The sequence below is a fragment of the Lolium rigidum genome, chromosome 6 (genome assembly GCF_022539505.1).
Source record: "Lolium rigidum isolate FL_2022 chromosome 6, APGP_CSIRO_Lrig_0.1, whole genome shotgun sequence".
NCBI lineage: Eukaryota > Viridiplantae > Streptophyta > Magnoliopsida > Poales > Poaceae > Lolium > Lolium rigidum.
Genome location: NC_061513.1, coordinates 105,460,776 through 105,531,337, shown reverse-complemented (window position 1 = coordinate 105,531,337; position 70,562 = coordinate 105,460,776). Strand labels below are relative to the sequence as shown.

Below are 70,562 nucleotides of genomic sequence, written 5' to 3'. Positions count from 1 at the left end.
CGGCTTTTGTAGTTTTATCCGGGCTACTATACTTAGGCTTTTCTACGATGCTTACAGATACAGATGCACTTTTGCCGGTAAGAACTTCTTTGCGCAAATCCTGATCTAGGTTGCGAGCCTTAAGCCGGTTTTCCGGTATCCTAGCAGCATGAGCACTAACTGAAGCAAAGCCATGGGCAGCGTTGTACTCATGTAGGTTTAGGTTCAGCTCGCGCTGCGCCCGGATGATGTCGGCGCCACCGGTAAGCAGGGCCTTGCGCGTGGCCTCCAGCTCCTCCTGAGCCTTTGCCGGGTCGATGTTCTGTGCGATGGGCGTGGCCAGCGTGTGCATCGCCGCTTGAAGAGGTGTTGCCGGTGGTGCTGACGATGCTCCCGCGGCGCCGGCGTCACGCTCCAGCGGCGGTTTTGCCGGGCGGGTCGATGCCGCTCGTTCATCTCCTTCCTCCACAGCTCCCTTGCCGGTGTTGACCGCACCAGCCATCATGACCTCCACGCTGCCGGCAGCGCGGCCAGCACACAGCCATCTTGGCGGATCCGGCGCCACCAGCACCGGCGAGAGGCGCTGGCGCACGGGAACGGTGCCGAAATAGACGCGGATGCTTGCCGAACTCGATGGTGCGGCCGTTCGCGGGAACTTGCCGCCGTTGGCGAAGCGGCTGCGTTGTCATTGATGAAGTCCATGTTGTAGATGCGTTGCACGAGCGCGGACACCGTGCGCTCGCCGTTGATGTCGAGGATGCCCGCCCGAATATGAACTCCGGCAAGCGCCACTTCATGCCCCACGGTGGGCGCCAAGCTGCCGTCGTGGGGAACAAACGGATGCCATAGGATGGCTTATCTTGGGGCCGAATGGACGCTAGAGGATTCGGGGGAGGGTTTGTGACTAGATGGGACGAACTTCCGGATGGTTTCCTCAAGAACTTGGCAAAAGCCAGAGGTTGAAGAAGAAAGACACAAGGAAGAACTCGCTCTAGATCACCATTTTCATTGATCTCCACAGGTTACAGGTTCAAGCTTACAAGGTTCTCTCTCTATCTTCTCTATTGCTCCGCGCGTATGAAAGAGGCTGCCCCCTCTCCTTATATAGGGGAGAGGGTGGCTTACAGGACAAGAAACCCTAATGGGATCTTTGACTAGACAAACTACTTTACAAAGATACTTTATAAAGCTACTTTAATCATAGATGACACCGGGGTCTTCTTTAAACAGGGAGGCTGACGTCCTCCGGCTTCTTTGGCCGTCATCCTCTTCTTTGTCTTCAGGCCTTCGTTTAAAGCTACTTTGCTTAGCTCATCCTTGTCTTTTAGCTCCTGACGGAATCTTTGACCAGCCAGCCGACATGCTCTTCCTTCCGGCGCTCCGGTATCTTTCCTTCCTGGTTCCGGTATACCCCTCTTGGGGATACCGACTTAGCTTACTTAGCCAAATTTCTATCTTTGAGTTCCGGTATAAATATTAAACCGGTATCTTGATGAATAGACCATCCGGTTTGGCATGCCTTTGGCATACCGGGGGTCATCCCCCCAACAATTTTTCCGCCGAGTTGGCGTGCTGACTCAGCTTAACATGTAAGTAGGTAAGTATGAGAGGGTGTTAGCTTCTTTTCAGCCAAAACGGTTGGTTTGTGGAAGATAAAATTTACGGAGATTCCATTGTTTATTTTTCTACTTGACAACCCTAGTTTTGAGGACTATATGTGTGTGTTAAACCATGCCATTCTTTTAACGGTTTGACCGGTGGTCATGTATGTCCATGATCAATGGCACTCCATGACGAATGAAAAACCATACGACTTACTCCCTCCGTCCTCAAATAAGTGGATATCTAACCTTAAACTTTGTCCACAAAAGATTATACTCTTATCTTCCCAATACACTTTAATTGCTTCTCTCTCATCACACGGAAATCAAATCCAATAATATTAAGCATATATGCTTCTTGTTTTATACATACACTTAGCTTATTGGAGGTCAAAGAATTAAAGAGGAAAGATGCATGTTCGCAATATTTTTTTTACTCCACTTCATAATTTGTCTTGAAAAACCCGCATATACACTTATTTGTGGACGGAGGGAGTATTTGCAGAAATTTTGAAAGAACAAGACTCAACCATTAATTAATTTTGAGGAAAATTCAATATAGTAATAATGCGAGTAGCTTGAGCATCGAAGTCGCAAGTTTTAGCACGGTCGTAAGTTTTTCTACCGAGGTGCCATGCTGACTTAGCTTAATGGGTAAGAGCGGGAGGATGTTGACGCCTTTTCGCGCCAAAACAGTTTCCAGAGAACAAAATTTACAGAGAAACCCTTGTTTATTTTCTACTCCAGTTGGCAATCCTAGTATTGTGAGAGAAGTTAGACCTCGACAATTTTTCGAGGTCATCTCGACCTAGTTGTACAAATTTTTATTATTTCTTTTTTTTGAGAATCAAAACTCTATTATTGCTGCAAGTTGTTAAAAATGTTATTAAAAAATAACATTTGAATAACATTTTTTTAACATACTCAAGGTGGAGCAATCAGCGGTACGTGTGCGAAGACAACAGGGGGCGGCGGAAAAGGCCACAAAACCCATCTAGGGTTCCGTCCACCTCGCCGGCGATACCGCCGGTCCGCTCCACCTTCGGTGGCCTGGGGCCTTGGAGGTGTGGCGGACCACGGTCCCTCGCCGGCGGGGAGTTTCCGTTCTTAATTTAGTTTGCTTTTCAGTCTTTTTTTATGGTGAGGCGGCGGCTACATTCTAAAGTCAGAATAAGGTTCTTCCCGCCCTATCCTCGCTCCGGTGGTGCATCTAGCGCCGATGGAGGGCGCGTGGAGTTGTGTGCCCATCGGATCTCCTGGGATCCGATCGGTTTTCGTGTTTGTTGGTGTGGTTTCATGTCAGTCTCTTTCGATCTACGGTTGTCATCATTGACGATGGTTGCTGCACTGGTGCGCTGGTCCTTTGGGACCTTAGCACGACGACTTCCCGTCTGTCTACTATAACAAGCTCTACTACGACAAACCTTGGCTGACTCCGACGATGGAGGGGCGAGGACAGCGGCGCGCCTTCGGCTCGTGCTAGTGTCTGTAGTCGTGCTAGGTGGTCCGAGTACCAATTTATAATTTTCTTTACTTTTTGGACTATTTGTACTACCGTTGATGATTATTAATAGATTGGTGGATTTCTTTTTTAACAACACAGCACAAAATATTATTATTGCTGCAAGGCACGTTCCATGGACCATGGACAGGGGCAGATCTTGTGCATGAATTGCAGGCGCCAGGCAGGCAGCTGGACACATTATTACTGCATTGGATTGGATTGCAATTGAAGCGGCGGTGTATATATCAATCAGAAATTCTTTTTAACTTTGCGAAATCTCATTTTTCCCCTTTCCTCTGCCCCCACTGGCTCGTTTGGTCATAAAGCCCTCCTCCGCCCTTTCGACCGGCAGAAGCCCTCACCCGGCCGCCGCCGCGGCGGCCGGCACTAACCATGGCGCACGGCCCGATAACCATCGACCGGGCACTAATGTCCCTCGACTCCCCGCCGGTGGAGTTGGAGATCGTCGCCTCCTCCTCTTCGCGCGTGACGCCGCGCCCGCCTGCGCAGATACAGGCGGGCGACGATGGCGCCTCCGACGGCGGTGAGGGGGGAGCGGAGGAGTTCAAGGGATCCACCGATCAGGAACTCCGGGCGAAGATCGCGCGCTTGCGCAGTCTCCATGGTAATACAAACGACCGCGGCGAGAAGTCGCGGAAGCTCGTCCGCCGGGTGGAGAAGGAGCTTGAGCGCCGCCGCACTGCCGGGCAGAGGAAGGTGAGCAGAATGTGTTCTCTTTGCGCAATCGTTTTTCGGGGGAGTTTTCGGAACTGCGTGCTTTCCCCCAGTCTGGATTCGTGCATACGAGGATTATCGACAGTTGGATGGGGAAGTTGGGGGTTAAGGGTTTGTTGTTTTTTATCATTGTTTTTAGAAAGGTTTCTGGCTTTGCCTTCTGGGTTTAGGGTTTGCACCTGGGTTAAAAAGTGATAAATATTCTATTTAGTCGCTTTCAGCTTTCGAAATTACAATACAATGAATAGTAGTTCCATAAAAAATAAGAAATTGAACTGAATGGTGAATATATATGCTTTTTGTTTGTTTTGAAGTGTATGACTTCCATGTTACAACCTAATCTAGATCTCCTAATCATAATCTGGAATGATTGCTAAGCATTATGCCACTCTGTGTATCTTACATTTTTTTTTTCTGAGAAGGATAACATTTTGCAGGCGACCAAAAGGAGAATCTTAGCAGGCAACCATGTTTTTCTTTTTGTCGACATGAAGCTTAATTTGTTTTCGCTAGTGAATTTGTAACCACTGGCTAGTAGTTTAGCCTTAGGTGATGTGGATTTGGAATGTTGGGTAGCCGTTCAGGTCACTTAACTTCAGTCAAGTAATTTCATGTCATGTATTTATGTCTGTCAGTGCTCATGAATAAACATCAGGATTGATGATTTGGTACAAGTTGTCAAGTTCAGGCTCGTAAATGACTACTTGGCGCTCCACTGTCAATAGCCTTCTTTGTTTTATAAGGATGCACACTCACACACACCGCATTCACGCCACCACACCCACTCATGCACGAGTAGGCGTCCTGACCTAAAAACATGCTAGATCTGGAGCGGAGGTCCCTCCGATGAATCTACAATATCTCCTATTTCATGGATCACAGGGCACACGGTTCGCCACTGAAAGCGCACATGTGCAGCTCAATGCATGGGTTGGACCCGGGGCAGGCTGCACCGCCTCAAGCCTTAACAGTGAGCTGGCTCACGTTGTCACTGTCAGTGGCCTTGTTCTCCTGATTAAGTACCGATTTATGATCTCCCTTTTTTACATTTAGTTAAGGAAAGCATATAATTTTTTTATGTTTATGAACTTGCAATGAAGTTGCCACATAAGCAGCAAACATCTTTCTTTCCATGATGTTTGATTTGGAATGTCGGGTAGGGATTCAGGTGCAAGTAATTTTGATGCCAAACATATCCATTTATATTCGTTAGTGCTCATCAATGACATTAGGATTGGTAATTTGGTACAAGATGTCATATCTAGGTTCATGGTTAACTACTTGGCGCTCCACTGACAGTAGCCTTGTTCATGGTTAACTACTTGGCGCTCCACTTACAAGATGTCATATCTAGGTTCATGGTTAACTACTTGGTGCTCCACTGACAGTAGCCTTGTTCTCTTGATGAACTGCAGATGTATGCTCTTGCCTTTTGTATTCAGTTCTGGAAAGCATATATTTTATTTTGTTCATGACAATGAGGTACTGGAAGTTCCAAGCCATGATCATAAACCTGCAATTGAATAATGAAGTTGGCACATAAGCAGCTTATGCCAAATATTTTTCTTTCCATGATGTTTGATTTGTATCTTTAATGTGTCAAATGCATTGCTTCTTTTTGGTGTAATAGACAGGTGAATGAAATGTTTTGTCTTCACAATCTTGACAACTAAATAATGTTTCAGAACAATTTACTTTTGCTATGTTCTAGTTGTATCATTGGGCCATTCTAATATATTCCTATATGACAGCGTATTTTCTCTTGAACAAATTTTCAGTATATTTCAAGCATGCAGTGAGTTAATGATTTTCATTAATAATTGTAGGTTGAGATGGTTCGGAGACAGCCGGTGCAGACACCCAGTGGGAATGATCCCAATGCCTCAAGTAAGCTTTATGCATGACCTTGTTATTTATGCAATGCATGTGGTTAGTAATGCCAGATGCATATGCTGTTTTCTTCTTGTACCCATCTGATGGCTACGTAAACCCATAGCAATAATTTCCCTTTCGAAAAAGGCCAGATGCATGGCTTGAGGGTGATTAAGTAAACACGACTAATAAGGAAACTAATTATCCTCTCTACTTTCCAACTAATATTATAACAGCCTCTGCATGAATAATGCATGAATGCAGTCCCACTACAAAATACTGTCAATTATTTTGAAAGTTGATTATTGCTCAATGGCTTATGGTCTTAAAATCTCAAATGCAAAATTTTGTGGAAGCTTCAATGTGAATTTGATTTGGAACTTTTGCACAAAGTTGAATTTAGATTCACACTGAGATAAATGGTCGTATCAATTTTAAACTATCTGTAATTTGATACATTTTGACATCTGAAAAGTAGGATTTTTATGTGTTGATATTTGCTGTAACATAATTAGCTAAATGATAATTATCTGTAACTTTATAAATGTTAACATCTGAAAAAAGGAATAATTATGTCTTGCATATACCGATAATTATGCAATTATATAATTATACAAAAGGGTAATCAAATACCCGTTGTTCTCGTGGCATAAGCTGCCAACTGGGGTAATGAAGTAACCAGTGGGTGAATCAGGGTTTTCACATTCGGTTTGATTTGAAACATGAAACCCATAGGTCATTTTTTTTTTGCATTAGTTTTGCTAGGGTATCGGAGCTAATGAAGAAAATTGAACTACCACATGCTCTCACGGTTTGTATCCAAGCTGGGTTTGAACACCCCTAGGGTGAATGACTGAAGGTGCATGAGAGAAAAAGCAAGCACCTACCAGATATGTCCAAGCCTCGAGCAGAAAAATAGCTCAACCCTACTTTTGTAGGAAAAAGGAAGTTCTTATACTGGATAGTGGCGGTCATTTGATCTCATTATCTTGCATACTGCCTGGGAGTCATTGTTTAGATCATGTATCGTTTTGGATGGACAACATATGTATGTTTCCCTTTTCATTGGAGAATATAGATGTTTCAGACTCTAGACAGTCAAGGTCAACAAGCTTCCTATGGGACCACAATTTTTCAGCAGATTTTTTTTTTCTTATCGTATAAAGTATAAACTGCACACCCCCCTCCCTTTTTAAATATTTTCTCCATTGTAATGCATCTGATCTGTAGGCATAAGGGTTCATTAACTAGGTCTTTTGGTGGTTTCCAGGCGTTTTCATGCTGGCTGCTCTAACACCATTCCTATTTCTTGCCTTCAACTGTCTGAAGGATGTAGCTTATATTCTACCAGTCACCAATGTACCATGCATTTCTTTTGCAGAAAGTGGTGATGAGCGCAATTGCAGCAACTTCGGTGGCAAACACCATCTGAAATCACATTTCACTCCACGTACAAAGAATGGCAAGGTGCGCACTTACGTATCCTCACTCCTGATTGAGAGTGGATTTTGTACACCCACGCATGGGTGTGGGTGTTTCCGTCACCGTTCATTGTGCTTTAAGATTCGGATAAAAAGAGGAGAGAGAAATGAATCTTTCTCTCTTCCATGGTGGGCACGAATCTCGAGGAATAAATGAACGGTGATAGAAACACCCACACCCATGCGTGGGTGTACAAAAGTATTTCCCTGATTAGTATTTACAAATATTTTGACTAACTTTCCTGGTTATATTTAGGATGATGGAGTTGCATTCTCTGATGAGATGGCCTATTTTACACTTGGGGAAAGAGCAAGAAGACCAGTGAATCATGAATCAAAAAGTCGTACGGTTTGTCAAAATACTACTAATAATAGACTTCCAGATATGGATGGTACGAGGTTAGGTTTGAAGATCTGTACCAAAGATCGAAAGAAAAATAGCAACGTTGGGCCAAAGGGTATGTCCAATAAACGACATACGGAAGATGACGCTATTGAGATTGTTACCAAGAGGTATTCCCTCCTATTTGCTGACCCAATTCATTTGATGTTTTACTTATGGTAGTTCTATCTAGATGAGAACCCCGCCTAATGCCCTTTAGGAATAGCTGGTCCCAAGCCCGGGTAAAGGAGGAGGGTTGTGATAGGCTTGGCGAGCCAATGTAAAAACCAGCCATTCCTATGGATATGAAACCCTATGGATATGAAGTTCATCCAGATGAGCTATGCTATCTCTTCTGTAGCAGTTCGCCTGTTTCGCACACACATCCTGGACTTTTCACTCTGCCCTTGCTGTCACCATTTATGCCTCATTTTGTCATTTTGATTGTGCATGTCACAGTTTGCTGACCATTTCTCTCCTGTAACTCTGGCGTCTCACTTTACAACTAGTAATAACTGTGTTTGCAGTACTGTTTTTCTTATTAACTATCTTCCTATGTCTAACAACCATATCAAATTCAGTTTCATGGTCATGTTTTATGATCTGATTTTATAGACGCCTATATCTTTGTCATTGTCATTAGGGACTTCAAAGACTATATGGTTCTTGTTATTGTACCAATTGGCGTGCTAAGTGCATTATCTTCAGTGCTATATTTTCGTGAACCATTGGGCTTATAAATAGACGCCTATATCTTTGTCGTTGTCATTAGGGACTTCAAAGACTATATGCTTCTTGTTATTGCACCAATTGGCGTGCTAAGTACATTATCTTCAGTCCTATATTTTCGTGAACCATTGGGCTTATAATCTGCATATACGACTCATGTGACCCAATAGCCAGCTATTTGGATGAACCTGATGGAATCTCCTTGTTGGGATAAGCTTGTCTTATCTTTTCCAATTTACAGGAGGAACATAGTTCCATCTTAATAGTTCGTGCAACTAATATCTGTCTTTAAAACCACTTTTTGTGGTATGAACCGTGGATCCTAAGGATGGATGGTAGTTGTGCTCGATGGAGGCCAGGTCTTGTAGTGGTAACTTCCCATAGCATGGGTGTTAGAATAGGGGAATAGACTGGGAAAATATATTATGCAGACCTAACAGGTTGGACATAGATCTAACCTCGTGAAGGAAGTAGCAAACCCAAATATAATCAGGTTGCTGTCCCCCCCCCCCCCCCCCTCCTCCCCCTCTATTGCTGCACCTGCGCTTCCTGTGGGCTTGGTCTTGTGTTGGTATGTGCCCATGTGGTCACAGGCGGAGCGTCACAGAGGCCATACTGGGCTCCGGCCCAGTCTTCTCCGCTGCACCCATACTGAGTGTCGCAAAGTGTAAAATATTTTTACTACTGCCTATACCCCAAGTCCATCCACAAACAACCACTGTTTGGCCGCCCTGTCGATCCTCGGTGTTCAGTGAGTTGATCTGGCCAGGACTACGACCGACTAACCGAGTCACCGTCCTGTACGCACTGCCAGTATACTATTGTTTTCCTCTCACTCCGCTGCAGCTCGCCCGTTCCCCCCAAATCTTCTTTTCTAGGCCTTTTTTTCCTCCAATTCCCATGGCATAGCTCTCGATCTTTCTCCTGCTAGTTAAACCAGCCCAAACCGAAGCAAGCCGCAGCTCCAACTTATGATCGTGGTGGACTGATGGTGGTCAAGTGGTGGCCGACTGGCCGTAGCCCATGGCACCATCCGCCGCTGTGGACATTACTAGTGGAGCTTCAAATTAAGCAGGGTATGCAAGAAATCAAGTCATGAAGTGTTTAATTCCCTTGCTATATAGTTGATCTGAAATAAAAAAAATCACCTTACATCTTTCCTATATATCATCAGTATATCTGTGTGTAGCAATTCTCTATTGATTCGCTAACATTTTTTTTTGCAAGAATTGCGATTTTTTGGCATTATAGGCAATTGGCCCTCCCTTCGCTTTGCACCATCTATGCGGTCATTATGTTTTTCTGATAAATAATTCTGATGTGCAGGAGGGGCAATTCTAACAATCGGACCTACCAATTCGGGATGGTAAATAAAAGAAACGAAAAGAAGGTGAATAGGCTGATAATTATTTCACCTTTTTCTTACATTGTTCTATGGTAGTTTTTTTTCCCTTTCGCTCTTTGTAAAACTGAAATCTGTTTCAAAGCTAAAATTTCTCTGTGCATCTAGCATTATACTTACCTTGGTAACATTACAAGTACAAGTACAAAAGTTTATTTTTCATTATTTCATCCATATTTATGTTTCCCTAATTAAAATTCTATTGAACTTAAATCGCAGAAGTTATTTTATTTATAATAAAACAAAATGAAAACCTAGCGCTGCCAAAAATTGGGCATCAATCATGTATGGTGTTTGGATTTGATTCACTGAGAAGATCTTCATTGATGCTTTAATACTTTATTTATTATTGTCATTGATCTTAGCTGCAAACATTTGACATCAATAAGACTTATTCACTCTTGCATTTTTCAGGAAGTAGTTCTCTTGGATGATGAAGATACAGAACCTGCTAAAATAGCTGATGTTGAGATGGCTAATGAGTGGTAATTTGATAACACAAAGACATAATGTGTCCGTCATGTGTATTTCATCACTGTATATTGTAAAATCAGTGACCAATCGTAGATGTTTCATTAATCACTCGCACTTCTGCAGGGACAAAAAGTCAGAGATCTACTATCCATCAAGGTGAGAATCATGTAATGTTACGGAGGTGTTGACAGAGAGAATCTCCTGCGAAACTAATGTTATTACTGTCTACAGAACTGATCCGGAAAGTGTTGGGCTGACATATTCTGACATAGAATGTCTTAAACCCACAGAATATTTAAAATCACCTGTTATCAATTTCTACATCCAGTAAGTACTCTATTCTTTTTTTTTTGGCTTATGAACATTACCTTCCTCTTTCTTCTGTTAGTAAGTTCAACGTTCAAGTGCTCGCATGCAGCTGTTAGAATGTCTTGGTGTGTATGGCTGAACTCTGAACTGCATTTATTTGATATGTCTCGGTGTGTATGTCCACTTTAAGGCTACCAAATGCTATGTTGAAATAGAAAAGTAGGTCTCCTTCTACTCACTTTATCACTGAGCTACTACAGGGAATAATCAGTACCTGCAAAATGCAAAGTAATTAATGAATGCTTGAAAGACATAGTTGATCTGTATAATTAAGGAATAAATGTGAATTGTATCTGTCAACTGATTTGTGAATTTTCAACGTATCTCATGTTTACCGTGCTGTGTTCCCTTCAAGATGGAAATGTCGGCACTGTATTTTTTTTCTCACATTTGGACGGGTTAGCTGAATAAACGTCAACTGTCTAGTTTTAACATGTTTTCTGTCCATTCTGACTATGACCATGTCAGGTACCTAAAAAAATCCCGGCCTTGTGACGACTTGTATATCTTCAGTACATATTTCTATAGCAAACTTGAAAAGGCATTATCTGGGACGGTATGTTCTTGATCCTTCTGTGTTATATCTAATAATTTACAACATTACTTTGATCCTCGTTGTTACGGATCAAAGCCTTTTTCCCAAGCAAGTTGGGGTAGGCTAGATATGAAACCCAATAGAAATAAAAGGAAACGCAAAAGTCTTTTGCGTTTTCTCGAAAAAAAGAATTAAAAGGAAACCAAAACAAGGAGAAGGAAAAAAGAGTAAATTAAGATTCCGGCACATGGATCGCTGATCTCCATGCAGTCCTATCAAGAGCCAAGACTTTATCGTTCATGTCATACATGTAAACATAATGCGTTTTAAAATCCAAGTGTGCAGAAAAGATACACATATGTTGCTATGGACCAACATAATTTCTCCGTCTCCTATGTTTCTTTCTCACTATGTCAACCCTTTCTCTTAATCTATTCATTCTCTGGTGGCTCCAATCCCCTCTACCGTCATCTAGAGAGAGCACCAATACTATTTTTTCTGCACCAACTATACATACATGTAATTTTTTTTGTGAAGCTTGCACACTGTCTCATTCTTTTTTTCTTTCTTAAACATGTGTGTTAAGTGCAATGCCTATCCAGTATTTGACAATGTAGGCCATGATAAACATTGGCATCTATTTTGACTTGCCGTTACTACACCGTCATCACTCTTTTATATATGCGCAACTCCGTCATGGTCCGTAGTGGCCTCACCTCCTTAATATTCTCGCCCTCCCACAAACACTTGCACATGTATACACTCAGTAATAGTGATGATGTTTGTGGAACTTCCATCAAAGAGTTACGAAAGTGCTAATGATGATACAAACATATATACTTAGAGAAAAATACTTTGAATGATGAAACATCAACATAGTATAGCTCGAAGGCTAATCATATGACTAAGATACACGGGAAATATGTCACAATGCACAAAACATAAGCACAGTCATAACAGCATACCGCCCATGTCTTTTTAAATAACATGTCACAATGACTCTCGTCTCTCTCTAGTTGGTGGATGAGTTGGCTTGACTTGGAAGGTTCATTGTTCCCATACTACTGACTTTCTTGCTATACGTTCTTAAATTGCGTAGTTAACAACACCCTTGTGTGGTTGTGTCATTCAATTCACATTAAATCATAATCTTTCAAACCTTCGTTTTAGTTTATATCACCTTGTTGCTACATTAGTAAAATATGGAGCCGCTTAACAGATTTTTTTTTAGTTCTCTGCTCTTCTCCTTGAGACAGTTTTCCTAATTGTATAAAAGGATATTCCCACTTTAAGTTCTAGCAAATTGTATAAAACCTTGGCGGTCTTTGTTTGTTTAATGCATAAACTGGAAGTATGCATGGTTATTTCAACATGATATGTTCCAAAAGCGGGTGCATATCTTTTTCTCTGGAAAATAGCCTATTCATCATTACTCTTTTGTTTTAAGAATTGCTATTCATTCAATACATTTTGCATGTTGGGATTATCTGTTCTATACCCTCAAAGCTAATTTTGAGAACTGCTGATTGACTTGCATTCTTCGTAGGGTAATTGCGACTCACAGTTTTGCAAGTTAAGGAAATGGTGGAGAAGTGTAGATATTTTTAAGACACCATATGTACTTTTGCCTATACATGGAGAGTAAGTTTTTTCATCTTTGGATAACACTACATGATGAAATCAGCCGTGTTTATCCGCTCTTTGAAGCATATATATGATTAGTTTGGTCAATATTTGGTGGCAGAATACATTTTAGAGTATCTAGTTATATAAGATGGTGTTGACCTCATGTTCTTGTAAATTAGGATGCACTGGAGCTTGGTTATTATCTGCATGCCCGCAAAAGAGAAAGAATCAGGGCCAACAGTGTTTCACTTGGACTCTCTAGGAGTGCACTCCAGTGACAAGATTTTTGATGTGATTGAGAGGTATGTTCTGTGATACTACGCGAATATTTGCTCTTGATCCCAAACATTTACAATTCAAAACTGGGGGGCTCGGTGGTGCTGTGTACCGTCCCTGTAGGGGAACTTTTCATTCTGAATATTCCTACCTTTGATCTAATTTAGTCGTGTCCATGAATATGAAAATTGTTGTTGCAGCTACCTCAAACAAGAATGGAGCTATCTACAAGAGGATCAGTCTTATGATATTCCCTTTTCAGACACGATATGGAGACGTCTTTCAAGAAATATACGCAAGCAAAAAGTCGAGGTAAGAACCTTAGTGTTCTGATGATAGTTCTCAAAAGTCAAGAGGCTGGTTGTGGCTTTACATTAGCACTTCCTTTATCATGTTTTTTGTGCCAAATTTCTAAAGCTACCGTGTCCACTTGCAAGGTGCCGCGCCAGCGAAATGAGTATGACTGTGGCATCTTTATGCTTTACTACATTGAGAAATTCATTCAAGAAGCACCAGATAGATGGACAAGAGAGCGACTTTGCAAGGTATAAATCAATTTGCTCCATTATTGTTTCAGTAACAATCAGGAGTCTTGACTATCATGCTCTTGCTGTTTTTTCTAGTTTGGGCGCAAATGGTTCAATCCTGAAGAAACATCGGGGCTGCGGGAGCGAATGCGAGCTCTTCTGTTTGATGTGTTTCAGAACACTCTAGTCAATGAACAAAATTCAGAGACAGAGTCACACTCCTGTGATCACTCTGAAGATGACGACAAGGATGAGGCTGTGACTATTATCGCCTGAATGTAGCAATGGATGAACGGTGTCAACACAAAGATCGTACTGCAGTTTCGCATGAGGATTTCACCAGCACTGTAATGCGGAACGTTATGGTTGCATGTTGCTGTAATGCGGCAATATAGCTTAGACTAAAGGTCACAATGGATGTGACCATATATTTTGCCAAGCGGGTCCAGCTCTATATGCCAGGGTGGTCCAACAGTGCAATTGTCCATATAAATATACTTAAATTCTCTTCTATGATATATAGGCGACATGGAAATCTTAGGGTGGTGGACAGAGCTCACCCCCCAAGATCTGCCTCATGGGGACGATGATATGTTTGCCAGTCGTGCTTAGCAAATAATCCTTGTTGCAACCTTACAGTTTAAATTTTGGCGGAACGAAAACTGTAGCTCAGTGTTACATTTTGACTGAAAGTCACAGCAAACTTACATGCGCTGACTTTTAAATTTTATGGTATTACTATTTTATCCAGCTTCTTGGAAGAGTGCAATGTATGTTTGCGTCACAAATAAAGCTCAACCATGATTAGCATTAGAAGCAGATCTTAAAACAATGCAACTTTCACAAGTTCTTTTTTCTTAAGATTGCTATTTTTACAAGTCAATTTCCCCTGCTTTTGTGATATGTATGTGGATCAAGTATCATGGAGATCTGCAGGGGATTTTGGCTCCAAAATTGTCTGAGATTTGCTTAATTCTATTATGTTAAGCTTCTATGGCGTTTGTCCATATGATTCGAAATATAATGCAGTTTTTTCAAATAAAAAAATATTGATTTAGATTTAAAAGTGTGCTTGGCCTGTACCATTCATGTACAGATGTACTGACTGGGAAATGGAACACTGGTTGTTGAGACACAGTTTGTATACACCGATGATTAGAAGTTTCTGGTGAGGTCATGACCGGAGGCTAGCTTGGGCTAAAATAACCTACCCGAAAGCCTTTGGGGGCATAGTGTTCAGAGGCATGCAGTGTTTTAACCAAGATTTGTTGACACGTCAGGCCTGAAGACTGTAGGCAAATCTAGACAGTTTATGTGCACGAATCATGAAGGCAAAGTACTATCTCAACAGCACGTTTAGGGATACCGCGTTACACTTCACCATGTTGTAAAATGATTAAGATCCGGAGGCACTGCTGGGTGCCCATCTCTATCTCTATCTCTATCTCTACTATATAAAAAGGAAGAACGTGTTCTGTTTCCTCCGGTATGGGGTTTCGTCAAGCATATTTTTGATAAGACGTTTTTGCCCTCCCACCTTGCCTCAAACAAATTCAGCACGGCAAATAAAATAGGCAAGTCCAGCGCATTCCAGGAAATGAAATTATTCACCATGGCAAGTAAAGGAAAGTCCAGCGCATTACAGGTAAAGGAAAGGAAATTACGGCACAGATGGCATGAAACAATCAAGGCCCAGAAAACAAAATCGCAAGCTACAGGAAAGGGAAATTACACAATTATGTCAGGGCTCCACGGAAGGAAACCGCCCATCCATTTCAGGTATCTCCATCAACCAAATCGCAGTGCTATAATTCATGGCTATCGCAGCACTATAAATCATGGCTACATCTCTACTATATAAAAAGGAAGAACGTGTTCTGTTTCCTCCGGTATGGGGTTTCGTCAAGCATATTTTTGATAAGACGTTTTTGCCCTCCCACCTTGCCTCAAACAAATTCAGCACGGCAAATAAAATAGGCAAGTCCAGCGCATTCCAGGAAATGAAATTATTCACCATGGCAAGTAAAGGAAAGTCCAGCGCATTACAGGTAAAGGAAAGGAAATTACGGCACAGATGGCATGAAACAATCAAGGCCCGAGAAAACAAAATCGCAAGCTACGGAAAGGGAAATTACACAATTATGTCAGGGCTCCACGGAAGGAAACCGCCCATCCATTTCAGGTATCTCCATCAACCAAATCGCAGTGCTATAATTCATGGCTATCGCAGCACTATAAATCATGGCTACAAACAAGGAAAATTACACCGTTATGGCAGGGCTACAGGGAAGGAAACCGCCCGACCATTTCAGGGATCTCCATCATTGCGGATCAACAATACCGATATATACATAGTACCTTGAACCATTGTTATGCCAGATAACTCTAGGTTGTATGCAGTTTTCAAATTGCTGAGAAAAACTTGTTTTACTCTCAAATTGTATCTATTTTACTCTCATGCAGATCACCAGCATTTTACTCTCATCAGAGAAACAACGGATCAACAGAAAAATGTATCAAATTGTATCTATTTTACTCTCATGCAGATCACCAGCATTTTGTTTGAAGAACTTCCCCATCATGTGAGAATCTGCAGTAATCATGGTTTGAACAAATAGTTTCATATCTTCACTAATACCAATCTGATAGGATAGCTGATGTTTCAATGTTAGTGAACCGCTGGTCGAGCTGATCAAACTGAGCTAAATAGCTAATCCACCATGTACCCTGCAACATGCATCGTCCATGGACGTGGGTCTACTATTTATTTATTACTTCAATCTGGTTTTGGTCACTAATCTGCTTGTATGTTTAGTCTGGCGTGTAACACTGCAGGCTAGCTATGGGCCTATGACCATGCACCATGCATGTAGCTACTTTTAAAATGGATGAATGAAGGAAATATTTAGCCAAATATCTAGCTGCGTAGCTTCGGCTCATAAATTAGTCAATTGATAATTAGCCTTTGGTAGTCAAGTACCCCTTTTGTCTCGTAAAATTTGTTTTGGAAGAGTTAAAATAAGCATTCTCGTACATCGCTCCATCCTATCCATGAAAAAAAGTCGAGCTAGATTTAATATCAAAAATAATATGACGTGCTCCTAATAGGTATCAAATTGTATCTATTTTACTCTCATGCAGATCACCAGCATTTTGTTGGAAGAACTTCCCCATCATGTGAGAATCTGCAGTAATCATGGTTTGAACAAATAGTTTCATATCTTCACTAATACCAATCTGATAGGATAGCTGATGTTTCAATGTTAGTGAACCGCTGGTCGAGCTGATCAAACTGAGCTAAATAGCTAATCCACCATGTACCCTGCAACATGCATCGTCCATGGAACGTGGGTCTACTATTTATTTATTACTTCAATCCGGTTCTGGCCACTAATCTGCTTGTATGTTTAGTCTGGCGTGTAACACTGCAGGCTAGCTATGGGCCTATGACCATGCACCATGCATGTAGCTACTTTTAAAATGGATGAATGAAGGAAATATTTAGCCAAATATCTAGCTGCGTAGCTTCGGCTCATAAATTAGTCAGTTGATAATTAGCCTTTGGTAGTCAAGTACCCCTTTTGTCTCGTAAAATTTGTTTTGGAAGAGTTAAAATAAGCATTCTCGTACATCGCTCCATCCTATCCATGAAAAAAAGTCAAGCTAGATTTAATATCAAAAATAATATGACGTGCCCCTAATAGTGAAAATTAATTCGATTCAAGAAGGTGTGATAGATCATATGTAGATGACTGTAGTGAACATTGCCTTAAATGATGTGTACCTTATGAATTTCTGACAAAACACCTCATATCCCACTAAAGTTAGTCTCTTGTTGTAGTTCAGCTGCTCCATTCTGAACATGTAGGATCACAAAGGAAAAGTCATGTTCCAGAAGAACAAAAAAATCCAGGCTTTTGTTCATCACTTTGCAAGTAGCATACAAATTTATCGTGTAATAACATCTAACAAGAGAGTAAGAGATCAAACCAAGCGAGGAAAAAAATACAATTGAATGCAGTTCTACATAAATAGAGTTCAACTCTGTTTCAGAATTCAGATTGGTATTTATTTTCTGTACATGCACTGTCTATTACATTATCTCTACTATATAAAAAGGAAGAACGTGTTCTGTTTCCTCCGGTATGGGGTTTCGTCAAGCATATTTTTGATAAGACGTTTTTGCCCTCCCACCTTGCCTCAAACAAATTCAGCACGGCAAATAAAATAGGCAAGTCCAGCGCATTCCAGGAAATGAAATTATTCACCATGGCAAGTAAAGGAAAGTCCAGCGCATTACAGGTAAAGGAAAGGAAATTACGGCACGGATGGCATGAAACAATCAAGGCCCGTAAAACAAAATCGCAAGCTACGGAAAGGGAAATTACACAATTATGTCGTGGCTCCACGGAAGGAAACCGCCCATCCATTTCGGTATCTCCATCAACCAAATCGCAAGTGCTATAATTCATGGCTATCGCAGCACTATAAATCATGGCTACATCTCTACTATATAAAAAGGAAGAACGTGTTCTGTTTCCTCCGGTATGGGGTTTCGTCAAGCATATTTTTGATAAGACGTTTTTGCCCTCCCACCTTGCCTCAAACAAATTCAGCACGGCAAATAAAATAGGCAAGTCCAGCAGCATTCCAGGAAATGAAATTATTCACCATGGCAAGTAAAGGAAAGTCCAAGCAGCATTACGGTAAAGGAAAGGAAATTACGGCACGGATGGCATGAAACAATCAAGGCCCGTGAAAACAAAATCGCAAGCTACAGGAAAGGGAAATTACACAATTATGTCAGGGCTCCACGGAAGGAAACCGCCCATCCATTTCAGGTATCTCCATCAACCAAATCGCAGTGCTATAATTCATGGCTATCGCAGCACTATAAATCATGGCTACAAACAAGGAAAATTACACCGTTATGGCAGGGCTACAGGGAAGGAAACCGCCCGACCATTTCAGGGATCTCCATCATTGCGGATCAACAATACCGATATATACATAGTACCTTGAACCATTGTTATGCCAGATAACTCTAGGTTGTATGCAGTTTTCAAATTGCCGAGAAAAACTTGTTTTACTCTCAAATTGTATCTATTTTACTCTCATGCGGATCACCAGCATTTTACTCTCATCAGAGAAACAACGGATCAACAGAAAAATGTATCAAATTGTATCTATTTTACTCTCATGCAGATCACCAGCATTTTGTTTGAAGAACTTCCCCATCATGTGAGAATCTGCAGTAATCATGGTTTGAACAAATAGTTTCATATCTTCACTAATACCAATCTGATAGGATAGCCGATGTTTCAATGTTAGTGAACCGCTGGTCGAGCTGATCAAACTGAGCTAAATAGCTAATCCACCATGTACCCTGCAACATGCATCGTCCATGGACGTGGGTCTACTATTTATTTATTACTTCAATCTGGTTTTGGTCACTAATCCGCTTGTATGTTTAGTCCGGCGTGTAACACCGCAGGCTAGCTATGGGCCTATGACCATGCACCATGCATGTAGCTACTTTTAAAATGGATGAATGAAGGAAATATTTAGCCAAATATCTAGCTGCGTAGCTTCGGCTCATAAATTAGTCAATTGATAATTAGCCTTTGGTAGTCAAGTACCCCTTTTGTCTCGTAAAATTTGTTTTGGAAGAGTTAAAATAAGCATTCTCGTACATCGCTCCATCCTATCCATGAAAAAAAGTCGAGCTAGATTTAATATCAAAAATAATATGACGTGCTCCTAATAGGTATCAAATTGTATCTATTTTACTCTCATGCGGATCACCAGCATTTTGTTGGAAGAACTTCCCCATCATGTGAGAATCTGCAGTAATCATGGTTTGAACAAATAGTTTCATATCTTCACTAATACCAATCTGATAGGATAGCTGATGTTTCAATGTTAGTGAACCGCTGGTCGAGCTGATCAAACCGAGCTAAATAGCTAATCCACCATGTACCCTGCAACATGCATCGTCCATGGAACGTGGGTCTACTATTTATTTATTACTTCAATCCGGTTCGGCCACTAATCTGCTTGTATGTTTAGTCCGGCGTGTAACACTGCAGGCTAGCTATGGGCCTATGACCATGCACCATGCATGTAGCTACTTTTAAAATGGATGAATGAAGGAAATATTTAGCCAAATATCTAGCTGCGTAGCTTCGGCTCATAAATTAGTCGATTGATAATTAGCCTTTGGTAGTCAAGTACCCCTTTTGTCTCGTAAAATTTGTTTTGGAAGAGTTAAAATAAGCATTCTCGTACATCGCTCCATCCTATCCATGAAAAAAAGTCAAGCTAGATTTAATATCAAAAATAATATGACGTGCCCTTAATAGTGAAAATTAATTCGATTCAAGAAGGTGTGATAGATCATATGTAGATGACTGTAGTGAACATTGCCTTAAATGATGTGTACCTTATGAATTTCTGACAAAACACCTCATATCCCACTAAAGTTAGTCTCTTGTTGTAGTTCAGCTGCTCCATTCTGAACATGTAGGATCACAAAGGAAAAGTCATGTTCCAGAAGAACAAAAAAAATCCAGGCTTTTGTTCATCACTTTGCAAGTAGCATACAAATTTATCGTGTAATAACATCTAACAAGAGAGTAAGAGATCAAACCAAGCGAGGAAAAAAATACAATTGAATGCAGTTCTACATAAATAGAGTTCAACTCTGTTTCAGAATTCAGATTGGTATTTATTTTCTGTACATGCACTGTCTATTACATTATTTATCATGTCTGTTTATCTATATAAACAGTCGCTGCACACTTATGTAATGTCTAAGTAAAAGATGGGAAACTATATGAAAGAAAGGATTCACCTATGTTATAAAACATGAAGGCCCTTTCTGAATACATGCATTGCTCTCTTATCCTTCACTAATCTAGGAACTATGTGTTCAAACTTGAAACGTTCCAGCAATCAACTGTAAAGCCTTGTACATCATTTGTGTTGGCATTCCAAAAAAATTGTGGAGTCCATTTTCATTCTTGACGAGGCTCTTGTAGTACATAGTTGTAGATTTTAGTGGCTAATCGACTACTCTGAGCAAATTAGTGACACGACTATATCAGAAAGACAAGTCATGTCTAATTTTGTACTCCCTCCGGTTCATATTAATTGACTCTAATGTGGATGTATCTAGACACATTTTAGTTTTAGATACATCCATATTGAAGCCAATTAATATGTAGTTATTAGTAATCTTATTTCCACCTTAGGTTGCTTGTACAAAATATATCATTGCCAAATGCATGAGATATTACACTATCAGTAAGCTACATCTGCAGTTTTGATTACAAATGCATGAACCATATTTATCTTGCTCCGACTATTCGTTGGCTTAATTGGTGGCGCACAACTGTACAACATTACACTTTAAAAATAATGTGTTGGTGTTGTGGTATGACAACATGGTAGAGGAAGCATTCAGGCTCTACGAATGAAATATTAATAAAATTTACGGGATTTATGTTAACCTTTTGTTTAAGATTGCTTCTAAGATCACCCATGCATTTCGGTTTATATATTGAGTCTCTGAAGTCCAATGTGGGAATCAGGCTATGGCTAGCAGGTGGATCAGCTTCGTGAGAACAAGTCCTTAAAGGGTTAAGGGGATGCTGCCTTCGTTGGCCGATAGATTCTTTTAATGTAAACAATTAGTCGAGTGCTTATTTAATTTTTATAAACAATGTCAATTATTATAACGTTCTTCAAAATATAATTCAGATGTGTAGGATCTTATGAGTTTATATAGAATATCGTGTGACTGTCTTTTTGAATCATGTTAGAATCCAAATCAGCTTCATTGTGGTCTTCTTCTACTACGCACTTGAGTTATTATACTCATCTACTTGCAAAAAAGATCAGTGAACAAATTTGAGTACCTGTTGTTCAACTGATCTCGCTTGTGGTTGTATTTATCATTGTCAGTTCCACCTCCAGAATCATGTAAACCACCCTGTCGTTACGAGCGTCAATAGAGGATGGGAGTTGGCGCTGTCGTGAATTTGTAGGAGGAGCACAACAAATATGTTGCAGCAGCAGCCGATGTAGGAGGAAATCCAAATATGTTTTGGCTTGATTAAGTCCACTGCAAATAATTAAGAGCATTGTGTAAGATGATTATCAATGTACAAGTAAAATTAGCATGCTTACAATTCCGCAATGCTTGCTGCCTCACCATATGCATCCTGAATATTTTGTGCCAGCCTATGGAGAAATACATTTGATATTCCTCCTACGGCAACAATGAAGGGTCCAAGTAGCTAATGTCAAGATGATTTCGAGATATCCTGGATAAGCACACCCAACTATCAGGAAGTTGATCCAAAATTAAGAGCAGTCTGCAGCTCAGGTGGCATATAGCTTGGCAGCGACAAACTATACTGTACAAGTTCAGAATTTAGAACAACATTCACCCTCTTGAGATAAACTACTGAAAATTCCGCCCATGAATCAGTCGAAAATTAGAGGAGAAAATTAAAAAAATAAAAGATAGTAAGTTTGAATTGGTGGAAAATATCAAAACACAGACATGATGAGAGATTAAAGAGGTACTGTCATCAACATTAGTATTGGCTACCAAGTGTCTACGTAAAAGAAATGGAGGAAGCAACTATCACTTGAATATATACATCAAGAGATAACCAAGCATGAGATACTCTATTATATCATCTCCTTAATTAACCAGAGGAATTCAGTATAACTTCAAGATGGAACAACTGGCAACATGTGTGTTCAATCCGAAACATGTGTGTACATCATGGCAGTAATACTCTATTATCAAAAATTCGAACTACAACAACTAATTGTATCCATGAGTGAGCATATTAAACTACACACCTAAGAAAAATTGTGTCCATGAGTGACCTTTTGAGTCACTTATAGGTCGTGGCACACACCTTCTCACTTTGACCAGACTGAATGAGTAAGACATCACTCAACACTTGACTGACAATATCACCATTGTTTCCATAGGTATCAAAGAAACTCATGTCTTGGTTTAGCAAGATTTGGACATACTTTCATCTTATCACTCGCTTCGCCTTTCCCCAATCAAAATCAAGCATAAAACCTCCGTAATTATGCCGGAGGTGGTCAAATATGTAACACAAGGGTACTGTTTAGTGATTTCTATAAGTTGCTACAGCCTCATCTTACCTATCCATCCAAGCAAAGAAAACACCAATGGCTACATAGAGGAAGTATAAAGCATGCTGTAGAGCCAACAAAAAAAGGGAATTTGTCAAACACAGACAAATAATCCGGTAGAGACAAAAGCTAAGAGAGGAAGAGATCAAACTAAGTGAGGAAAATATACAATTCAGAATTCAGAATTTCATTTCTTTTCTGTACATAGAATGTCCATTACATAATTTTATCATGTCTAAGCATATATATAAATACTTGTTTCACACTTATATGTGAAAGAAAGGATTCATCTATGTTATAAAACAGGAAGGCTTTGATAAATATATGCAATTGCTCTCCATATAATTTTGTCCTCTCCAACTCCTCAACACAGCTATAGCCTACAAACGGAAATTGATCTTGTTAATTTTATAACCCAAAAATAAATATTGGACAGACGCGAACCGAGCAGTGTGGGGCACGACAAAATACCAGTGACCAGTCACGGGCGAGGTGGGCAAGGGCGTCGATCATCAAATCCGGGAGCATGCCGTACTTGGGCCGCTCGAGGAGGCTCGCAGCTGCGGATTCGAGGAAGACCAGGTCTGAGCCTCTGCCACCGCCGACGGGAATGAAGGAGAGCCGAAGAGGAGAGGGTTCATGACGCAGTTGATGTCCTCCTCCAGCCAGAGCTTCAGCACGCTCGCCGCCTCCACGGGGGTCAATGAGGGGCCTCGAAGCAGCGTGCTAGCTAGGGTCGCCGGGGGCCGCCCATGAGCTGGGCGGAGCGAGCCGACATGTCCCCACCTGGCCGATTGCGGCGATGAGCGGAACATCCATGGCGCCGCACTGTATTTCCTGGGCCAGCTAACGCGGCGGCCCGGACAGCCTCAGTCGCCTCCACATCTTGGAGCTGGAAGAAGGGGTGGCCGGCGGTGCGGTCGATTCGCCGTGGAAGACGAAGGCCCGAACGGTGGCAGGGTGCGCGGCGGCCCGGCCTCAGTCGCCGCCACGGCGCGGACGGTGGCAGGGCGCACGCGGCGGCCCGACCTCAGTCGCCGCCCACGGCGCAGACTTCGTGACGGAGGTGTGGTCGAATCAGCGGAGGCATCGTCGGCGACGAAGCTGAGGCAAAGAAGTTGCGCTGAGGCGAGGCACGGGTTGGGCTCTACAGTTTATTTTTTTCTTTTCCATTTGTTTTTTAAAAGATAGATATCGGTTTGAGACGAAGCAAAGTCAGATCCTGATTTGTCTCCTCGTTAGAGAAGCCAGTTTCGGCAGTGTATCTATCCAGCGCAAATATACACACACTTGACGAGAGAGAGGGGCAGTCTGTGTGTATTTGCATCTTGTCGTCAGGGTAGTCTGTGTGTATTTGTGTTTTAAAATCATAATTTAAAACCATTAAAACTTCTTGATAATTTGTGAAATACAAAATTTATCATAAAAAATATCATGAAATTCTACATTAAGTATTTTGTCTAACATTTCTGGGTAGATACATCTCACTCGCTATCATGACTACTTAAAACTGAGTTTACTCGACTCGACATCAACGTCGCTAGACTCCAGCATGTGAAGGAGCGAACTACAAATGCAACACAATGGAGGTTTTAATTCTAACAAAAATCACGCGCCTAAAAATCAAGGCTGCTACCAAATTGCGTACCTAGATTCATCAGGCGCGGGCCACCGTCGAAGATAGTAACATAGCGGGTGGGACTGATGACCCACAAGTATAGGGGGTGTATCGTAGTACTTTCGATAAATAAGAGTGTCGAACCCAACGAGGAGCAGAAGGTGTTGACAAGCAGTTTCGATGAAGGATTCACTGTAAATGCTCACAGACAAGTATTCATGGGGTTTTGATATTGCAGATAAATAAAGTACGAGTAAATAAAATGCGAGAGAAATAATTGCAGCGAGTGGCCCAATCCTTTTTAGCACAAAGGACAAGCCGGTTTGATTACTTATAATGACCAAACGTTCCTGAGGACACACGGGGATTTTAGTCTAGTGCTTTCGCTACATACGACTGATTAATCTTCATTGTTTTGATAAGTGTTGTGTGGGTGAACCTATGCTAATGCACCGCCCTTCCTAGGACTAATACATACTTGTGATTATACCCCTTGCAAGCATCCGCAACTACAAGAAAGTAATTAAGATAAATCTAACCACAGCCTTAAACTCGAGATCCCGCGATCCCTCCCCGCATCGATATACTAACGGGGGCTTAGGTTTCGTCACTCCGGCAGCCCCGCAATTAGCAACCGAATACAAGATGCACTCCCCTAGGCCCATAAATGGTGAAGTGTCGTGTAGTCGACGTTCACACGACACCACTAGAAGAATGACACCACAACTTAAATATCATAACATTGAATATTACTCAACCATAATTCACTACTAGCATTTAGACTTCACCCATGTCCTCAAGAACTAAACGAACTACTCACGAGACATCATATGGAATACAATCAGAGGTGATATGATGATGAATAGCAATCTGAACATAAACCTTGGTTCAATGGTTTCACTCAATAGCATCTACAACAAGTATAGAATAACACCGGGAGAGTTTCCCCTATCAAACAATCAAGATTTAACCCGAATTGCTACAGCGATGACGAGGTGCAGCGGTGGTGATGGCGGTGTAGATGGTGGAGATGATGATGATGATGATGGAGATGATGTCCCGCTCGATGACGATGGCGATGGCGTCGATTTCCCCCTCCGGGAGGGAATTTCCCGGCGGATTCCTCGCCCGCCGGAGAGCTCTTTTCTCTCTCGGTGTTCTCCGCCCGCGCAGGCGGCCGTAACCCTTCGTGAGGATCCCTCTCGTGGCTTAGGTTTTCGGGACGAAGGAGTACGCGAAGAAAAGGAGGCGAAAGGGGCTGTGGGGCCCCCGCAGCACGGGGTGGCGCGGCCGGGCCTTGGGCCGCGCCGCCCCGTGGTCCGGGCCCACGAGGGCTCTTCTCCTCTCCCCCTTCCGGCTCCCTCCGTCATCCGGAAAAATAGGAATTTACGTGAAATTCCCTTCCACAGCTTGATCTTCCGAAATATTGCATTTCGACGGTGCTTTTTCCAGCGAGAATCCTCGGCTCCGGTGCTTGATCCTCCAATAATGATGAAACATGCAAAATAGATGAAATAACATAAGTATTGTGTCCCAATATGAAATATATCAATGAATAACAAGCAAATTATGATACAAAATAGTGATGCAAATTGGACGTATCAACTCCCCCAAGCTTAGACCTCGCTTGTCCCCAAGCGAAACTGAGCTCGATAAACAAGACCACATGTTTATGGAGTGAAGAGTCGATAAATAAAATACGGACAAGAAGCATCATATTCATTCACACAAGACATTCTAGTAAACAACTTCCTCATATAACTCATCTTAAAATAAGTAAAGAGAAATCACAAGTAAAGGTGCATAAGAAATCATAATTGGTGATGGCAAACTTTGTTCTTGGTCAGAGAACTACTAACGGATTGTACTTCTAAGCAAAGCTTTCATATTAGAATTTATGGCTGAGCCTTCATATTTAAGCATGACAATCTCTTCATAATCATTGAATACTTCAAAGTCATATTCATTCAGACAAAATTGGTACTAAACAAGAAAGTATAAAAGACATGATCAAATGAATCATAGCATAAATGATTGGTTCACAACAACTCAATTGCTTGCTTGAGATAGAGGGAAATAGGTTTACCGACTCGACATAAAAGTAAAAGACAGAGCCCTTCGCAGAGGGAAGCAGGGATTAAATCATGTGCTAGAGCTTTTCAAGTTTTGAAATCATATAAAGAGAATAAAAGTAAGATTTTGAGAGGTGTTTGTTGTTGTCAACGAATGGTAGCGGGCACTCTAACCCCCTTGCCAGACAAACTCTCAAAGAGCGGCTCCCATTTTATTTTATTTTTGGGTGGCACTCCTTCCAACCTTTCTTTCACAAACCATGGCTAACCGAATCCTTCGGGTGCCTGCCAACAATCTCATACCATGAAGGAGTGCCTTTTTATTTTAGTTTTATTATGTTGACACTCCTCCCCACCTTTGCTTTCTCAAGCCATGGCTAACCGAATCCTTCGGGTGCCGTCCAACAATCACAAACCATGGAGGAGTGTCTATTTTGATTAATTAATTTGGGACTGGGAATCCCGTTGCCAGCTCTTATTGCAAAGTTATTGGATAAGCGGATGTGCCGCTAGTCCATTGGTGAAAGTTGCCCAACAAGATTGAAAGATAAAACACCACATACTTCCTCATGAGCTATAAAACATTGACACAAATAAGGAGTAGTATAGTTTGAATTATTTAAAGGTAGCACATGAAGTATTTACTTGGAATGGCAGAAAATACCATGTAATAGGTAGGTATGGTGGACACAAATGGCATAGGTTTGGTATAAGGTTATGGATGTATGAGAAGCATTCCCTCTCGATACAGGTCTTTGGCTAGCAAGGTTTGATAGCAAGCATAAAGTTGAGGGAAACAAACAAATATACATATGATAGAAACAATCATGCATCTTTCTCATAAGCACAAGCAATTTTAACTTTAGAATACTAAGCATAGAGATAATAGTAATATATCTAATTGTATTTCTCTCTTTCATTAAACATCAAGATGTTGTTGCTATTGACCAATGCTAAGTTTGCCAAAACCAAATAGATTTACTTGATGCTCCCAAAGTGATATCAATACTCATGTCAAGAGTAATCATATAATGAAGATTGCAAACTAAAATAAGGTGTGCAAAAAGTAAATGATAAGACTTCTCATTAATATTCCATAACGATAACTCACACCAACGGATACATAGATAACTAACTAAGAGAGATACTTCCACATTGCATACTATTCCATATGATAACTTCCCTACTCATGATATGACACTACTTGATAGTAAAAGATAAAGGTGGTGATGTGATACCGCGGCACTCCCCCAAGCTTGGAACAAACCAAGGGGATGCCAATACCGATGATGAATTACTCCTTCGGTGATGGTGGTGATGAATTCCTGACAAGCTTCTCAATAAGCTCCTGGAGCTCGTCAATCCTGTATATGAGATTGCGAATCATCTCTCGAATTGTGCTCGACGCGGTTAAGGAGTCCGTCCGACGGTGAGTCCCAACTCTTGGAGTTATTTCCCCACTCTTCGACCAGGCTCCTTCTCTCCTGCAAGTGTCGAACGATTTATATCCCAATTACTTGGCAACACTACCTTGGGGGTCCTTTCGGCTTGACGATCGTAGATTAGATTGCGGTAAGGGTTGTAATGGCTCGGAGAAGATGTCCTTGGAGCCAAGTAATGACGTGGAACCGCTCCTCCGGTAGCGATTCGTGCACTCCTCTTGATGTTGGATGGATTTGATATCACGCCAATACTTGCAATGGTGGCTTGCTGGTGTTCCTGCGGAGCTTCCTCCACTTCTTCCTCCTTCTCTCTTGCGTCTTCTTTCTTCAGCTCCGGGTCTTGAATATCTTCCTTCAAAGGTTCCTTGTCCTTGTTGTTGGAGGCCATGGTGCTTCTAGATCAAAACAAATCTGGCAGAAAATAGCTCGAAACAAAACACGACGAGAAAACGATATTACGGACCTCCAAGGGTCCGGGAGATTATATAGCAAATATTTTTACGACAAAAGGAAACTACCAGATCGAACCAGAGTCGGAAAGGGGCGACGAGGCGGCCAGACCATAGGTCGGCGCGGGCCCAGGTCAGGCCGCGCCGGCCTATGGTGGCACGCCCTCGCGCGTCTTTTCCACTCCGTTTCGATTCCGTAATTTTTCATATTTTCCAAAAACAGCAGAAATAATGTTCGGAAAGGTAAACGCGGACTTTTTATTACCTATACTGTTACCTATTCAAAGTCCAGCTTCCGCGGACTGTCAATTTGTCCTTTGATGAAAGCCTCCGGTGTTTCTACTTGAATAATATCAACATCAACATTATAAGAATCGCCCGAGATGTAATGCTTGAGTCTTTGTCCATTCACCACTTGTGTGGCATTGCCTTGGAGAGAGCTAATTTTAATTGCTCCTGAACGATACACCTCCTCAACAACATATGGTCCTTCCCACTTCGAGAGTAATTTCCCTGCAAAGAATCTGAGACGAGACCGATACAATAGAACTTGATCTCCAACATTAAATTCTCTTTTGATGATCCTTCTATCATGCCATTTCTTAACTTTTTCTTTAAAGAGTTTAGCATTTTCATAAGCTTCACTTCTCCATTCATCTAGAGAACTTAATTGCAACAATCTCTTATTACCGGCTAATTTAGGATCTTTATTTAGTTCTCTAACAGCCCAATAAGCTTTGTGCTCTAGTTCTAGAGGTAAATGACAAGCTTTTCCATAAACCATTTTATAAGGTGACATTCCCATAGGATTTTTATAAGCAGTTCTATAAGCCCATAACGCTTCTTTCAATTTGCTAGGCCAATTCTTTCTAGATTTATTAACGAGCTTTACCTAAGATAGCTTTAATCTCTCTATTTGATAATTCTACTTGACCGCTAGTTTGAGGGTGATAAGCGAAGCAATTCTATGATTAATACCATACTTAGCAAGAGTTTTTCTAAAACCTCCATGAATAAAATGAGAACCTCCATCAGTCATAATATATCTAGGTACTCCAAATCTAGGAAATATAATATCTACAAGCATTTTTATAGAGGTCTCACCATCAGCACTTTTTGTAGGTATAGCTTCTACCCATTTAGTAACATAATCAACAGCGACAAGTATATGAGTGTTACCGTCCGAAGAAGGGAAAGGACCCATGAAGTCGAATCCCCAACAATCGAATGGTTCAATAACAAGAGTATAATTCATAGGCATCTCATTGCGTCTAGAGATATTACCAACTCTTTGACATTCATCACAAGATAGAATAAATTTCCTTGCATCTTTGAAAAGTGTTGGCCAATAAAAACCTGATTGTAGAACCTTTTGCGCGGTTCTATCTCCAAGCGTGATGTCCTCCATAAACACTTCCATGACATTTATTCAATATCTCCTGTTGTTCATATTCAGGAACACATCTTCGCATAATACCATCCACTCCTTCTTTATATAAGTGTGGGTCATCCCAAAAGTAATGCCTCAAGTCATAAAAGAATTTCCTCCTCTGCTGAGCTGAAAAGGTTGGAGGCAAATACTTCGAAACAATAAAGTTAGCATAATCTGCATACCAAGGGCTCTCTCGCGAGCTCACCTTTATTACAGCCAATTGTTCATTTGGAAAACTATCATTAACGAGAACAAGATCATAAGCAATATTTTCCAATCTAGACAAATTATCAAGCAACAGGATTATCAAGCACCTTTCCTATCTATAATATGTAAATCAAATTCTTGCAACAGAAGTACCCATCTAATAAGCCTTGGCTTAGCATCTTTCTTTGTCATAAGGTATCTAATTGCAAAGCATGATCAAGTATGAATTGTAACTTTCGAATCAACAATATAGGGTCTAAACTTATCACAAGCAAAGACTACAGCTAACAATTCCTTTTCAGCTTGTAGCATAATTTCTTTGAGCAGCATCAAGAGTCTTACTAGCATAATGAATAACATTTAATTTTTTATCTACCCGCTGTCCAAGAACAACGCCTACAAAGAAATCACTAGCATCACACATAATTTCAAAAGGTAAATTCCAATCAGGAGGTTCGACTACAGGAGCAGTTGTTAAAGCTTTCTTTAGAGTTTCAAAAGCTTCCTTACAATCATCATCAAAAACAAAAGGTACATCTTTTTGAAGAAGATTAGTAAGAGGCTTTGAAATTTTAGAGAAATCTTTAATAAATCTCCTATAAAACCCAGCATGACCAGGAACACTACGAATACCTTTAACATCCCTCGGATAGGGCATCTTCTCAATTGCTTAACCTTTAGCTCTATCAACTTCAACACCTCTCTCGGAAATTTTATGTCCCAATACAATTCCTTCATTAACCATAAAGTGGCATTTCTCCCAATTAAGAACAAGGTTAGTTTCTTCACATCTCTGCAAAACTTTGTCGAGGTTTCGCAAGCAATTATCAAAAGAATTCCCATAGACAGAAAAATCATCCATGAACACCTCTACAATACTTTCGCAAAAACCATGAAAAATAGCATACATGCATCTTTGAAAAGTAGCAGGAGCATTACATAAACCAAAAGGCATACGCCTATAAGCATAAGTTCCATAAGGACAAGTAAACGTGGTTTTCTCTTGATCTTTAGCTTTAACAAGCAATTTGTGAAAACCCGTAATAACCATCAAGAAAGCAAAAATGAGTATTTTTAGACAACCTCTCTAACATTTGATCAATAAAGGGTAAAGGGTAATGATCTTTCTTAGTAACTTTATTAACTTTACGAAAATCAATGCACATTCTATAACCTACAACTATTCTTTGAGGAATAAGCTCATCATTATCATTAGGCACAACAGTCATTCCTCCCTTCTTAGGAACACAATGAACAGGACTAACCCATCTACTATCAGCAATAGGATATATAATACCAGCTTCAAGGAGTTTTAATACCTCGTTTCTTACCACTTCCTTCATCTTCGGAATTAGACGACGTTGATGTTCAACAACAGGCTTTGCGTCTTCTTCCATATTAATAGCATGTTGGCAAATAGAAGGAGAAATCCCTTTCAAATCATCAAGAGTATAGCCAATAGCTCCTCGGTGTTTCTTCAATATTTCCAATAACCTTTCTTCCTCAATTTCTGAAAGCTTAGAACTAATAATAATAGGATATATTTTCTTATCATCAATATGAGCATATTTAAGATTATCAGGTAAAGGCTTTAAATCAAAAACAGGATCTTCCTTCGGTGGCGGTGTTGTACCCAAATCTTCCACCGGTAAATCATGCTTGAGAATAGGTTGGCGACGAAAAATTTCCTCAAGCTCATCTCTTTCTTTCCTAAAAGCTTCACTTTCACTATTCTCCAAATGTTGCTCGCAAAGGATTATTAGGAACAAGAACAATAGATGCACACCTGCTCCATTTTAAAATCATTACTAGGCAAGTCAGCTTTATAAGGAGTTTTGGTAAATTTAGAAAAGTTAAATTCATAAGGTTCACCAGCAAATCTAGTCAAAATTTTCTCTTTCTTACAATCTATAATAGCTCCACAAGTATTTAGAAAAGGTCTACCAAAAATGATAGGACAACGATCACTAGCAAGCAGAACCAAGTACCAAAAAGTCAGCAGGATATTTAATCTTACCACATAGAACTTCCACATCTCGAACAATACCAATTGGAGAAATAGTTTCTCTATTAGCCGGATGAATAACCACATCAATATCTTCAAGTTCACAAGAACCAATTTCGTGCATAATCTCCGTGTAAAGTTCATAAGGAATAGCACTAACACTTGCACCAATATCACATAAACCATAATAGCAATGATCACCAATTCTAACAGATAGCATAGGAACACTAACTTGTTTGGATTTATTAGGATGTGAAACAATATTAGAAGCATCTTCACAGAAAATAATATGACCATCCTCCACATTTTCAGTCACAAGATCTTTAACTATTGCAACAAAGAGAGTTCAATTTTAATTTGTTCTTCGAGTTCTTTAGGTTTCTTTTCACTTTTATTAACCGCACTAGATATGACAGAGTACTCCTTCATTTTAGCAGGGAAAGGAGTTTTTTCAATATAAGCTTCAGGAATAACATTATCAACAGTTTCAACCACTACACATTTGTTTACGGATGAATCAATTTTATCTTTATACGGTTCATGATACTTATCAAAATTCTTCTTAGGCAGTTCATAATGAGAAGCAAAAGCTCTATAAAGATTTGCAACAACTTGGGAATCAAGACCATATGTAGCACTCATATTACGAAATTTATCAGTATCCATAAAAGCTTCAATGCATTTATAATCATAAATTATACCCGATTCTCTATCTTTGTCGTTCTCCCATCCTTCGGTATTTTCTTGGATCCGATCAAGAAGGTCCCTTTTAAACTCTTCATTCTTGCGTGTAAATGATCCGGAACAAGAAGTATCCAGCAAGGTCTTGTCTTGAAAAGAAAGTCTTGCATAGAAATTATCAATAATAACATTACCAGGAAGCTCATGAATGGGGCATTTGAGCATTAAAGACTTCAATCTCCCCAAGCTTGGGCAATACTCTCTCCATCATGAGGCCAGAAATTATATATGCGGTTCCGATCTTTGTGAATTTCACTTGGAGGATAGAATTTGGAATAAAATAAAGGCACAATGTCCTCCCAATCAATAGAATCACCATTCTTCAGTAATTTATACCAGTGCGCCGCTTTACCAGACAGCGATATAGTGAATAGTTTCTTCCTAACTTCATTCATAGAAATACCTGCACATTTGAATAACCCGCATAATTCATGCAAAAACAATAAATGATCACCAGGATGGACAGTTCCATCCCCTTCATAGCGGTTATCCATAACACGTTCAATAATTTTCATAGGTATTTTATATGGTACTACTTCCTCACCTGGCGCTTCATCCACTACCGTTGCAGTAGTAGTAGATTTCCCAAATAGAAATTGAAGAGAAGATCTCTCCATAGTGATTTATAGCAGCGAGAGTGAAATAAAATCAGCACAAACGATAAAGGTTTTCCTTACCAATTCCACTTACCAATAGCGCTTCACTCCCACGGCAACGGCGCCGAGAAAATAGTCTTGATGACCCACAAGTATAGGGGGTGTATCGTAATACTTTCGATAAATAAGAGTGTCGAACCCAACGAGGAGCGAGAAGGTGTTGACAAGCGGTTTCGATGAAGGATTCATCGTAAATGCTCACGGACAAGTATTCGTGGGGTTTTGATATTGCAGATAAATAAAGTACGAGTAAATAAAATGCGAGAGAAATAATTGCAGCGAGTGGCCCAATCCTTTTTAGCACAAAGGACAAGCCGGTTTGATTACTTATAATGACCAAACGTTCCTGAGGACACACGGGGATTTTAGTCTAGTGCTTTCGCTACATACGACTGATTAATCTTCATTGTTTTGATAAGTGTTGTGTGGGTGAACCTATGCTAATGCACCGCCCTTCCTAGGACTAATACATACTTGTGATTATACCCCTTGCAAGCATCCGCAACTACAAGAAAGTAATTAAGATAAATCTAACCACAGCCTTAAACTGCGAGATCCTGCGATCCCTCCCGCATCGATATACTAACGGGGGCTTAGGTTTCGTCACTCCGGCAGCCCCGCAATTAGCAACCGAATACAAGATGCACTCCCCTAGGCCCATAAATGGTGAAGTGTCGTGTAGTCGACGTTCACACGACACCACTAGAAGAATGACACCACAACTTAAATATCATAACATTGAATATTACTCAACCATAATTCACTACTAGCATTTAGACTTCACCCATGTCCTCAAGAACTAAACGAACTACTCACGAGACATCATATGGAATACAATCAGAGGTGATATGATGATGAATAGCAATCTGAACATAAACCTTGGTTCAATGGTTTCACTCAATAGCATCTACAACAAGTATAGAATAACACCGGGAGAGTTTCCCCTATCAAACAATCAAGATTTAACCCGAATTGCTACAGCGATGACGAGGTGCAGCGGTGGTGATGGCGGTGTAGATGGTGGAGATGATGATGATGATGATGGAGATGATGTCCCGCTCGATGACGATGGCGATGGCGTCGATTTCCCCCTCCGGGAGGGAATTTCCCCAGCGGATTCCTGCCCGCCGGAGAGCTCTTTCTCTCTCGGTGTTCTCCGCCCCGCGAGGCGGCTGTAACCCTTCGTGAGGATCCCTCCGTGGCTTAGGTTTTCGGGACGAAGGAGTACGCGAAGAAAAGGAGGCGAAAGGGGCTGTGGGGCCCCCGGAGCACAGGGTGGCGCGGCCGTGCCTTGGGCCGCGCCGCCCGTGGTCCGGGCCCACGATGGCTCTTCTCCTCTCCCCTTCTCGGCTCCCTCCGTCATCCGGAAAAATAGGAATTTACGTGAAATTCCCTTCCACAGCTTGATCTTCCGAAATATTGCATTCTCGACGGTGCTTTTTCCAACAGAATCCTGGCTCCGGTGCTTGATCCTCCAATAATGATGAAACATGCAAAATAGATGAAATAACATAAGTATTGTGTCCCAATATGAAATATATCAATGAATAACAGCAAATTATGATACAAAATAGTGATGCAAATTGGACGTATCAGGGACTTAGAGGAATCGCACGGCGGAGGGCGCGGTGGGATGACTGCCTTCCGTTTCTGCTTTGCCGCGGCGGCGGCCCCTCCTGCCTTTGATTTCCGTAGCACCCGGGCAGCTTTATGTTTGTTTTGAAAAAGAAAGAAATTTTTAAAAGTTAGCTTTCAATAACCAGTCACGGTGAATCTAAAAAATTAATATTCACTAATTTTGAAATAACAGAAAATAAAAAAGGCCGCGTCCTTAAAAATGCTCACTCGTAACAAAAATAAATCATGCATTAGAAGAAAAAATGTTCATGTTGTCCAACAATTGTTCAACAAAAAAATGATCATTATTTTACAAAAATGTTGTATGTCCGAAAAAGGTTCACCAATTCCAAAAATAAGTTCATGCATTTTAAGAAATGCATGTGTGTTGTAAATTATATATGTGCATTGAAAAATAAAATTTAAACACCCGTTGCAACGCACGGGCATTTGTACTAGTGGAGGGTATAAAGACGAGAAGACTTGGGATGAACCGATGGCCAGGCACTCAGTGGGGCTGAGGAGGAAGCGGAAACCATTCTCCAATTGAGAATTCCTCACTGGGAATTGGGAAACAAAATATTACCCGGCATGACACCTAGCGTGGCAGTGTGCAAACGCGAGCTCTCATGATTCAAGAACGTGAGCTCTAGATGGGAAAAGAATGATTCGGAACTGCAGGTGGAATATAAAAGCACAAGCAAAGATACAAATATTTGCATGGCGAGTGGCTCATGATTCATTACCCGCGGTGAAAAACAGATGGATCAGGAAGTTGTGAGACTATTAACGTTTGTAAGATATAAACAAATAGTTTGTAATGGTATTGTCCAGGTGCAATGGCTTCTGATTAATGAAAATCTCTCTTTACTCCAAAAAAAAAACACAGTTTGTATCTATTGAAACATGCGGGTAATCACTTTGCATAGCAGTTATGCAAATGACATTACGAACTGATGATATTTATAATGATTCCATGGTAGATGAATAATCATAAAATGCTAACAAATTAACAAAACTGGTATCACAAAACAAGATTCCTTCAAATTTGCCATGAATATCGTCACTGGACAATAAGACTGGCACACATTGGTAAGTTTTAAGTAGTGAAACTACAGATACCACCAGCAAAATTCCAAGGGTACTGTCCACAGTCCATGTAGCTAGTGTTATTACAATCCACCAAGGGAGGGCTAAACCGAAGACGAAGACTCTTGTATGGTAACTGAAACCCCATTCTTGTTATAGTGGTGTTGCGAACCCTGGAGTTGCAAACGAGAAAAAATAATTGGTCAGAACAAAAACAACATCCGATAATAAATTGAACGTGAAACTAAAACTATCACATTACAGAAAGCCACCACATTTTAGCAGTTCAAATTGAATTGAACTGCCAAAACACCTACTCCCTTCGATCCAAATTAGTTGACTCAACTTTGTCTAGATACGGATGTATCTATACGCCTTTGTTGACTAGATACATTTGTATCCAGATAAAGTTGAGTCAATTAATATGAACTAGAGGGAGTAATATTAAGAAACTGAGATAGTAGTAAAGTGGTAATAATGGTGTTTTGTGAAAGGTATTGACTTGTGTACATACACATAAAGGCAGAAGAGAACAGTATCGAGATGCTCCATGTGATAACATGATCAATAAAATATGCCCAGTTTAATTACCAGTGTAGTACATCCAGTAAACCAACAATATAAGCACGACAATTGTGACAGCCAACAATATAAGCACAACAATTGTGACAGCCAACAAATTAACCACTACTACCTCGGGACTGAAAAGATTGACGCAAAAACGTACAGGCACATGCCTCCCTCCGCGTCGATTAAATCCGACTGGAGGGAGTATTTGGTATGAAGGACTGCATACACCTTGGCTTCAACTCAACTCCTTGGTTGTATGTGCCATATGCTGACCATCTTTCGGGATCTCAGTGTGTATAAAGTATATGCCCTATAACTATGTGTCTTTTCATGGTACTGTAAAGAACATTAATGGTGATCAACCTATTTTGCCAGATCTGAATTTTATGAATCAGCCCAGAGGCAGAAATGGGAGAATACATAACGGTTGTCCAAAAGGAGAAGGCAGTTAACAAAATGTATGCAGACAGAAAATTGGCAAGCAGTATTTTAGTTCTGATAACCTGCTTGCTAACAGGAAAGCACTCCAGTAAAGAACGTAACAATTAGAGAGTTCCAAGGTTTGTATATAATGAAAAGTCCAACACAAACAATGCCGGACAACGTTAAAAGTAGTGAATGACCAACACAGCTGAAGGTACTACACATTTGCTCAGCAAACTATGTCAAAAGAGGAGAAACTATGTCAGCAACAGTGTTAAAGTAGTGAGTGTGGTCCATTAAACTCAAAAGAGGAGAAACTAAGCGGCAATGGGGTTGAAACTCTCCAGTAAATCAAGCACTTGGGTGTGAATTTAGACATAGCACACACTAGTCACTGGCTTCCTACTACAATCATTCTAACTCAGGCATGGTTTTGGTTTTCAGCCTGGCCTTCAATAGCCATCACATTCATGGGAATGCAGACACATTAAAAGCACAGGACTAACAAAGCACAATTGTGCCTACAGATACAGCAAACTTAGCAGGGAGAACAAAACATAGTTCTGATCTGGTTCGCTAGAGTTCGTTCAACATGCTAACCGTTAGCATTTCCACGCGTAATCCACGGCACGGAGACGACACAAACCAAGTTAAGTTGGTTTACCTTCCGAGAGCCAGCCCCAGGACCCGGGCTTAAGCCCGAGCATGGAGGTGAGCAGCGCCGACGCCGTCGCGCTGTGCAGCGGCATCAGACCCTGCACGCCGCCCAGCGCCGCCACCGGGACCCTGCACGCGCACGCGCCGAATCTGAGCAAACCGTATTCCGTCCAAACAGGACCAATTCTTTCGAGGAGAAGAAGCAGCGTGCGTACCTGGAGATCGCGAGGCGCCGGCGCGAGGCGGCGCGGGGCAGAGCGGAGGCCGCCGCCGCCCCCGGAGACTGGGCCACGGCCGGCCGGGAGATCGCTCTGGAGAGAGTGGATGGGGAAGCGGAGCGCAGCCCCGCCAGGGCTCGCCGCGCGCCGCCAGCCGCCGTCGCCATGGCTGCTGTGCTGTGGATGGGCTCTAAAACCCTCGCCGCTGCGTTCTGTGGGCTTCTTTTACGGTTTGGACGCTGAGGGCCTGTGAGACCCGAGTGGATGGGCTCGGCTTTCGTGGACGCGGTCTATAGGACTTGCCAGGAATGCTGTGGCGCGTTCGGTGGACCATGTCCATTATGAAAAGAACTTTGAATTCGATTTCTTTTGAAAAGAACTTTGAATTCGATTTCTTTTGTTTAGAACTCTGAATTTGCTATTTGGACATGCCCACGCGGCCAAGCCAAATCTATGTGCGTCAGAGCGAAATAGATTACATCGGATTTTTCAGAATCAGGTGATGGCTTTTCCCAAAATTTGACCAACAGGCAACAGCTACTCTATATTGCACAGGACGCATAACCATAATAAGCAAACAAAATTATGCTACTCTCTCCGATGTTGGTCAATGTCTATAGTTTTCCAATCCAAGGAGTGCATTTAGATCTCACAAATACGGTGGAAATGAAAGAGCTGTGCCTTCTTATTAGCACAGATCTTTTTTATTTACATGATAATCATAGCCGGAAGAACAATACGTCATTGGTTCCTCATTAATTTTGAGTCTTATTATTTGGCTGCACCATAAGGATCTACAGGAAATTATCCAAAATGTATGCATCAATGATTTTTTTTAGTTACAAAAAACACAAATGGGATGTTATAAATCAGAAGATGAACATAGGGAATATTAGTCCCTCCAAATTCTTACAATTTTTTTTGAAGAATACACCAACTGGATATCGTGACAGTTGTACACAGGAAAACACCAGAGTGCAAGTTGTTTAGTCACATCACAGAAGAAAGTCAGTGATTTCCTTTAAGAAATAGGAGAATGCAATAGTTGCCACATACCCAGAAAAGTTCCTGGATGCATTTGTTTCTAGGCCTAGCTAGCTTCTTCAAGGGGCATCATCACATAAATAATGCTTCAAGCTTGAATTCCAGAGCAGAAAGCTAAAAGAAGGCATTACATAGAAGAGAGAGAATACAGCACGTCCATGACATGAAACTTGTGGTTTACTAAATGTTTCATAGGCTACAGCATACCTTTAGGATTTACACAACCTATTGTGGTTTCGTACCTACAAAATCTGATAACAATGCAGACTCGTTGCATTCTGATTACCAATAGTCTTTGCAAGAGCAGACACCATTTTCGAAATGGTGGAACCTCTTTGCGTCCCTTGCAATGATCTGACGGCCAACGAGCTTGGAGATTATCTTCAAAGCCGTGTGACAATCTCCACAGGAGCGGAGATTCTTTATAACCCGAATAGGCGCACGGGGAGCGCTAGTTATAAGACCGTAACTAACAGCGAGTCTCTCACTATGAGCTAGCAAGGCGTCCTCTTTACTTTCTGGATCAACATCGTGAAGCACAAATCGTGTATCCGCAACATAGCCTGCCTCCTTCATATGAGCCGCCAAGTACCTCAGCTCTTCATAAATCTTAAGGGTTTCAGGATGGGTTCGATCCCCTGCTCTGTATTCATGAACTTTGCTTCTGGCTTCAACAGAATTAGCCTTCTTCCTTTCTTTCTCCTTTGCAAGGTCTGAAGCATTTACAGGGAAAAGACCCATATTAGACTGCTCATTCAGCCTAGAAGGATCCAGGCGTTCGATAATCTGAGCACAACGATCTCCCAGGTCCAAAGATCCATTCAGTCGACACATATTCATCAAACTTTCCCACACATCTACGCTTGGTTCTATTGGCATCCGTTCAACAAATTCACGAGCTTCATCAAGATACCCAGACTGGCCAAGCATATTAACAACGCTGGCATAATGATCCATGGTAGGAGTTATACCAAAATCCTTCTGCATTGATTCAAAATGCAACATGCCCTCATCGACAGATCCTAAAATTCCACAGGCCAAGAAAACTTGTGTGAACATGCCAGGATCTGGCTTATTTCCCGTCTGCTTAAACTGATCAAAAAAATCAGTTGCCTCTTCACCAAGACCATTGCGCACAAATCCTGAGATCATAGTGCTCCAAGATGTCAAATCATGCTGCACCATAGTACTGAACACTTTCTTTGCATCTTCCATCGAGGCACATTTAGCATACATGTCCAGAATTCTGTTGTTAACATCTGTGTCAGCAGCTAGTTCTGATTGAGATATTTGATGATGTATTTGTCCTGCTTCTGCAAGAGCAGATGCATCAGCACATGCTTGCATCAATTTAAAGTATTGAGGGGCCTGCAGTATGATGCCTTTTTCTTGCAGCACTGGTAGAATTTCCAGAGCTTCTTTTATTTTACCGTCTTCACATAACTTATCCAGTTCTTCAATAGTGACTTTGGGTATGCCACTGGCTTCACCAGATACTTCAGAAGGTGATCCATTGTTTGGAAGGCTGCCAGGTGGTGAATGCTGGTACCTGCTATCTTGATATGGTGTACTGCTCAAGTTATTCTCACCTGACGTGAAAGGTTGATTATCCAAATGTTTTTCTTGATAAATTCCATTACGGTTGCTCTGTACATCTGTGTTTACATTGAAATGCCCTGGCTGATTTCTATGCGTGTCAACTTTGTTAGCGGTATAAGGACTCCAAGAGGCTTGTGAAGCATTGCTTTGCTGAAATCCTGCATCACCATCCTTACGGAAACTGCTAGGATTTGTATACTGAGAGGCAGAATTTCCAGGCCTATTTGTATAATGACCACTTTGATCATAATTCTGTTGCTGAAAGACTTGCTGAACATTTCCAGCTGACCTTTCATATGATTGTCCTGAAGGGCCATACTCATTCTGCCTACTAGTATAGTTGTGCTGGTTACTTTGGCTGTTGTAACCTAAGCTGTGTGTCCCATATCCAGTGCCACTGGGCTGTTGATGAGTTTGTGGTGGACCCCCCCTAGGACTTTGGTGATTGTATGCACTGCTTGCCCGATCAGGTTGCCTGGTACTATACGCAAAATCACCATTTTGGCCTTGTTGAAATCCTGCAGCATGCTCCTTGCCGGAACTGCTTGGGTTTGGATATTGCGAAGCAGAATTGCCAGGCCTATTTGTGTAGTTACCATCAGATGTTTGACCAACTTTCTGCTGCTGAAAGACTTGATGACCATTTCCAGTTGAGTCTTGATATGCTGATGGACCGTATCCATACTGCCCACTAGTATATCTCTGCTGGTAACCTTGGGTGTTGTATCCAGAGTTGTATGTGTCATATCCAGCAAGATCACGATTCATTTGCACGTTACCATCTGGAGAAAGGCCATTATTAGCTTTTGCGCCATTGTGCTGCTGATGATGTGCATTCGGTAGATCGCCATTGGGATTTTGGTGACCGTACGCACTACCGCCCCCATACGGTTGCCTGGTATTATACCCAGGTGCCTCACTATTCACCCTTGCACCGTTATACGGCTGACGGCTATTTGGCAAGCCATATGATCCACCGCTTTGGTAATACTGCTCGGAATTGCGTCCATAAGGTGCGTTGACAGCGCCACCAACATGCACACTTTTATCTCTGGAGTTGGTGCCTTCTGAAGAATGAGCTGAAGGGGGATCCCTCTGCAGGGGGCGGCTGTGACGATCAGCTGAGTGATTTGAGCGGGGATCCCCGTAGTTCCCTTCGCTTCGCACTCCCCACTCGTGGTGGTAGTCCCCATCAACTTGTTCAGATGCCAGACTGCCTGCGCCTCGATGTTGAGCCAAAGAACGCAGACATCCTCCTCCTCCAGCTGGAAGACTGAAACAGGATAGCAAACGAAGCACGTGAATTTTCAGGCAAGAAACGCGTATGTTCAAGTGGAAGGCATGTAGGGCATTTTGAGGCGTCAAAGCAAATATGTTCAGGCATGGGAACACCGAAATTACAATTCGGCGTTGAAGGTGGTAAGCTAGTTTCAGGGTGGGCGTCTGTGTTTCGTATTTTTGACATTTGAAGCTCCAAGTAAAACTGATTTCTCTTATGTGTACCGTACGTGGCTCTATTTTTTATCGTATAAAGTTCACGGGGAGGACCAAACCAGTGGATGATGAAATCATACGAACGCTACAAACTACACTAGATTGGTATAAGGCAGGGAAAGACTCGTCGTACGACTTGACGAGTCACCGGAGGCGGCGCGCGGTACCTGGGCAGCGAATCGACGCGCCGGGCGGGTGAGACGAGCGCCGCCGCGAGCTCGCCGCGTGGGGAGTAGCGGGCGGCGAGGAGAGCCCTGCGCGCTCCAACCATGGCAGCCATCTCACTCAACCTCTCAGCGCCGCGTGTGCTTGCGCGATGCGGCGGCGGCGGCGCGGCCGTGTGTGCTTGCGCGGCGCGGTGCGGTGGTGGTGGGAATGATCCGCCCGGGCTCGGGCCGGGCAGGTATAGCACGGAAGATGGGCCGGCCCATTGGGCCTCACTGGCTACTGGGCCGGGCTTTCCACTTTCACGTCTCCGTTAGCGTCGAAGTCCTCCCACTCCGACGACATGGTTCGCTTTTCGCTGAGATCCTCGCGGCCGCACAGGGACAGAGCTCGCAGGCGACCAAGCGGCGGCGCCACTGCTTGCCCTCCGCCTGCGCCCGCCGCCCCCATGGAGTCCTCGCCGCCGCCGCAGCCGCCGCCTCCCACGGGGGGAGACCCGTCGGAGGAAGGCGCGGCCGCTGAGCCTGAGCTGCCCCGGCTCACCGTGACGCAGGTGGAGCAGATGAAGGTGGAGGGGCGGATAGCCGACATCTACCGCGTCCTCTTCGAAGCCCCGCCCAGCACCAAGTCCGTCATGTAAGGAACCCTCCAGCACGCCCTGTACTACTACTTCTCTTCAGTTACTGGTCCGCTATTCGCAGGCAGTGTCTGTCTGTGAGATTGCGGGTTTGGGTGCGGGAGATGGGTTCGGTTAGACCTGAGATCAGATAGTTTTGCTAGGAATTGGAAGCTCAACAAGATAATCCACCTAGTTAGCAGACGAAAGTGAGGGACTGCCTGGTTGTGGTACTACCAACATTTTCGCTCATAGAAGCTCAGTGCTACCAATTAGGCGTTGCAGAAGCGCCCCTTCTGACCTTTACAAGCACTGACTTCAGATACGATATTCTCCACCTGCTTATTACACCGAGACATGACCGTGCTTCTCTTCTGCTGCAGGCTAGAGCTGTGGCGCGACACGCACGCCGAGTATCTGACGAATGGGCTGAGGCATCTTGGACCTGGCTTTCATGTGCTCGATGCCAAGTAATGCCTCTCCAGTGTTGAACTAACCTGCATGCCATCCCTGGTATACATTTCGCTGATACCTTCCTTCTGGCTGTTCCAGTCGGCCTTGGTTGTGCTACTGGATGGTTCATGCGCTTGCGTTGCTGGACGAAACGCTTGACGATGACCTCGAGAATGATATTGTGGACTTCTTATCTCGATGCCAGGTCTGTTGATCTGCTACGGTAGAATTGGTCTGATATGTTGGCATGGTTTGCTGTTTTATTTTTTTCTTAATCCTTATGCTTAATAAAGATATGTATGTCAATAACTTCACAAGCAGACTGATTTTCACACTTCCGCGCTCTCCTTTGCTGACATGACAACAAGGTTGAATGTCCAAACAGATTAGCTCAACTTCTTAAGATGGCAGGGCTACATGAATAGATCTCTCAATCCACGTGGAGTTTTGCATACACATACTACAAACTAAAAACAAGATACCGAGACAATAGATCCTGGTTGTACATAACAGTACATCTTTGTTTAAATCCAATAAACTATATAGCGTCATGCTGCAGTTGAATATGTTGCTTTCATAGAAGGATGGTACAGGAAAATATGCTTTTAGTTTATTTTGTGCTACTTGGTTAGTTAATGTTTCCCTTAAAAGTTTCTGAAGCAATATGAATTTGTTTATTTTTACTGAAAAAAGTAATAAATTAAACATAACTATGAAGGTACCCATTTGCACATGCAGTGATTTCTGATTATTTCATTGTCATTTGGTCTCTTATGCTGGCTTTGTAATTATAATTGCTCCAGGACAAACAGGGTGGATATGGTGGTGGACCTGGGCAGGTTTGCTCTAATCTCAAATTATTTTAAGTTCCGTACATTTAGCTTTGGTAATAGCTTTTGGTTGGTTAATATTTTGCATTTATTCTTGAAGTGCAATTTGAGGCAATCATGGAACTTGGAACAGATCATGTGAATGCTACATGCTAGGGTGTAGAGGTGCTGGACCTTTTTTTTCGAATTGAGGAGCCCAAGGCTCCCATTTTCATTAAAATGAAACTGATAAGTCGATAACACAACAGGGTTATATGTTTCTGCCAAACGGCAGCCACAGCTCACACCCGAAACCTGAAACCAACACCCAGAAGCATCCAGCAACTAGAAACTAGCCGCTACTCCCTTACAAAATTCACAGTCATAACTAAATCAACAACATCCATAGAACTCCTTTTATTACAACCATCAACCCAGCAACTGGAACAGCTTTCCAAACCCATACACCACTTCACCTTAGTTAACAACTGTGCTGCGATGATTTGATGCTAACGCACATTTGGTTTCTGCAAACAAGCCCAATGAATGAACCAGTACGGAATCTTATGAACAACACTACTCTGTCAAAAACTACAGCATTATGTGTTTTCCAGATTGCCCAAATGAAAGCAGATACGCTCGCAGGTACTATTGTCCTAATTTTACCAGGAAAATTCCAAATCCATCATCCAATATCATCAAAACCATCAGGATTACTAGATAAACAAAAGGTACATTTGATAACACCCCATAGATATCTAGCCATAGCACATTTGAAAAAAGGTGATCTAAAATCTCATGACATTCACAGAAACTACATTTAGTTTCCTTCCCCTTCCAACCTCTACTATGAATAAGCACATCTTTAGTCAGAATACTCTTAAGAGCAGCTAACCACAAAAACACTTTAATTTTCAAAGGAATTTTAACAAACCATAATTTCCTATGAGGCCACTTTATTTGAGTTATCTAACAAACCATAATTTCCTATGAGGCACTGGACCTGACATTTGCATTAAATTTTTGCTTCAAAATGAGTGCTTAGAATATTCTTGGCGACTTGTCATGTTCACACAAATGTACAATATAACTTGACCAATCAGTTTAGCATGAGAAAAACTTGGGACATCTGTTTCATATGAAATACGAAGCTGTGTTTGGCATTTAATGACCTATTATATAACTGAAGGCCTGCTGTAGTTGGAAAGTTAGCTTTTGTAGTTGTTTTCTTTCTCCAACCTTTGAAAGTTCAGAGATAGCGTTAATCTTTTGTTATGTGATCTACTGATTTTTAATTCATGCTAGCATACTCATTCAAATGATGTCTACTGGCTAATTTTAAACTAAATCCTTTTGCTCGCCTTTTCTTTGGTAGTTACCTCATCTTGCGACAACGTATGCTGCTGTAAATACACTTGTGACCATAGGGAGTGAAAGAGCACTATCATCTATAAAAAGGTAACTCTATGTCTGCTCCTCGAGAAAGATGTGATTTACATCTGTATCATTTTTTGCTAACAGTTCTATGTTGTTAATCAGGGACAATCTGTACAAGTTTATGCTTCAAATGAAGGACAAATCAGGTGCTTTCAGGTGTGCATTTTCTCGATAGTACATAGGGCAAGGAAAAGTCTCTTTCCATACCAAGTCCTTCCACCTAATGTCTATTACTCCATTGAATATCCTTCAACCAGAATGCACAATGGCGGTGAAATTGATGTCCGGGCTTGTTATACTGCAATATCAGTGAGTTTCTTGCAGCTCTTAACATTTTTGTTGCCGTTCTCTAATATTTCGTTTGTTGAGATAAGGTTGCCAGCCTGGTGAACATTCTTGATGCTGACCTGGCAAAAGGTGTTGGAAACTACATAGCAAGGTTTGCTTTGGTTAAAGTGATTGTCAATTTTGTAACTGCCAAGCACCCGTCTGGTTGGTTCAGGTCTACTTTTTCTGTAGAATGATTGATTAATTCATAATTTGTATGCCCCCAGTTGTCAAACTTATGAAGGTGGGATTGCGGGGGAACCTTATGCTGAAGCTCATGGTGGGTATGTTTCTAAGGATGATCTCTGATAGTTTTCTGGATGCACCTGTTCAGAACTTTAAATAAAAGTTGCTTTGATAAGGTACACTTTTTGTGGGCTGGCTGCAATGGTCTTGCTTAATGAAGTGGAGAAACTCGATTTGCCTAGCTTGATTGTAAGTCAGCCCTATTACTTTATTCAGTTTTCCTTCTGTTAGAGTGTGTGTGCTACTTTTATTGCCCTATTGCCTAGCTTTTTTTTTTCATTTCATGGCACCATTATATCAATGAATTATTTACTTTTTTTCAATTAGCTGAACTTGTCCTTTGGTGTTAAGTTATTGTAGGAAATAGAAAAGGCCCACTTCCCAACCCTCAACTAACTCCAAGACTGTCCAAGTTGCATCCTCTAGCGACATAAACTGTCCACTTTATAACATCGGATGGTTCATAATTGTTTTTTACTGGCGAGGATGTCATGTGTTCCACATCACTACCATTTCATCAGATAGATCAGTAGATGAGAGAGAGAACAAAGTGAAAACATGGTGAGATATGGCACATGACCAGTAGTGAGAGCAGTATGGTTTACCTGAAACCCTACCCATCATGCCATATCTCACCATGTTTTCACTGGCATGATATCGACGTTAGCCGAAACCACTTGTGAAAACCAGCCAAGGTTGTACGGAGGCCAGTTTCATTTTCATGGTTACAACTCAGACAGTTTTAGAGATCAAAGTTGAATAGTTGACTTCAGTGGTAGTTCAGAGTTGGAAGTGGACTTTTGCAGAAGTTCCAGGTTGAAAAGTAGACCTTTTCCTAGGAAATATAATAATATATGAAGTCTTTTCAGCCATGTACTACCTCCGTTTCGATGAATAAGGCGCACGCGTATTTCAGGACGAACTTTGACAGAAAAAATTGAGCAACAAAATCTTGATTATATTATACGTAATTAGTATTGTTGGATTCGTATTGAAAAACACTTTCTAATGATGCTAATTTTATTTCATAAATCTTTATATATTTGGAGTAATTTTTGGTCAAAGAAAAAATACGCAAAATGAGGGCGCCTTATTCATTGGAATGGAGAAGTATGTAATTTGTCGTCAAAGCACTGTTTGTTGCAACACTAACGAAAGCCTCTCCCCATTTAGGACTGGGTGGCATTTCGTCAAGGAGTGGAATGCGGATTCCAAGGACGGACAAATAAATTGGTTGATGGTTGCTACTCCTTTTGGCAGGTAAATACCGCTACTTTTCCTTAGCCACATGTTCTGCTCCATATATGACAGATGTCTGTTGGTTGTTCAGGGAGCTGCTATTGCTTTAGCACAAAAGCTGATGACAATTGTTGATAAACAATCTAAGCCATCATATTCCAGCAAATTATCTTCAGTAGGTGATGCTTGTGGCACCAGCTCATCTGGGCTGGCTTCAGAAAAATCTTCTAGCTGTGAGTATTTATGCTCAATATTTTCTGATGGAAGATTATCTTGCGGGGCGAGTGTGCTTTTCTTTATCAAATCATATTTCTGTTTCAAAATCTGGTGAAATAAATATTCGACTAATATTCCTTGTCATATGAACATTAATTACCATGCTTATATATCTTGTTTGGTGGTTTTTTCATCTGTAAAGTGAAACATTGAAGGGAGCTGGTGTGTTTTTTCTCTTTTGGAATTCTGATGAGCTGGGGTTTGGCAATTCAGTATAGTATGATTAGTGTTGTTCTCAAGTTTCTAACGTGTATAACTGCACTAGTGTCATCTGGTCTCCTTGCCGACCTTTGACACAATATGCTAACTTCAATACAAATTTCTAGTACTTCATGACCTACATTGCATCTGAGTACGTATGATTTATAAGGTGTTGGGTCTGATCTTGAGTTATGTTACCGTTTATTATTTTATTCTGAAACAGTGGATTATGCGAAGTTTGGATTTGATTTCGTAAAGCAGAGCAACCAAACTGGCCCCCTGTTCCATAACATTGCCCTGCAGCAATACATCCTGCTTTGCACACAGGTGAAAAACCAGCTTATTTCTTGCATAGATTGATATCTTGAGTTCTCTTTTCAAAACGTAAAATTTCCAAACATTCATTTTGTGACGAGCTATAATTATCTAGATGTGAAATTTCATATCGTAATTGGAATTACATCTACTGTTGTAACGCACAGGTGCTGGAAGGTGGATTGAGGGATAAACCTGGAAAGAACAGAGATCACTACCACTCATGCTACTGCCTAAGTGGACTCTCGGTGAGCCAATACTGCGCAATGACCGATTCTGACTCATGCCCCTTGCCTCAGCACATGCTTGGCCCATACTCGAACTTGCTAGAGCCGATTCATCCACTCTACAATGTTGTACTAGACAAATACGACGAGGCCCATGATTTCTTCCGGGAGAATGATCAAATGCAGACCTTTACAGTTGCAGATAGCTAGGATAGTCTATGGTATTTCTCTTGTTTGCCCACGAGCAATGGCTTGTCTAAAAAAATTAACATGTTTTTTGGCAATGTGTCCGTTTGTTGTATGCTAGCAGAGTAGCTGGTTTTTAATGTTTGAATTCCGCACATTACACGTATATGACTGCATCAGTGTGAGAGGCTGAGCTCTTGCTTATGGTGGTCTCTGGATGTTGTTACTGATAGCATTGCTGAGTTCTGCCTGCTGCGGAAAGTTTCTCTTCGATATTGAAGGTCTGGATCTTGACCTTTGAGTGACGATTTGGTACAATGTAACATATGATGAGAATAATTATGATGAAACGCTGTGGTACGTACAATGCTGTATTTTTTATGATGATTTGGTACAATGCGGCTGGATGATGAGGTACATTCGACATAGTTGCAATTCATAAGGATCGCCGAACATTGTGTATGTACGGCGCTGTACTGCTTTCCAATCGCTAGAAAAATGTTCTTTCAAAGATCGAGATTTTCAGGCCGAAACTCAGGGATTACGGTGGATCTGTTTATTTGTTGTTTGATTGATCTGTTTGGTTTGCGTAGACGAAACCCACGGGTAGTTGAAATCGCAAGAAGCAAATTCGCTGAGCCCGGCCGAAGCTGCAAACATAGGTCAAATATGTACTCCATGCGGCCCTAAATATTTGTCGCAGATTTATGCAAAATGTAGGTTCATTTAACCAGTGACAAGTATTTAGGGAAAATTAAAGGATCGGACGAAAGCTACGGATATTCTCATGGCGCGACTGCAGGAGTGCATAATGCATGTATCAACCGGATACGTACAAACTCTACGTCACCATACTGCACAGTGATCATCACAGACGCGAAGCCAAAAAAAAATTTAGCACTCCTACTAGTAGTAACGAGTAATACACTAATACTAGAGACGTGGGATAATTAAGCAGATGGCATGGTACCCTAGCAGCTAGTAGACGCCGTCGTAGAGCCTCCGGCCGACCTCGAAGGACGCGAAGGCGTCGGCGCAGGCGTACTGCAGCTGCTCCAGCGTCAGCCGCTGCGCGTCCCAGGCGCTGACCTGCACGTGGTGCGGCTTCTCCGGCCACACGCCCATCACCTGCCACACGACGCCCTGCAGCCCGGCCCTCCGCAGCGCCGGCTTCCTCAGCACGTCGGCGGCGAAGTAGCGCAGGTCCACCGTGTTGGCCACCTCCAGCCCGTAATGCGCGCCGAGCTTCTGCGCGTCGGCGCCGACCCCGACGCCGACGAAGGTGAGGCGCGCGTCGGCGAGGAAGTCGAACAGGGAGTCCGGCACGTAGTCGGCGCGGAGGATCTGGAAGACGAGGCAGCGGCGGCCGACGCAGACCTGCAGCAGCGCGACGGGGCCCGGCGCGGCGCCGCGGGACTGGGCGGGGCGCCACTCGACGTCGAGGCCCACGACGAGGGTGTCGAGGCGGCGGCGGTGGATGCGGTAGATCAGGTCCAGCCACCCGGCGACGACGTCGCCGGAGGACGTCAGGGTGGTGTACACGCGGTCCTCGCCGAACGCCACGATGTAGTGGCCGTTGCCGAAGTCCTTGACGATTCTAGTCGACATCTTCGAACTTGTCTGGGTTTTTTTTTTTGATGAAAACTTGTCTGGTTTGGTCAGACCCAGAAATTCAGATTGTAGCGCGGGCTTCAGGTATCCGTATATATGCTGGCGAAACGACGGTGCGTTTTGTTTTGGCCAAACGACGGTTTGTTTTGGCGGTAAGATGGACGGCCCAGATTACGTGTTGGCAGGGCTTACGTTATGTTGAGATGCAACCGTCATAGGGCAGTCCTATTTGGTATCGGTCACAGCGACTTATTTTTGGCAAAGCAACAACGTGGGGCGTGTGGGTTGATGGAAGACGATATAGATCGTGGCTATTTTTTTTAAAAAAAAATATGTTTTTATTTAATTTCAGAAATAATACTCAAATCTGAGGAATTTCAAAAATATTACACCCGCAAGACCGACAGTAGCTTGTTGGCGCAGGTAAAGCCGAAAGCCTGGTCAACTACGAGCTCAATCCGGTCAAAGCAGACGTCGACTGGGACAACACCGGTAGAACCATGTACGTGGTTAGGCCGAGAATTGTCACCATTTCTTGTCCTGCCACTTTCTCCCGCCAACAGTTTCGTTATTTTCCCCCGCTAGCAATTTCCTCCACTTTTTCCCGCCACCAAATACTTATTGTATCCTTCTATAAAACCAGGCATCGATTTGTTTTGATGTACTAGTGCTAAGCATCCTCCTCTTCCTCATGGCAATTCTTTGCCACCATGAGTATGTCTTGCTCGGACCAAACTTTTAGGCCGAAGAAGATGAAGGATGCAAGTTTGCCCCAAGTGGTGAGAGCATAGTGGTCTTGGTGCAGCCATTTTGCCAAGGTGAATGGGGTGACATGAAGTTTTTCATTTGCGCCAACTATAACCATAATCAACCCTGAAACCTAAGTCAGTCCCGTCGTCCACGAGGTCTCCAGTATATTAAAAATGAATGATGAATAGGCATTTTTTTTGTCATTGTTATTCTTTTATAAACATTTTTATTTGTGTTGCAGTCTCCTCAACCCCTATGCAAGTGGTAACATTGGATTGACACAGAGCAACCATCCTAAGCTAACGACCAGAAAATCAAGAGTACAATCAAGCCAGTTGCTCGTCGCCACCAAAGTACAACCTAACTTAGTACAGAGGTGTGCCGAATTGTTTGCAGACCAAGAAACATGCTGAATAACAAAGTAAGAAAAACTTAGAGTTAGCTCTCATATATCTTGTGCTCCCTCGTCCCACCAAAAGCATCTCAACTTTGTTAAAATTTGGATGTATTAGAATTTGATAGCCCCATAGTTTAGCCATGATCATCACATTGCGTACTGCCAAGGTTTCGGCAACGAGAGGATCGGTAATCTCCAGGGGCGGAGCTTCCCTTAGGGCAATATAGGGCAGCTATCCTACCTTAATTTTTGGATAAAAAATACATCTATTCACATATGTTCTTATGTGTATACAATGTTTACTATTTTCTGTTAAGTAAATCAGACTTTTTAATCCTATGAAAACTCGGATTTATATGTTTAAATAGGCAAACGAAAGCTTTAGAAAAAGGACACAACTCTCATGTCTTGATTTATTTTATTTGATATCATCTTCCCAAAGTCTTTTGGCATCTTAAAGAACTGGTCCATGAGGGATAAATTTTGAGAAACTCTGAATTTCAACGCAATGAGAGGCTACTTCCTGATTAGTCCCATATCAATGCCATCCTTACATATCAAAGTGTAATTAAAAAATTTACAACTAATAACATGTTAGTCTCAATAAATATAATAAAACTTATCAAATATCATGAATAATAACATTAAAAACATCAAAATAGATAGATATGTTTCGTACGAGTGTGCTACATAGAACATGATATATTCAAAAGTCTTGATTTGCTGAAATTAAGAAAGATTTTAAAAAAGAAGTTGTCTGGAACTTTTGGATGGAATTAAATTTCACTTTTGGTACGTTCATAGGTTCTACTTCTTTTTAAAGATGTTGCTATTACTTTGGGTTGGTAAATAATATACCAATTTCAATAAACAAATTTTACCTTGAGTGATGCAATCAAATTTTTTTTGAAATAACATATATATTAAGCTAGCAAGCTGCCTCATTAAAAACCTTCTAGTAAACTGGTAAGGAAAAGAGTGCGCTGCTTCAATCAAAGTACGGTTACATCTTTATAAGCCTACCAAGAATAAAATCAGGAGGTTCATCGACCCAATTGATGCAATCAAATCTTGATTGGAATCCTATAACAATTGAAAAAACTGACTTACATAACCCCCTTCCAAACTCCCCATGGTTTACCTTAAACAATAATGTATGCCTATGATTTTTCCCTACCAAATTTTCAGAACGCTCCCCGCCACCGGTAATCCCTATGTAGGGTTTACTCCATGCTCTGAAGTAGGCAATGTGCGAGCGAGCCGCAGCCCCTACTCCACCTTGTCAAGCATCCATCGGCAGCCCTCCACCAGTGTTGCTTTTAACCAAATCTTCATAAGCGGGCGCTGACCGTGGCCATTTCTTCGGAATTTCCAAGATTTGCAGAGCTTCCTTGGCCATTTTTAGAGAGTGGACCAGATCATAGACCACCTTATCACGTGTCCAACTGTTTCTCGGGCTCCATATAGAGTATGGCCATATGGCGAAGGGGAGCAAGTTGTTGAAGCTTTCGTGCGGCTTCTGGCGGCTGGCGGTTTGAGCTGAAGATGAGCAGTGCAGATCTAGCGGTCTACCCACAAAATAAGCTCGCGGTTCGTGTTCCTGCTCGGATTTGTTGAGTTCTTGCTATTCTTCTTGGTCGACATGGTGACAGAAGGAAGAAGGCAAGAGTTGTTGCTAAGGATTCGGGTGGCTTTGGGGCTTTTCTCGTGCGGAACACATGGTGAGCACCGTCGTCGACGTGATCCTTGGCCAATATGGTGGCCCATCTTCAACCACCACTTCGGAGGCATGCTTTCGAATCCTTCGACGAAGCTCAACACCTCTAGGGAGCCAAGTGGTGCGTCCCGGAACCCTAGAGGTGGTCTCAATGGCAATGCCTGGTGGCGGAGCTCCCATTGTACTTGATTGCTTTTTCCTTTTCCTATCAGGGGTTTTTATGTAAGACTGGAGACCCTATCCTCAAATACTAGGTTCTTTAGTGCGAGTGTTGTAAAGGGTCTCTATGTAATATGTACTGGCCACGTGTTGGAATGAAGCTCCTCTGAGGTCTTCTAGACCCCTTCTTTGTTCAAAAAAAAACTAGGCATTCATCATCGGCTCTAATTTTCTGCAATGTACCACCATCTCTAGTATACTCAAAACTCAATGTATGAGTCAATGATTTTGCAAAGATCTAAATTCATATGTATTTTATATGTTTGTGGTGATACTGAAATTGTGGAATTGGAATGCTGCTATGTGTGTGGTGCCCTATTTTGCATCTGAAAATTTGCATGTGCCCTAATTTACATCATCTAGAACCGGTGCCCTACATACCAAGCCCTAAAACTGTTTTCATGTGTCATATTTTACATCGTCAGTTGGAGATGCTCTAAATGCCTAATTACCAGGAAACGACATCATGACCCCGTTTAAAAAAAAAAAGGAGGCAGTAACCAGTGAGCGGCCAGTCCCCATTATGGCGTTAATTCAAATCCCAACTGTTTCCCAATATGGCATTTAACTCAATTCCCAATTGTAAGACACCGATCCTCAGTGGTAAACAGGCGGATGTGGATTCCTCATTCAGAGGACAGTGGGTGCATGTAAACGCGATTGACAGCAAAGTATTTTAAGATAGGATCTCCCGCAAACAGCATTTGGGAACAGCCAAGGGAAGTTAACAGCAATCTTTGTGCTAGATTTCCATGTCAAAGTAACTCGCTGACAGCTAGTCTTAAGTTTCCAAACACGAGACATCAGCCTACGGTAATTTGGTAAACCATCACCATCACAATGAACACCTAGGGACCAAAGAATTCTTCAGGAACGTGAAACTTCAGACCGATATCCTATAATAGAAAAATAACAGAACTTCAGAAATGAGGAAGCAAAAAAAATATAGCCAATTAAAGCTTCAGCAGTTAATATTAGTGATGAAGTAGCATAGCGAACAAAAATAAAAAACAGTTTTGATGGAACAAATAATATAGGGTAGAGACAAAGTTGCCCACAGAAGCACATAAACCTGATGGGTCGAATTTCATATAGCCCAGTTTTCTGTGGACAAGATTAAATTATTTAACATAACTAAATTATTGCAGATGGAACCAGCATCCTCCAAACTAAAATGAAGTTCAACTATGGCCAATTTCATTGGTGATTGGCAAAATGGCTACCAAAATGGCCAAGTAGGGTCTTAAAACCATGCAAGGAAAATACCGCATGAGGCAATGAAAATGGTAATCAAACTAGAACAGGTATCATCCCTAAAGGAAAGGCACTTCTAAAACCTACTTCAATCTGCACCTGTTACCAGATTCATACCCAGCAAATTGCAAGCGCACGGAATTCGTTATGATCGTTATGAAAGGACGTTTAAATAGTTGATTCACAGACTCATCAAATTCCAGAGTAAAACCTTCAGAACTCGGCTTAGAGATATCCAACTCAAAATTTCTCCTAACACACAAGATGGGCTGACTTATAATCAGGGATTCTAAGGCTAGCTTTCCAGACTCTGAAAGCAACAATCATGTTTAATCTGATGGTTCTGTTAGAAGCCCTAAGATCTGTAATTCTGTATCCTACCTGACCATTAACTATTGTCAGTTTTCCTAAAAGCATCTCCTTAATTGGTTGCATAGCTAGGCTGGGTTGATGCTACTTGCTAAACTGTCCAAGAATCAGTTGAAAAGTAACTCGTGAGAATAACTTCCAAATGGATACCACAAATTTAAATGCTGCTGCATATGGTGTGGTCACTTATCAGATTCTAAAGAAATATATATCTGTAACCAGGTCGTTGGTATTTCTATAAATGACAAGTGAAACTGTAAGGGGCATTTTGAGTTGCTGAATGTTTTAATCGAATGAAGAAATGTTAGTGCACTGTAGCTCAAGGGATAGATGCTTGCCATACCTTAGCAAATTTTATATCTGCGTCACTATGATCGTTCTCTCTCCCAGCTGCATCACCAACATAGAAAGACCTGAAAAATCACAGCAAATCTCAGAAGGGGAGCCTGTGGTATGAAAAAAACCTAAGGTGGAAAGATGAGGTATGAGTTCATCCATCAACACACTGAACCGACCCCAAAACTTCAGCTATAAGGGCACGGTGGGCAATACTATTAGTTTAGTATTGCATAACAGCACAACTCATGTTTAAGTTTGATCACCCTGGTATCAGATATGCTGTGGGTCCCTTATTCTTTGTTTGGATCTAGCAAGGCGCTATTATGGGAACTCAATGTGCCAATCAATCGCCCAAATATAGGATAGGTTGTCAATCTTACACATATAACTACAGTAACTTCATATATATCACAAGACAGTCTTGTGAGTGCTCTTGACATATATATAACCAAGTCGGCAACAGGGGCATTGGTAAGAAGCAATGGTCCTGAATGAATGCATGCCTTAAAGCACAGGCGTTCAAATATTCCAAAACAAACAAAGAAATGAAGCACGTGTATTTGTGCAAGTGTGCATGTCACCTGCTTTCCAACCAAAACACACATGCACAGATACAATAAGACTATTAAAAAAAGAGCTTAGCTTAAGCCATTATGGAACTAATCAACTTGAAATGGTTAAAAAAAACGTCTGGAATAGAATGATTACTGATCCATGTCGATGGCAATTCCAGAATTGAAATGCTCTGCCATCAACCACCACATTCCCGAATTTGGTTTGCGAAATCGATCGTCTGGTGTGCCTTTTCCTTTCCCTACACCACATGCAATGAAAACCTGCAGGGAAACACAAGCCATGTGTTTCTGACTATTAACTTACTGACTAGTACAAGAAATAACTAGGTGATGTTAAGCAAGATGTGATGTTCCCAATGTCATGAACAGTAGCAGACTGGGAAAAAAATCTAGGTGATCAGGTAATAGACTAACAATAGCTAAATGTCATTTCAATTACAAGACAAACAAAATGCTAAAGTTCTTCTATTATTATGAATACTCAGAGGATCGATCAGAAACTCAACAGATACTTATAAACACAAATATTAGAGAAAAGAAGATAGGTTCGCAAAATACCTGAACAGGGACTTTAACACACTCAATAAAATTATCAAGACGTCCAACTTTCGAGTCAACAGCTTGCTGCCGCTTATTCTTCCAGCGCTCAATGTTTGACTCGTTGGTGAATATGACCTGACAGCACCATACAACATGATTTTGTATAAACATACTATGTGTATACTTATCCTGAAACAAAGTGCACAGATCCAAGAGAAGAGTAAGTGATGGGAACAAAACAAGAACATAACTAACCAACTTGTAACCATCGTTGTACAGGCTTTGCAACTTGTCAGGAATGGATTTATGCTGTAAAGACCACTTGTCTGCACCAGTGCTGCATTTGCAGTAGGTCAAAAGTTATCTACTCTCCTTCAAGTATATCAACAGCACATAGAAGAGAAGCATTCAAATCAGAAACTGTATTTGTAACATAACATAATCTCACGAGAGCAATATCACACAAATGATCACCTAAAGATTATAGTCAAGACCATCAAAAGGTTAATCATAACTTTTTTCACGACACAACTCTAATTTATCTAGATACCAAATATTTTTCTTCGGAGATGGTTAACTGTAACAACTGATACTGCTTGGGCCAAGGACGCCAAGGCAGAAGGATGGTGAATGATGAAAGGTTGTGATTTCCTAGCTTTCAAGACTCGATTAGCATATCAAAGTCTACAGGTTCTAACCAATATATGGTATTGAGCACCCAAAGTACAGCCCACGGCATGCATGCATGAATTAAACCTTTTCTAATTAATTCTCCATATTAGAACAATAACAATAACTCAATAAGCCATTTGGATTTCACAGACATATCATGTTTCGCTTAGCTTCCAGTTATAACAGGATGTGAGACATGATAGCCCACGGTTTACATATAATTTGCATTATATAACTACCCAACCAGAGCAACATTGCCCATAGTATTCAACTGTAGTGCGAATATTTCCTTTAGCAAGTCAACCAAAATGTGTCCTCTTTATAAATCAATGAATAATGTATACAGTACTCACAGAAGAAGCATGTCAAACACTTGCATCAAATGATATTGCTTAACATATTTAAAAGAAGGGAATTATATTATATAAAAATAATACATCTTCACTGAAGTTTTGGCGAGGCACCCGTCGAAATCGAAAGCAGCAATCTTAGCTGAAGCACGAAGGCCATCATCCTGAACATTAGAATTGCAAAAGATCACTTTATGACAATTATACATGACGTTATATTACCCAAAGTACTGGAATGTTTTAGAGTATTGATATTGAAGTATATAAAATAATTTTCGAGGGTTGTTACTCTTTTTGCTCAACAGACCTGCTCACGGAAAATAACTGTCTCAAAAGCTTTCCAGTGAGCAGGAAGGGTGGCGTCCTGCATCAAAGACAAGAACATGTGCATAGTAATTCAGTAAAATAAAATGCTTATCAACAGCTCAAGAAAGAAATGCCGCAGTGAGAATTGCTAGGAACTACAAAACCTTGTATTCTTTCTTGACATGAGAAGCTGAAAAGGGTATTACTGTACCAACTCCTTTGTTTCCTGGGGACGACTGTTATGAGAAACAAAACAAGCATTATAAATCAAATAAATAACCATGCAGTTGAGCTCTAAGAGGGAAGTTAAGGGAAAAAAAAGGAGATGGATACAGCACTAAGAGTTACTCTAGATTTTAGCACTTCATAACCTTGGTTACAGCGAAGGGTAGGATTTTTTATTTTGGAAATTGTATAAGATACAAAAGCATGTACTGTAGTCATTCCTCTGGCTTATTCATACAGCATATCAAATTCTCGTAAGGAAGGTTCAAGCGAAACATAGAACTATAAATGTCAAACAACTACATATTATGATGGACAGGTACAGGGATTTGAAAGTATGTGAGACACTTATCTCTACACATGGTGTATCGAATTAAGCATTCCAAACTAAATATGAATGGAACAAAAACCACCCAAAAAACCTATACATGGTGAATCAAACTAACATTCGGAACTAAAAATAACCATCAGATAAGAAACGACATGTCACACCAACCAAAGAAGATCATAAGTTCACCAATTATTGATGTATAGAAATATCAAGCAGCTACAGTACCACTTTGTTTAAACTAGCTCTATGAGTGGCCAAACTATTAGCCTCCTGAATCTAAAATTTTCGAACAACTGCAATTAATTAAAACCCAAACTTCTTCAGAATCAAAGCCCTCAAAGTTTTCTACATTAAATATTGGGCACAATAAAATACACTTGCCTTTTCTGCCACCTCCACTTCATGCTTTGCTTTGTTTGGACTTGGCACTTCCAGTGGAGTTACAGCAGCCTGGTCTCTCTTATTATTCTGAAAATGAGTAGATTTTATGGACTTACACATGCTTCTATAAAACTGTTGCAAATTGGAATTTAGTAGTCAGAAGCATACGGTAGTACCGTAGCAGAATAGGCATTTCAATAAGTGGGGAATGTGTTACCTTCTCTAGTTCCTGCAACTCCACGCGATCGTCGTCCTGAAGGCCCTCAAAAAGTCTGGAGTTTAGCCCCCAAAAGAAAACACGGAACAACACTAAATATGAATGAAATGAAGCCTCGCGGAGCCCAAACCTTAACGGATTCAAACCCATTGAGCTTCTCAACAGGACCCAGCGGATGTGACGAGGTAGGGAAGCAGGCGACGTGGTACCATTTGGTGCTGTCCCAGCCACGGGGGTCGTGGGCTGAGACACCGAGGCGAAGTGCGCCCTTCGCGATGCTTACGTTGCAACCCTTGCAGGTGGAACGGGCAGACTTGGCGTATTCAACAGAGACAGTTCCCTTTTCTGCCACCACCGCTTCAGGCGAAGATAGATCTGCCTTTGCTTTCTTCGCACTTGGCTCTTCCGATGGACCGAGTTCAGTCTGGTCTCCCTTATTGTTCTGAAAAAAATGGTGGATTGCCCAATTTCATGGAACTGTACATATCTTTTACCGAACAAAAGTAATGTACAGTTTATCGGGGAAACAACTACATATTATGATGGACAGGTACAGGGATTTGAAAGTATGCGAGACACTTTATCTCTACACATGGTGTATCAAATTAAGCATTCCAAAATAAATATGAATGGAACAAAAACCACCCAAACAGCTGCAATTAATTAAAACCCAAACCTCTTCAGAACAAGGATTGCGAGTCGACGAGTCGACGGGTCGTTCTGGGGCAGCGACTCAGAGACTAGTCAAGACTAGTCTCGACTCAGCAAGACTCATGTTTAACACTAAATTACTAATGTGTTTAATGTAGGATAGAATATAAGGCTAGGGATAGAGGAGTGGGGGAAAACCTGGGCAATTCCTTCCAATGGCCAAGGCCTTCCTCTTGTCCATGAACCAGCAGCCTACAGGTTGGGGACAGGGGAGTGGGGGAAAACCTGGGCAATTCCTTCCAATGGCCAAGGCCTTCCTCTTGTCCATGAACCAGCAGCCTACAGGTTGGGGACAGGGGAGTGGGGGAAAACCTGGGCAATTCCTTCCAATGGCCGGCAGGTTCTTGCAGAGGCGACGGCCAAGGGAGAGAACACCAAGATGTGTTTTGGCTTTTGGGTTTGAGCGGGGGAAACTATCTCTCGATCTTGGTTTCACGGGGGAACACGGGGGAAAATGGGAATGGGAGGAAAGAATGGAAAAAATTATAACATGTGGGGTCATTTTTTAAGTCGACCGACTCACAAACCTGGACTAGTCGAGACTAGTCAAGACTAGTCAATCGACTCGATCGACTCATCAAATGAGTCGAGTTGACTGGCCGAGTCGACCTTCCAAATGCGACTCGTAGACTAGTCGTCGACTAGTCTTTCGACTCGAAATCCATGCTTCAGAATCAAAGCCCTCAAAGCTTTCTACGGTAAATATTGTGCAAGAGAAAATACACTTGCCTTCTCTGCCACCTCCACTTCAGGATTTGCTTTGCTTGGACTTGGCACTTCCAGTGGACCGACTGCAGCCTGGTCTCTCTTATTATTCTGAAAATTAGTAAATTTTATGGACTTGCGCATACTTGTACAGAATATTGCAAAATTTGGAATTCAGAAATCGAAACATTCAGCTTACGGTAGCACCGTAGCAGAAACACCACCTAGCAGAATAGGGATCTCAACAAGTGGGGAATGTGTTACCTTCTCTAGCTCCTGTAACTCCACGCGATCCTCGTCCTGAAGGCCCTCACAAAGTCTGGAGTTTAGCACCCAAAGGAAAACACGGAACAACAATTACATACGAGCGAAACGAAGCCTCGCAGAGCCCAAACCTTAATGGAGTCGAACCCGTTGAGCTTCTCAACAGGGCCCAGCGGGTGCGACGAGGCGGGGAAGCAGGCGACGTGGTACCACTTGGTGCTGTCCCAGCCACGGGGATCGTGGGCTGCCACGCCGAGGCGAAGCGCGCCCTTCGCGATGCTCGCGTTGCAGCCCTTGCAGGTGGAGCGGGCAGACTTGGCGTACTCAACAGAGACGGCTCCCTTTTCTGCTACTGCTGATTTGGGCGAAGATGGATCTGCCTTTGCTTTCTTCGCGCTCGGTTCTTCCGATGCACCGAGTTCGGTCCCGTCGCTCGCGTTGTTCTGAAAACGGTGGGTTTCTCAGTTTCATGGAGAACTGTACGTATCTTTTACCGAGCAAAAGTAGTGTGCAATTTATCGGGGAAACAAGATATATCCTGGATTCATTTGCTCATCGTAGAATTTATCGTTTCTACTGAAACCTACCCAAACGTTGAACCGACCTTACAATTTAGCAAACAACATCATTCTACTACATTACTGAAAATTGTCAGATAGTAGTAGGCAGAAATATTCGGCACACGGCTAGCAGGAATGGCACCAGTAGAAGATGCATTTGAACAGGCGAGTAATGGGCTACCTACCTCCGCAAGCGCCCGTAGCTCGTCACGCTCGCTCTCCTGCACACCGCCGAAAAAAACCCGGGAGTTCATTTAGCCACAAAGGACAAACCAAACGACTGAAACAAGAGAACAGAACGAAATAACGTAATGGAACAACAAAAAACCTTAATCCAAAGGAAGCCCGGGAGCTTGTCGAGGGGGCCGAGCGGGTGCGAGGCGGCGGGGAAGCAGGCGACGTGGAACCACTTGGTGGTGTCGTAGCCGGCGCGGGGGTCGCGGGCGTGGGCGCCGAGGCGGAGCGCGCCCTTGGCGATGGCGGCGCCGCAGCCCTTGCAGGCGGAGCGCGCGGACTTGGCGTACTCGACGGTGACGGCCGCCCTGGGGGCGGAGTCGGCCGACATTGCGGCGCGGGCGGCGCGGACGGCGAAGGGGAGGAGGCGGAGGCTGGGGTTTCGGGAGAAGAGGGAGGCCAGGAGCATGCGAGGTTGGGGATGGACTGCGGGCGAGGGAGGGTGGGGAATGGGGATGGGGCGGTGGCTAGGGTTTTGTGCGGGCGGTGGGGCGGTCGGCGCTGGAATCACGGCGAGGGCGGGCGGGAAGAAAGAGGAAGGTGGGGCAGCGAGCGCGAGCCGTGGCGTTGGCCGGTGAGGGAAAGAAGTCTAAATCACCCCCCTAACTATGAGGTTTGGGGCGCCAAGGGCATCTCCAACCGGGCGACCCATCCCGCGCCCGCGCGTCCGGATGGGTCCAAACGGATAAAAACCCGGCTCAGCGCGCGGACCCATCCCTAAAACGGATGCCCGCGGCGTCCGGATTGACGCAAACCCGGCCCAAATCTTGGGCGGGTTTGCGTGGCCGCGGACGCGAAAGCCTGGTCGCTCGCGTCCGCCCCATGTCCGTCCCTGGCCCGCGTGTGTTACCCTCCAAAACCCCCCGACGGGTTTCGGTTAAGCAACACGAAGAGCCGGGAAGCTCCCAGGGCCGCTTAGTGGATCCCTGGCACCTCGCGTCGTCCCGCAAATCTTCTGGCGCGCGTCCCGGCGGTTGCTAGGGCGTGCCACTCGACCTATACCCGGTCGGGAAGGTGTTAGTGCTTCGATTGTTCCCGCATGGTAGACACGTGCACATTAAATACGAGCCTTATCGGCTCTCGAGTTTCCCCGTGGATCGGCTCAAAGAGTCGATCGCCCCATGGTCCTTGATGGATTAGCAATGGCATGGGGATCCCGCTTGATCGGGACAAAGCTAAAGCGATCCACGACAGCTTAGGGTTTTCACCGCATAATCGGAACGTCCTACGTGCGATCGGGCCTAGCAGCCTACGAGAGACGATGCAAACTACCCCTACGAGAGGCCTAAAAACCAACATGTGTTGATCCTCGGAACATCCCTCGCAGGGACGGTAAACAACGCCTAACGCACCACCGGATCGTCCGACCCCAAGCATAAGGCCTAACTATGCGGATATTAAACTAATCCTTGCAGATGCAAGGAGCAACTATAACGGATCGGATCTACTAAGCATGATCAAGCAAGATGTCGCCCTTACGTCTAGATCGACGTAAGGGCAGCAAGGTGTCTAGGGACGCGCATTGCCACGCAGATATGCACGTGAAAGCACCAATGCAAGCCCCTAAACACCTAAGGATACATAGTACCGCTCGCCATCAACAAGGCTTCGAACACGAGCAGGTACAAGGATAACGAATAAACTTACGCTGCCTAGATCGCAAGATGCGATCTAGGCAAGCATGGTGCTTACCCGGGAGAAACCCTCGTATGAAAGGGGTGGCGATGCGCCGAGATTGGTTTGTGTTGGTTGAACGATAATTGTCCTCCTTTTCCGATAACCCTAGATACATATTTATAGTCCAAGGGACTTTCTAATTGGGGCGTGCACCTAACCGTGCACGGGCTAGACTCTATCTCTTTAATCTAAATTACAATGCGATCTAATATGTTACGTATACACGGGCAACTTGGCCCAAACTCTTAGCGCAAGGCCGCTCCAAAGATGCTTCATGTGTACGTCCTTCAAGCCCATCTTCACTTACGGCCCACCTCCCGATTTGGCCAAAATCGGGTGGTAACACATGCCCCCTGGTTTTGGTAATGATAATATCAAAACCATCTCGTTTTTTCGAGGGGTCATGTCGTGGCGGAGCAGAACCGTCGCAGCTTTTCTTCATGATGACGTCTTGCCTCCTCGCCTTCTCGCACGATTTGACGGTTCCGGCACCACGCCCTTGGGAACTGCTTAGGCATTAAACCATATATTCCCCCTTTTTATTTGGCCACTTCCTGTAGCTTCCTCCTTCATCCCCTTTCGCACTAGTACTTCCAAAAGCCCTCCTCTGCCGCCATGTCTTCCTCTTCTTCCTCTTCATCAGGTCTTTCCGCTCAGTCATCCCCCTTCCGCGAGCCGACGCCGGAGTGGGACCCGGTGGAGGCCCATGCGGCCAACATCCGCCGCGCCATCGAGGCCGGGGACGAGCCAAGCCACGACTTCTCTACCTGGTCAGAGGACGACCAGTCCCTGACCGACGGGGAGAGCGACCTCTGCTTCCTCGTCAATGAGGAAGCGGTGGAGGAAAGCGACGACGACCACCTTTCCTGGGACGGGGCCCCCTCCTCCGAAGAGGAGGAGCAGGAGGAGGAGGAAGAAGATGACAGCTCCTCCGACGAGCCGCCGGCCAAGCGCCACTGCCCCTGGCCCGGCAATCTCAGCGATTTCGACGGCCGACGACGACGACGCCGATGAAGACGAGGACAACGAAGGTCCCGCCGGCGGTCGCTACGGCTAGCCGACGATGAGCCGGCTGGGAGCAGCGCCGACGGCGGCGATGATGGCGACGACGACGAGGGCAGCAACGGCCCCTAGATAGGATCTTAGCTTAGGGCCAGCAGTAGTAGACGGGGCAATGTAGCCCCTAGGATCTCCTTTTGAGAGCAATCAGCCCTTCATGTAAGAACTCTGGTTTATAAATGAAGAATTTCCCCAACTCGATTTTGTCGACCTTCTTCATGGTAATTTGGCCGATTGCCCTTCATACTGAGCTCCGACTGCCAATCTGGTCGGTGCTTAAGGAGCCGATGGCAATGCATCGGACTCTCATGGCAAATTCGAGGTAGATCCATCCGGACCTCCACCTCCCGGACGAGCCACAATCGTGCAAATCCTAGATCCTGGAAATGCGTATTCAACCGAACGGAATGTTGGACTTTAGCGGCACCCCCATCTTCCGGATCCTCTTGGCCTTCTAGAGGTCTTAGGACCGTCGTTAGAACAACTCCGATGCTCGAAGCTAATATTTTTGCGGAACGTGCATTATTCGCCCACAACTGTCCTTGTAATGCTTCATTTCTTTGTAGTCACACCTGGTCCAGAGCCCGTCAGCGATCGTTGCCTCCTCCCATTACCTCCAGCCATTCCCTTCTGCAATAATTCACCCTCTCTCGACGAGTTGTGATGCAGAGCAAGCCGATTTCAACCAAATCGGCTCCATCGAATAAGGAACCTTAAGGGCGAGCTGCCCCCCAGCCTTAGTCCCGGCGAGGATAAAACGGCACTCAGCCGATTGGGCCACCATCGGCTTCCCAACTCGTAGCGCTGTGTTAGCTGAACTCCACAAAATCGGCTCTCCAGATCATCGATGTTTCAGAGCTAGCTGCCCCCGAGCTACTCCAGCTTAAAAACAAGGCGAGAACGCTTACGCTCAAGGGGCCGGCACCTGGCAGATTTTGGAAAGGTCAGCAGGTCCCTTGAATCAAGAAACCTCAATGTAGTGGCCTTTCAGCCCCTCCCAGCTCCATTCATGCACCTTGCTGTTTTGATTGGTTCATCCTCTTGGGCAAACTGATGCAGCTTCTGGTGCGAATGGTTCGGCTCTAGGAGATCATCGGATGATCATCGGTTGATCTCATGACCCTAACCTGATCCGCAGGCTTGCGCAACACTGCCGATTTGGTGATGGCTGCTCCATAAGACTTCTGCTTGTAACCACCATATCCCTTGAGTCGACGGCCAAGCGTCGGCTTTGCCCCATGAGACCTCAAACAAGATCATGACTCTTACCAGCCAACCCGGCGGGCTGGCCATCCGGTTCCGGGCAGGTGCCTATAATAGAGCCCCGTGCGTGTCACTCAATTGACTTGTATGTGGAAACTGATATTTTTGGCAACATCAGCACCGTTCCTCAGACAAGCTGTGACGCAGGGCCAGCCGATTCCGAAAAAATCGGCTTCCTATAGCGAAGGATCCTTCAGGGCCAACTGCCCCCCGAGTTTCTTCCGTTCCAGCCCTGCGTCTCGCCGCTCATATTGGCTCATCATCTTTGGCAAGGCCGATGCGAGTTCCCGGTGAGGACGTTTCCCTGATACTCTCCCCCATTTTGGTCGTGACATGCCGTAGCCGATCGCCTCATCATCGACTATCCTCCTGGTCTCAGAAGAGACATGCTGCTTCGTCGGGCTCGCCCCTAATCTGAACTGCGTGTTTGTGCTGCTCCTGCTATTGATCAGGGCCGCGACCCGATATTGCCAACACAATGATCCGCTTGGGGGTTTGCTAACTGAGGAGAACCGCCGGCATGTTTGCCCTTCAGTGGAGCCTTGCTGCCTGATGACTGCTCCATTAAGCTCCTGCGTGTGACGGTCGCATCCCTTAAGTCGATGGCCGTGCATCGGCTTTTAATTCTTAAGTCGATGTCCACGCATCGGCTGTGCGAAAATTTTCTGTATTTTCGATTTTTACGCAGCCGATCCGTTTACATATCGGCCCCTATATTTGAGCTGCTCTGCTGGATATCCGACATTCGTTCCCGACTTCGTATCCTCGTGTCCTTGTGTCTCCTCCATCTATGTGCCCCCCGAGCCGATTCTGTCAAGTAATTGATGGTATCGGCTCTTTAGGCATCTGCTGGATCAATGCTGAACACAGACGAAGGTATGTTGAGGATAATTTTGGCCGATTGCAGGAATCAGCCTCCTTTTTCGTTGCAAGGCTTTGGCCCTGGGAGCGTCAAGTTCTCAGGATGAACTTTTCTCGGATTTCCACTGCAGCTACGTGGCATGCTGGAGATAAGATCTTTTGCTTTTCATTTTTTTGAGGGCCGATCTCAGGGATCGGCCTTGCCACGTATGTCCAGTGTCTTGGACGTGCTACTTCGTTAGGCCGGTGGATAAAACCAGCCTTACCCCATTTTTCGAGGCTTCGATCCGCTCACAACCCTCTAAACCGATTCCGGAGAGCGGCTCTTGGTCGTCTCGCTTCCCACACGCTCATGGCAGCCTAGTGATATTTCAATTGAGTCATCCGCCCGGACGACTTCCACCTCATCTCCATCCCACCGTATGATGCATTGGTGCATTGTAGACGGGATGCAACAGCTTAGCATGAATCCAGGTCCCTTCCCAATAGGACGGCGTAGTTGCTTTTGTCGTCAACGATGAAGAACGCAGTGAGGTATGGTCTTCCGGCCTACGATAAGTTCTACATTCGAACACCTTTTGCTTCCGACGCCCGGCCGTTGAAGTCGCTTAATGTGATGTTGGTCTTGATCAGATCGTCGCTGGAATGCCCCAAACGACGTAGCATGGAATACGGCATTATGTTGATCGCCGCTCCGGTATCAACCAACATCTTACTGATAGGCTGCCCATTGATGTAACCCTTCAAGTATAGGGCTTTCGAGTGCCTCGTAGCTTCTATCTTGTGGCTTTTCAAAAATAATCGGTCGTGGACCGCGATCGAATTGAGCCACCGAAACTTCCTCGTCGCTTGGAGCGCGAAACTCCGACGGGAGTATGAATACCATGTTTGTATCGCCCGATGCATCCGCATCGGCATCGCCCGATGCTCGTGCATCGGCTTTCGCTCGTTTTGGGCGCCATACTTTCTTTGGCGGGCGCGCCTTCGTCTCCACTATTTGCTGGATTTTCGCGGCCGGATCGGGCCGCGCTCTTCTCAACGTGTACGGGTAATGTGCCTCGGCTTCTTCCAAGTTTCGCAGCCCGCCGCACCCGACGCTTCGAGAATGGCCGAGTCCATCGTGGCACCACCTTGGTCGGTGATACCTATCTTCTTCATCATCTGACTCCTCGCAGTCTTCTTCTTGAGATGACTCAGCTCGTTTACTCTGATGTGGGAGAGGTCCTAGGCGCTCGAACACTGAAACTTCGTTCGTCCTTCTCCTTTGCCGTGTGCATTCTCGGCGCTCTCGATTGTTGGCAATCGGCTCATTCCTCGAGTCCCGGCAATGTTTGAAGAAAGGACAGTTCCGAGTGCTCGTCCACGTTGTCTTGCTCCCTTGACCTCCCTCCGGCGTAGCGTTCGTACCCGTCGTCGCTCCCGTCATGCCGACGATACCTCATGTCCGCTGCATCTGACCGATGATATTTTTTGTCGTCTTCGTCGTAGCGTCGACGTCGGTCATACCGCTGCTCATATTTGTTGAGGAGATGCATCACCTCCTCCTCGGTCAGGTACCGTCTGTCATCACCTTGGGGCCGGTCGCGTGGAACGGCCTCCTCTTTATCTTTGCCACGAGAGTGGCTGCTTCTGCTTTGTCCGCGCCATGGCGAATCACGAACCCCGCCATATTGACATCGAAAGAGAACCCTAGTTCTCTTATGGAGTGGCCGAGATCCACCATGTTGACGTCCGGAAACGGACGCCTGTCTACCTTCATGGCAAACCGTCCGAAAGTTAATCGGCCCGATTCTATCGCCATCCGAATTTGTGCGCGCAGATGCTTTGCGGTCGTTGGTGGTGTGCGTGAACGTATGATGCCACTTGCGGTATGGCCTCTTGTTCATCTCCCGTGCCGTAGGGATCTTGTGGCCTTTGGGTAGCTTCAACTGTTCTCTTTCGAGCAGCAGATCAAAGATCCGCTCGGTCTTGGTCACGTCGAAGTCCAACCCTCTTGGAGGCCCCGGTGGATTCACCCATTGGCGAGGACACGAGCACCGGCGTCCGAGTCCACTCGGCTATCGCAACTTCCCGATCTTCCGTAGAATCTTCATCTTCATCGGCATTGACCAGGCTGATCGCGCGCTTGAACTTGTCTTGGTACAGTTATGGATGGCGCTGCTCATATAAGGTCAGTCTGTTGACCAGGTGCGTCAGCGAGTTGTACTCGACTTGGAACGTTAGGTCCTTGAATGACGCTGCAAGGCCTGCCACGGCCAGCTCGACTGCCTCCTTCTCAGTTATATGAACCGAATAGCATCGGTTCTTGACAGTTCTGAAACGCTGAATGTACTCAGCCACTGTCTCTCCTCGCTTTTGCCGAACCTGTGCTAGTTCAGCAATACCAGCTTCGGTAGTTTCCGAATGGTATTGGGTGTGGAACAGTTCCTCCACTCGCTTCCATGATTGCACCGAATTTGGTCGCAAAGAGGTGTACCACCCGAAAGCTGGACCGGTGAGGATTGCGAGAAGCACCTCACCCGTAATCGATCCGATGCCGAAGCCATGCCCAGCCTGGGCCGGTATCGGCTCACGTGCTCGATGGAGCTCGACCCTTCCAACCCACTGAATTTGGTGAAGTCCGGGAGCCGGTACTTAGGTGGCAGTGGGATTAGGTCGAACTCATTGGGGTACGGCTTGGAATAGCCGATTATCTTCTTCTTCGGCAAGATGCCGAACTGATCTCTCAGGACTGCGCTGATCTGATCTGCGGTGGAGGTGGTGGCAGCTGAGTTTCCTTGGACTGGTGCGGTGGTATACCTGGCTAGCCACGCCTCGTCTCTCGGCCTTCGCTCCTAGACTCCCCGCTGCCGCAGCCGTCCTTCCCGCCGGAACAATTGCTCCTGCTCCCGGCAATCCCTCCCGGTGGAGCTTGGATCGCTCGCGTCCGGCTTGTTGCACTCCGGCACATACGTGCACACGTATCCATGTGGGATCTCCTTGGGCGGCTCATATAAGAACTGGTAGTCGCCCGGGTCGCCCCCAACTTTGTAGACGACGTATGCCGGTGAGCCTTGTTGCTGTGGGGCTGCCGTTGCGTACGGCAGAGGCGGCCTGGTGTGGAGTTGCATCTCTCCCTGGTACGTCCCTAGAACAGGTCCTCGAAGGACGAGTAACGACGCTCCATGATCTCTTGCACCACACGGAGCGCAACGCGCTCCAAAGTGTTCACCAGGCTCTCGGAGTGCCGATGCAGTGAATGGGCCACCATGTAGTTGATCTCCTGACGCAGGGCTCTGGTACGTTCATCTGAAGGGAGAGACAGATCTATCCCTTCGAGGGCGCCTTGTGGCGTGAATCCTTTGAACCTGATACCGTGCGAACGGGTCTTCTCAAAGGAGCCGATGAGTTCGGCTTCAACGATGGCCTTCAGCTCATCGTACTTCTTCTTATGATCAGGAGGAAGCTCCTCGTACGTGATCTGTTCTTCCGCCATCTCGGATGGCGATGTTGATGTGGATGTTGACGTGGATGTTGCAGAAGAGGCCGACGCGGATGTCGACGTAGATGTCCCACCGGGCGTGCCAGAATGTGGTACCCTCCAAAACCCCCCGACGGGTTTCGGTTAAGCAACACGAAGAGCCGGGAAGCTCCCAGGGCCGCTTAGTGGATCCCTGGCACCTCGCGTCGTCCCGCAAATCTTCTGGCGCGCGTCCTGGCGGTTGCTAGGGCCACCTGACCTATACCTGGTCAGGAAGGTGTTAGTGCTTCGATTGTTCCTGCATGGTAGACACGTGCACATTAAATACGAGCCTTATCGGCTCTCAGGTTTCCTCGTGGATCGGCTCAAAGAGCCGATCGCCCCATGGTCCTTGATGGATTAGCAATGGCATGGGGATCCCGCTTGATCGGGACAAAGCTAAAGCGATCCACGACAGCTTTAGGGTTTTCACCACATAATCGGAACGTCCTACGTGCGATCGGGCCTAGCAGCTACGAGAGACGATGCAAACTACCCCTACGAGAGGCCTAAAAACCAACATGTGTTGATCCTCGGAACATCCCTCGCGAGGACGGTAAACAACGCCTAACGCACCACCGGATCGTCCGACCCCGAGCATAAGGCCTAACTATGCGAGATATTAAACTAATCCTTGCGGATGCAAGGAGCAACTATAACGGATCGGATCTACTAAGCATGATCAAGCAAGATGCTGCCCTTACGTCTAGATCGACGTAAGGGCAGCAAGGTGTCTAGGGACGGCATTGCCACGCGGATATGCACGTGAAAGCACCAATGCAAGCCCCTAAACACCTAAGGATACATAGTACCTGCTCGCCATCAACAAGGCTTCAGCACGAGCGAGTACAAGGATAACGAATAAACTTACGCCGCCTAGATCGCAAGATGCGATCTAGGCAGCATGGTGCTTACCCAGGAGAAACCCTCGTATGAAAGGGGTGGCGATGCGCCGAGATTGGTTTGTG

At 43.6% G+C, this 70,562-nt stretch overlaps 6 protein-coding genes across 6 annotated transcripts; 2 read left to right on the top strand and 4 right to left on the bottom strand.

Moving 5' to 3' along the window:
- Window positions 1-3,436: 3,436 nt before the first annotated feature.
- Window positions 3,437-14,242, top strand: LOC124666814 (ubiquitin-like-specific protease 1D). The gene is made up of 14 exons (XM_047204142.1): window positions 3,437-3,801; window positions 5,646-5,706; window positions 7,073-7,158; window positions 7,429-7,685; window positions 9,610-9,673; window positions 10,100-10,170; window positions 10,283-10,315; window positions 10,391-10,486; window positions 10,997-11,084; window positions 12,610-12,704; window positions 12,869-12,991; window positions 13,166-13,277; window positions 13,403-13,510; window positions 13,589-14,242. Exons 1-14 carry the CDS (start codon window positions 3,478-3,480, stop codon window positions 13,766-13,768), a joined length of 1,698 nt encoding a protein of 565 aa, XP_047060098.1. The 5' UTR covers window positions 3,437-3,477; the 3' UTR covers window positions 13,769-14,242.
- Window positions 14,243-35,878: 21,636 nt separating this feature from the next.
- LOC124667790 (protein NUCLEAR FUSION DEFECTIVE 6, mitochondrial-like) lies at window positions 35,879-38,041 on the bottom strand. The gene is made up of 3 exons (XM_047205031.1): window positions 37,872-38,041; window positions 37,664-37,785; window positions 35,879-36,179 (listed from the first exon to the last, which is right to left on the bottom strand). Exons 1-3 carry the CDS (start codon window positions 38,039-38,041, stop codon window positions 36,160-36,162), a joined length of 312 nt encoding a protein of 103 aa, XP_047060987.1. The 3' UTR covers window positions 35,879-36,159.
- A 986-nt stretch (window positions 38,042-39,027) lies between these two features.
- Window positions 39,028-42,291, bottom strand: LOC124665286 (pentatricopeptide repeat-containing protein At4g32450, mitochondrial-like). Its single transcript, XM_047202709.1, has 2 exons — window positions 42,179-42,291; window positions 39,028-41,790 (listed from the first exon to the last, which is right to left on the bottom strand). Exons 1-2 carry the CDS (start codon window positions 42,289-42,291, stop codon window positions 39,201-39,203), a joined length of 2,703 nt encoding a protein of 900 aa, XP_047058665.1. The 3' UTR covers window positions 39,028-39,200.
- Window positions 42,292-42,624: 333 nt separating this feature from the next.
- On the top strand, window positions 42,625-48,585 carry LOC124666106 (protein farnesyltransferase subunit beta). Its single transcript, XM_047203458.1, has 14 exons — window positions 42,625-42,812; window positions 43,176-43,262; window positions 43,345-43,450; window positions 44,049-44,084; window positions 45,430-45,512; window positions 45,594-45,647; window positions 45,749-45,800; window positions 45,866-45,930; window positions 46,046-46,102; window positions 46,181-46,253; window positions 47,238-47,324; window positions 47,395-47,536; window positions 48,004-48,107; window positions 48,263-48,585. Exons 1-14 carry the CDS (start codon window positions 42,625-42,627, stop codon window positions 48,530-48,532), a joined length of 1,404 nt encoding a protein of 467 aa, XP_047059414.1. The 3' UTR covers window positions 48,533-48,585.
- Window positions 48,586-49,486: 901 nt separating this feature from the next.
- Window positions 49,487-50,116, bottom strand: LOC124663076 (Werner Syndrome-like exonuclease). The gene has a single exon (XM_047200825.1). The coding sequence runs from the start codon at window positions 50,114-50,116 to the stop codon at window positions 49,487-49,489; it is 630 nt and encodes a 209-aa protein (XP_047056781.1).
- Window positions 50,117-53,820: 3,704 nt separating this feature from the next.
- Window positions 53,821-61,644, bottom strand: LOC124663075 (polynucleotide 3'-phosphatase ZDP). The gene is made up of 16 exons (XM_047200824.1): window positions 61,330-61,644; window positions 61,187-61,222; window positions 60,573-60,884; window positions 60,442-60,477; window positions 60,202-60,288; window positions 58,892-59,203; window positions 58,762-58,797; window positions 58,545-58,631; window positions 57,772-57,843; window positions 57,609-57,665; window positions 57,389-57,465; window positions 56,535-56,616; window positions 56,298-56,414; window positions 55,873-56,000; window positions 55,169-55,238; window positions 53,821-54,098 (listed from the first exon to the last, which is right to left on the bottom strand). Exons 1-16 carry the CDS (start codon window positions 61,642-61,644, stop codon window positions 54,051-54,053), a joined length of 1,872 nt encoding a protein of 623 aa, XP_047056780.1. The 3' UTR covers window positions 53,821-54,050.
- Window positions 61,645-70,562: the final 8,918 nt, after the last annotated feature.

Bases quoted from the DNA above. Each gene is read 5' to 3' on its own strand.
- LOC124666814 (XM_047204142.1), top strand. From the start codon at position 3,478: ATGGCGCACGGCCCGATAACCATCGACCGGGCACTAATGTCCCTCGAC. The intron at 12,705-12,868 runs GTAAGTTTTTTC...CTTGTAAATTAG, and splicing joins CTTTTGCCTATACATGGAGA to GATGCACTGGAGCTTGGTTA. The intron at 13,278-13,402 runs GTAAGAACCTTA...TCCACTTGCAAG, and splicing joins TACGCAAGCAAAAAGTCGAG to GTGCCGCGCCAGCGAAATGA.
- LOC124667790 (XM_047205031.1), bottom strand. From the start codon at position 38,041: ATGGCGACGGCGGCTGGCGGCGCGCGGCGAGCCCTGGCGGGGCTGCGC. The intron at 37,786-37,871 runs GTACGCACGCTG...GTGCGCGTGCAG, and splicing joins CGGCGCCTCGCGATCTCCAG to GGTCCCGGTGGCGGCGCTGG. The intron at 36,180-37,663 runs GTAAACCAACTT...TTGCAACTCCAG, and splicing joins CTGGGGCTGGCTCTCGGAAG to GGTTCGCAACACCACTATAA.
- LOC124665286 (XM_047202709.1), bottom strand. From the start codon at position 42,291: ATGGCTGCCATGGTTGGAGCGCGCAGGGCTCTCCTCGCCGCCCGCTAC. The intron at 41,791-42,178 runs GTACCGCGCGCC...ATCCTGTTTCAG, and splicing joins CGCGTCGATTCGCTGCCCAG to TCTTCCAGCTGGAGGAGGAG.
- LOC124666106 (XM_047203458.1), top strand. From the start codon at position 42,625: ATGGAGTCCTCGCCGCCGCCGCAGCCGCCGCCTCCCACGGGGGGAGAC. The intron at 47,325-47,394 runs GTAAATACCGCT...TTGGTTGTTCAG, and splicing joins GTTGCTACTCCTTTTGGCAG to GGAGCTGCTATTGCTTTAGC. The intron at 47,537-48,003 runs GTGAGTATTTAT...ATTCTGAAACAG, and splicing joins TTCAGAAAAATCTTCTAGCT to TGGATTATGCGAAGTTTGGA.
- LOC124663076 (XM_047200825.1), bottom strand. From the start codon at position 50,116: ATGTCGACTAGAATCGTCAAGGACTTCGGCAACGGCCACTACATCGTG.
- LOC124663075 (XM_047200824.1), bottom strand. From the start codon at position 61,644: ATGCTCCTGGCCTCCCTCTTCTCCCGAAACCCCAGCCTCCGCCTCCTC. The intron at 59,204-60,201 runs GCAAGTGTATTT...CATTTTTTTCAG, and splicing joins AAGTGGAGGTGGCAGAGAAG to AACAATAAGGGAGACCAGAC. The intron at 58,632-58,761 runs GTAACACATTCC...ACTCATTTTCAG, and splicing joins AGTTGCAGGAACTAGAGAAG to AATAATAAGAGAGACCAGGC.